At 40.7% G+C, this 51,891-nt stretch overlaps 2 protein-coding genes and 1 pseudogene across 3 annotated transcripts; 2 read left to right on the top strand and 1 right to left on the bottom strand.

Moving 5' to 3' along the window:
- Positions 1-1,887: 1,887 nt before the first annotated feature.
- Positions 1,888-5,086, bottom strand: LOC115670599 (non-functional NADPH-dependent codeinone reductase 2-like; annotated as a pseudogene).
- Positions 5,087-17,438: 12,352 nt separating this feature from the next.
- LOC115670589 (D-galacturonate reductase-like) lies at positions 17,439-19,468 on the top strand. Its single transcript, XM_030591886.2, has 4 exons — positions 17,439-17,793; positions 17,953-18,199; positions 18,477-18,656; positions 19,164-19,468. Exons 1-4 carry the CDS (start codon positions 17,474-17,476, stop codon positions 19,374-19,376), a joined length of 960 nt encoding a protein of 319 aa, XP_030447746.1. The 5' UTR covers positions 17,439-17,473; the 3' UTR covers positions 19,377-19,468.
- A 4,947-nt stretch (positions 19,469-24,415) lies between these two features.
- Positions 24,416-44,802, top strand: LOC115670751 (sodium/hydrogen exchanger 8-like). Of its 2 annotated transcripts, none has more exons than XM_030592107.2 (22): positions 24,416-24,796; positions 25,021-25,071; positions 25,201-25,292; positions 26,128-26,205; positions 26,277-26,434; positions 27,077-27,178; positions 27,256-27,373; positions 28,603-28,655; positions 28,737-28,802; positions 30,541-30,585; positions 35,585-35,637; positions 36,722-36,906; positions 37,548-37,595; positions 37,710-37,817; positions 39,860-40,088; positions 40,390-40,692; positions 42,199-42,296; positions 42,431-42,562; positions 43,033-43,251; positions 43,358-43,564; positions 43,961-44,225; positions 44,449-44,802. In XM_030592107.2, exons 1-22 carry the CDS (start codon positions 24,652-24,654, stop codon positions 44,544-44,546), a joined length of 2,853 nt encoding a protein of 950 aa, XP_030447967.1. In that variant the 5' UTR covers positions 24,416-24,651; the 3' UTR covers positions 44,547-44,802. The 2 variants fall into 2 exon arrangements, with proteins under 2 accessions (XP_030447967.1, XP_056165022.1); XM_056309047.1 differs by having other exon boundaries at positions 43,012-43,251.
- Positions 44,803-51,891: the final 7,089 nt, after the last annotated feature.

Genomic DNA, 51,891 nt, shown 5'->3' with positions numbered 1-51,891 from the left:
GTAGTATAATTTTAAAAAAATGTCATAAGAAACAAGTTTTCCTAGATTGAGTTAAATATTGAAGTATTTTAGCAATATGGGTCTGGTCGGATATGGGTTGGGTATGGGTCAGATATTTACATTACAAATAAATTGGTCATAAATGAGTTAATGAGTCAATTTGGGTCAGACCATTTATGACCTGATCCAAACTCGACTCGACCCACCCATTTAACAGGTCTATTGACAACCTCGCCAGCCCAGGGTTAGAAAAAGAAAGGAAAAGCAAAAAGAAAAGAAGAAAAAAAAGGAAAAAATTAATAAAAATTCAGTAAATTTAAAAAATTTGTAAAATTTTTCATGTTCATGTTTAGGACTAAATTAGCAAATCGTCAAAAGATTTAGAACTAAATTGGAATAATTGAAAGGTTTAGGACTCAACTGGCAAATTGTTAAAAAGTTTATGACTAAATTAACCAAATTGAAGAGTTTATGATTGAATTCGCATAAGTGTTAAACGTTTTTCATGCGTGATTAATGATTAGTTGAGTGGATGATCACGTGGTTCCCCAAAATAATTGAAATTTATTGCTTGGTTGTGACTAGCTTGTTCAATAACCACTTAGATTGTTCATATATATGATCACGCTGGTCCTTGATTGCACTGTCACTATTTTTTTTTGGGTAAATATGGTATATTTAGAAAAATGAGCAAGTGTTAGGTTGTCGGAAAGCGATATTTTAACCACGGTTATATATGATAACCAATCAATACCGGAATCAATAAGTGAATCCACGAAGAGTTAAGGTTCTTGCTATAATCAGTCACGGAGTATCTAAAACATTGACTCTGGAATGATCTAAAGTTTTTCCCAAGAACTACAACCAGCAAATTTCAAACTAATTTTCTTCCCTAGATACGAGAATGAAGGTAAATCAGGGAAATAAAGTTCTCTTTGGTCTGCGTGGATCAATAATTATTACATATAAACGTAGGATTTCTATTACACACACCGCCTATGCGTAACTTGCTGGATTATGTTTTCCTTCATCCCTAGTGATTTCTTCCAATCTGGCTTTTGATTGGTTGGTTACCGATATGAACATCGCTTTCATGTATACTTAACCAAAAATAGATGCGGGTGATGTCCATACCCTCTAATCAAAAAATAATTTTCTCTAATCAGGTACGAAACGAGTTCTAGGTTTATGTTAAAAGTAGCGTGGAGTTGTGTTATTCTATCTAATACGTCAAATCTTTGACAATACCACATAAGATGAGTATATAGTGAATGATTCTTAATGTTCTTGCTTTTTTTGTTCACCCTCAAGGTCAAGCTGGTCTTTGAAAACCATACGAGACAATGACTAATATCTTCTAACTATCAATCTCTACGCAAAAAGCTTGCTTCCAAGCCAAGGCCTTCTATTGAACATTTATTAATAGCTGTTTCACCAAAATTAATCGACGACAAAATACCTTTCATTAAAATTCATTTTTCGGTTTTTATTAAAAGGAGACAAGTTCTGCGGCAATTCCGGACCAGAGTTGTATCAATGGAACACAAGAAAAAGATATATTTCAACGGAATTTAATCAACGATGAAACTTGTTGACATAAAAAGCTTTGCCAGAATTTAATTGATGACGAGATATCCTAACTACAACTAAAGTACAATAATGGAAAGATAATTGAAAGATAACCGGTTTTTTGGTGATTATTCAAGGGTTTTACAAAGAATACGATGTGGCTATATAAAGTGTACAATCGATGATTACAAATAGAGGTTACACAAATTCAAATAAGTAAATAACTTCTCAGTGGTAATGAGAAGTTACATTATCCACGAGAAGTTACTCCGCGGTTTTTTTATTATCTAGCAACACTTCTCTAAAAGAGCTTAAATATGCGAAACTATCGCTACTCAGCAGTTCCATATCGATATAAAAAACTTCACCTTGATAACTGATGTTGGTTATCGATAGCTTCCTTGACGAGTTGTCGATACTCTTCAAGTTAATAAATGACCAAATGCTGCTCTCATCAATGAAGTCAATCACTTGTCGATAATAATTAAATGTTCGTCATTTTTTAGTGTAAACAATAGCGACAAGATGAGCATAGCGGTGCTGCTGGACATTGAACGATAGTTATCATTATCTGTCATGTAATGTTAGATTTCACCGTCCCAGAACTCTTCAAGGGACTTGTAAGGCCCCTTGTCTGAGATAAATCCCAACGGGACGCAACCTCTGATCTGTGGAATTCGACTAATCTCTTGCAACTCCTCAGGGCTGAGACTCCAGTCAAATATGCGGAGGTTCTGCTCCATTCTCTCATAGTTGAAACTCTTCATGATGACGCTCGCTCCTTGCTCGTACACCCATCTCAAGCAAACCTTCAAATATTCCACCCAAAAGTAGATCAGCTTACATGCTATACTATATGGCATGAGATTGTCGTCTTTTTTTTACATTTGAATCGGAAAAAATGGGACTTGTTTCAGTAATTAATCATAGAATCCTTTGTCAAGTAGTTGTACCTGGGCAACGGTTTTTCCTCTGGAGGTGGCGATTTGGTGGAGCACCTCACAATCCATCAGTCGGTTGGATCCCCATGCGGTTCACCGTCCTCCCAAAGGTGAGTAGGCGCTTATGTGTATGCCCTTCTCCCTGCAGAACTCCCTCAGCTTCTTTTGTTGCCACAGAGGGTTCATTTCCACCTTCCAATCATGCAAAGCTACCTTATTACATTCTATTCTCGTCTGTCTTCCGAACATTTACGAACGTTCTCGTGGAGGTTGACCGTTCATACGACGACCGGCCAATGACGATGGTGAAGATTGAAGACTCTTCCTTGGTAGACATGTTAGAACTATATATAGTAGATACAGAACGTTTGGTTCAAAGTTTGAGTTTTCTTAGTAGTTTCATTCAATGTAGCGCTAGGTACTTGGACAGGTATTCACTCCTCGCATTTCACAATCAAATCCAGTACCTCTCTCTCTCTCTCTCTCTCTCTCTCTCTCTCTCTCTCTCTCTCTCTCTCTCTCTCTCTCTCTCTCTCCCCCTATGTCTCCGCACACATTTATGTCTTACATTACATGTATATTACATATTATTCTATATTCTATTCCAAATTCCATGTTTCAAGTACCAATCATGAAAAACATTATTTGCTGTAGTTGAAAACACCGTGAGTTAAAGAACTTTGCCTAGATGCAAAGTCTCAAAATCAAAGCATAGCTAAACTCCCCCTTAATCATCTCTCTGTTTTACATACCAGAAAATCCACACCGGATAACCATTTCCATATGATTTGGACCCTCTTGGTCGGATGATCACACTCTCCTTCTATTCCGACTCGGCTATTTGGCTCTACTTTTTGCGCACATAAATCCCATCTCAGTATATGAATATACAGACCCATCTTAGTAACATTAATAATTATACTATGGACGAACTTACTTGATTGACGACGGGTGGGATGTTAGCTGTGGCGAGCAACTTGTCAAGTTTTTTGCAAGAGAAATTGCTGACGCCGACGCATTTAGCGAGGCCCAGCTTCACACAATCTTCCATGCCTTTCCACACAGACTCCATCTCAAATGGAAACAAATCCTCCTCCTTTGGTTGGACCTCAGCCTCTGGTCTCAATCTCATTGGCCAGTGCACGAGATAGAGATCCAGATACTCCAGTTGAAGATTCCTGTATTAAAGTTAACGCATACATTGCTATAAATCAGGGGAATGCTAAAATTAAATCACAAGCTGATATAATTAGTGATGCGACCGAGTATATAAGTGCACAGTTAACTAAGTTATTTATATTTAACACTTAATCAAAGTCTGTTACATCACTAGTTAGTCCATTTTCTTAGATCAATCTTACTGCTGTAGTATTATAGAGTCTGACGCAAATGAGGAAACTTTCGTTTGGATTTCTACTTCTGTGATATTGTTCAGGTAGATGTACAGTCAACCACCATTCAATTGCTCAAGAATGATCACACTTTTTTATGACTGTAGAGAGAACCCGACACCGTCCCTACTTGCGTTGGTTGCAGCGGATAAATTCCCTAGGAGGGCGCGACAGAACCGCATCGCTGCAAGTGGGTCACTCAAAGTTTTTAGGGTTAATACTACGAAAAACCCCAAACGAGTACATTTGTGATAATTTTACCCCAAACTATATTTTTGACCACCAAAAACCCAAAACTGGTACATCTGTGACAAATTTACCCCAAACTAATTTTTTAACCACTAAAAACCCAAAATTGGTATGTTTGTGACAAATTTATCCTCCGTTAATTTTCATTAAATTAGATTAATACCACAAAAAATCACAAATTAGTTCACCTATGATAAATGGAGGGTAAAACATAAAACTGGTACATCAGTCAATTATCGCGTATCATTTAACAAAGCAATTTGACAGTAAAATTTAACGGAAACAAATTGAGGGTAAATTTGTCACAGGTGTAACAGTTTAGGGTTTTTAGTGGTTAAAAAATTAGTTTGGGTTAAAATTGTCACGGGTGTACCAGTTTGGGATTTTTGGTGATATTAACCCAAGTTTTTACCTACAGGGGGATTGTAATGGGATACGCCCATCGAGTACAAATCATGCATATAGTTCATGTATTTATGTCCTGCCACGGACTAAACTAGAGAAGCTAGGAATGGAATGTGATTGTGGGGGATCACCTGAGCGAATTCCATAGCGCGGGGACGACGAGCTCTCTGTGTGCATCGTTGCACCAGAGCTTGGAAGTGATGAACAAGTCGTCTCGGGACTTCACAAGGCCGAGCTCGAGGGCTTCGGTGATGGCATCTCCGAGAGGCTTCTCGGACTGATACACAGCCGCCGTGTCGAAGTGCCTGTAACCGAGCTCTATTGCATGGAGGACAATTTCTTTGAGGTTCTCCGTGTTGCCCAAAGGGTATTCGGCTGTTCCAAACCCTAACAGCGGGATCGATTTCCCGTTCGAACACAGCGGAAGCTGAGGAATGCTGCAAGCCATTGTTCACAAGTTTCAAAGACTTCGGAGCTCAAAAATGGAGTATATTATACATAAAGTCCTTTTAGCATGAGCTCTCATATGGTCCACTATAAGTAAGTACAAAAGGAGTTACCATTTTCTAGATGACCGAGTCGATCACTGGCCGGCCAAACTAATCCAACACACTCATATTGTCTGTAGTGATGAGGTTCTTTTCCTTGGAAAATATTCTTCCTCGCATTTGGTTATGTGCCAAGCTCGGGTTCACAGAATTTATCGTGAATGGGAGTGGAAATTCAAATATAGTTAGGAGTTTAATGCACAAATGCACTAAACACAACCTATTCACGATAAGATCTTAACACAGGCGATGCATACTAAAGAAAAAAAATCCATAATACAGACGAGACCTAAGCTAAAGGAATCAATCTTCTTTTCTTCCCACAGATAGATCCTGGTTGCGTGTGAAGACTCCTTGCACTGTGGAAAATTGAAGATAACCATTTTGATGTGAGTGGCAAGTAGAAGATTAGCTTCGATACATGCGTGGAAAAACGAAGCATTTTGCCGTGACCGGCAATCGGTGAGAGCACGCCCAATGTCAGGACCTTCAACGTGCGGCTCCAAAGTAAATGAAGGTAGCTGTTTCATCACATGTGGGTTGTGGTTGCACGGGAAGAGTCCTTTTCCTCCACCCATATCTTGTGGGCCATTCGTATGCGCAATCAAAACCCAACAAAGAGACAATAATGAAGAAGAAACCAACCCACGACCATTGAAGTAGTGGAATCGAATTAGCTGACATATTGTGATGGTCGAAAGTCCAAATATGCTCAAACAATATCTTGGGTGGGTGAGCCAAGTTTTGGAGGCTAGTCTGATATTAGAGAAACTAGCGACAAAGGCTCGATGGAGCAATTCTCGACAATTTCCGAATCTCTATTTAGAGGCGGCAGCTCACATGTGACTGCTTCGGATCATAATGGGCCACTCCTATTTTATGAGTTGGTTGAAAAGGGTGAGTCTTTAATGGGTTTTAACTCATACCCATATTTTAATTCATTTTAATTGGAATGCGTACTGCTTTTTAGCTGTCGGGGTCCATTCCGTGTACCTTGCCCTACATGCCCACACGTCCGCCCCTTGTCAATCATCTGATGCCTTTTCAAATTTCATAAATTGAGTTAAATACAGAAAAATTTTAATAATATGAAATGGGTAAAGTATGGATTGGGATCTAATTGATTGGGGGTATGGCTTGCTAAATTGTATTGCATTAAAATGAGTTAATACAGGTTAAATTAGTCAATTAAGGCGTCATCATTTCATCTCGATCCACTCATTGGATAGGCATATCTCTAATAGAAAATTTCATTTTAGTATGTGAACTAGTAAAAAGCCTCAGGCTTTGCCCCGGCTCAAATAAAAAACAATAGTGGAAATATACAACTACTTCACTTGTGAAACATAGTTGTCTCCTTAAAATATTGAATTAGTTCACTTGTAAAGTACAATTATCTCACCAAAAATATAGAATGAGTCATGTCCTCAATTTAGCCACTAGAATTGTAAACAAAACCATCACACACGAGAGACACCACAGACAGGATGCTACAAGAGTTTAAAGCGCAGGCAAAAGAGAAATGATCACTTGCGAGCTGAGACGCCGGCAGCGAGATCCCAGAGGCAAAACTCGCCGTCCCAGGAGCTGAAGAGGGTGATTTGGCCATCGAAGGAGGCTATTCATTCGAACTTAATTGGATAACGCCCCATAATCAAAGGCAACGGCTATTCATCCGAACTTAATCGGGCAACGTCCCCAATCAAGGATGACGGCTATTCTTTTTCCTCGTGTGACCATGCCAACAAGTATCATATCAACTTGAGTACTTCACACGAAGTGAGCGTCATGCCATAAATCCTCAAAATCTTAAGTCATGCTAGGCGCATAACCAAGTTCGTGATACGAACCGACCAGTCATGGCGCCAACTTACACCAAGCAAGACTTGAATCGGTACGCCTCAATATCGACCCTTCAAGCAAGGCTCGTTCCAACACGCCTCGATGCCGATCTGAACCAAATGAGACTCGTCCATGGCCCGAGGCGTGCATTCATACATGAGCAAACCTTACAAAATGTATAAACATGCATGGCAAGCTATAACAAGCATTCCACAAACAATGGAAATCGAGCAAGTCCAGCAAGAACACGACTCGCCCAACAATGTAACACGACACCCTAGCCAAGATTTAGTAAGTCTACTTACTATACCACACAAGTACAACAAAAACATGACTCGTTCAACCAACGTAATACATCTTCCTAACCAAAGTTTAGTAAGTATACTTACTATATCATACAAGTACAACAAGAACATGACTCGTTAACTAACGTAACACATCGCCCTAACCAAAGTTCAATAAGTTTACTTACAAGCCTCCAAGATCGTGGTTGGTGGTGGCTTAGTGGTGAACCGAGCAACACAGCGCGGCACGTGCACAGGCGCAGTCAAGAGGAGAGAGGGTGCCTTGAGAGTGAGTGGCGCGAGGGAGAGAGGAAGAGGGAAATGAGTGGTGAAAATTGAGAATGAATGGTTGGTGCCTCTATTTATAGGCCATCTTGCCAACTTGCTAGGAAAGTTAGTCAACTTGCAAGATAAGTTAGCTAATTAGCAAGGTAAATTAGCCAACTTGCAAGGTAAGTTAGCCAACTTGCAAGAGAAGTTTCTAATAAAGCCATTGACTTAACTAAATCAACTTGTCTTCTGGTCCACCAAGTCTTTATACGTGTAGCTTGTTGCTATTCTCAAAGATCACTAACTTATTGGCACAAGACACCTAAGCCAATAACTAAACTCCCAAAATTCATTATTACCTATTTAAGAGACGAACCAAGGTAACCAAGAGCTTACGTGTTCATTTACAATCGACCATCCCATTTGGAACCGAGGTTCGGTGTAAAAATATGCCCAAGTATGATTGAACACAACCGAATCAAAGACCGGGCGAACGGCGCAAGGTCGAACCAGCTGGAATGTCCTGGTACATGGCCTGTTCGATCAGGCCTGACCGATCGCAGGCTTGGCACACAGCCGGGCCACACGGGCGCAGGGCCAAGCACATTGCCGAGCAATACGAGGATCGGGCCGGCTGCACGAGCGCAGGGCCGAATGCACGAGCGCAGTGCCGGGCCACACGATCTGTGCGCCGAGCGCATAGCTAGGCCACACGACGGAGGAGCCGGTACCTGGGCTGAGCACACGCATTAGCTCACGAACGGTACAATGCATGGCCCGTAGCCAAGTCTGATTAGCACAAAATTAGGTCTGGGCCAGAATTGATGGGCACTTGTGCCAGGCACAATGACTGGCACACGGCCAGGCACGGGGCCGTTCCGTGGCTTGACTGATGGGCACAAGGGTCGGTCCATGACCGGGCACAAAGCCTGACTTGCGTGGCCAGCACAAAGCCTAGTCTGCGACCAAGCCACAAGGCTCTTGGCTCGGCACATGGCTCGTCCGTGACCTACCCAACTCAACGCAATGATCCATGGCCGATTCGCGATCGGTCCACATTCGAGTATCAACGATCCATGGTCAACCCTCAATTGTCATGTAGCCGCATGGAATCGAATACCATGGGATCGATCCATGGTTGCCCGCGACTAGTGCATGGCCGAGCGGAATCACCCGCGACCAACACATACCCACACAATACCGATCCAAGGTCGTCCATGATCGTCCCACTAGCGACTCTTATGGTCGAAAGGTCGATCCATAATCGAATCACTCTAATCGACTTGCGTGACTGGGGAGTCATTTCATTATCAATCCCTTGGCCAATCCATGGACGATCCTTTGATCGAGTCATGACCAATCCTTAATACACTCGTTCCGACCGTACCATCCGTTCCATTACCAACTCTCAGATCGGACCGCTCACCAATTCCATGGCTATTTCTCTTGGTCGCCTTGGTCCAAATTGGGGATTTCACACTAGCCCAACCCCACTTAATCGTGTCTAGGTCACGGAGCATCGACCTAACCCAGCTGATTCTAGTTTGGTTTTGAGAATTATAGTTTTCACCAATCACATTACACCCCTACAATTTTTGTTGTTAAACGGGATTTTGCATTAATAGGCCATGCGCATGCCTGATTTATTCATGAGTACTCTAAAGATTTTTACCAAAAATTCCCATAAGAGCGGCTCCACTCCATACTTATATAGTTGATTTCATCAAGTGTATTCTGCAATTTAATACACCACCAATAATAGCTATGGAATTCATTAAGAGCTTAGCTCAATCCCTTTTTCATTATAGTTTTACACTATTCTCACCTTAGTGCATCACTGGATCAACAAGTGACTTGTTATTACCCAGATGAACCTAATTCATGAGATCTCCAATCACATAGGTCGGGTTACCATTACTGTTGATTTTTCTCAACTGGTTTAAGTCTCATTCCCCTCGATGTATCATAAATTAATTTTCTTCCCATATGTTTAGTCAGAGGATCGGCCAAATTCACTCCTGACTTTACATAATCAATGGACATAATTCCATCTTTAAAGAGCTACTTTACCACGTCATGTCTCAATCGAATGTGTCTATTTTTACCATTCAAAGTTACATTTTTTCCTATGGCTATTGTCACTTGGCAATCACTATGCCTAGACACATAATTAGGTGTCAATTTATTCCCAAAGGAATATATGCTAAGAAGTTTCTCAACTACTCGGCCTCATTTTCAGATATGAGTTTGAGAAGAATTTTCTCTTTCCTCAAGAACTTGAGTAGTTCTCAAATTACCAAGAAATATTTGCTTCTCCATCCCCTACTAGAGTGTAGGAGGATAAAGCATTATGTTTTTATATATATGTCTATTGGGTAGCACCTAAGTCTACCACCCATTCTTTCACTTAACCACGATATTGGATTGGGAATGACCATATCAATTGCGTTATCAGATCATCTGCCAAATTAGCAGGATCGTTGTTTTCCTCACAATTTTAATTGGCTAATTTCCAATTTATAGCATCTCTACCAAGGGTGAACACATATTTTATAGCGGATTTTGTCTCTTTTGAATTTGAGATCCAGTTAACATCATTGTATCTTTCCAATACAACGGGAAATCCACTATGTAAGATGTCATAGTTTTATATTCATGTGGCTGTGAAATTACAACTCTAAAGTTTATACTTGACCTTCATATTTTTCTTTTTGATCCACATTTTTGCTCATTCAATCTCACACTCACACATATAAAACAGCACACTCAATTCCCATATAACAATTTACATGAAAGAACATTTCACAAGTTATACATTCACATGTAGGTAGCATCAATTGCACCATCACACCACCATTTTCACTTGTTTCATGCTTTCAATCCATACTTACAGTTTGTTCACTCCCAACATAATGAACATGCATATTGAATCATAATTCGCAATTTAGTGTATTAACGCGAACACATACACAATGAATATGCTAAATGACACTATGCAAAATACGTGTAGTTCCTCACTTCGATATACGCCCCTAATTAACTCGTTCACAGCAATTACATAAAAATTGTTGCAAGGAACACGAAAGATACTATGATGTAAATTTTTGGCATATACACGACACGGAGTAATTAATTAAGAACAATTTGTAATGCTGGGAGATATCCCTAAGCTGCTGTACTTCATTCGCTCTACAATACTGACATTTTATACCCAAAAAAAAATAATTAAGAACAATTTCACAAACTACTCCCTTTCAAGCGCTCATATTCATTTTTAATTAGAACTTGATCAAATTTCTCATGCCATTATCATGGTAAATCAACATAGATTAATCACAACACGTGCCTGCACTAATATATAAACACGAATGACTTAAATGAGATCTAACGGATGCCAAACAAGTCCTAACTCGAGGCTGGACTATTCTGACCAGCAAAGAGCGAAGACCAAACGCGAGATTCAATTGGCGCGAAATGGATATATAATCCACATAATGCAAAAGGAGAACATCAAGGATCATTCTTAGCATTAATATGCACAAGACTAGGATGAGATCAAACAATACGACAAAGGGAAGGGGGGCTTACGGTCATGCAAGGGCACACGATTTCAAGAGGTAAAAATAGGTTATACCGTAAAAACTCGCGCAACCCTACAGCAGACATGTCTCAATATACAATGTACAAGCGTAGTATCACGTCCAAACAATTTCCACAATAACAATAATTGAACTTCCCCAAACGAGCACTTCTCAATCATCAACTAATCAGATCATGGAGAATCTCACAATAAATCAATTTTTTTTTTACAATATATTTCCTCAAAGAGGACAATATAATTTCTCGCAAATCGGAACACTTCATAGACATAGAAAAAGGGTTTATTTCAAGCTTGTCATGAGAAAGAGGAGGAGTGCATACCAGGTTCCGGTCGACGACGATCACGATGAGCTTGTCATACTCTTTGCCATAGTTGATGAGAACGACCCTATTCTGTTTCCAACTCGAATAGATTCAAACAACAGGAGAAAGCCTTTGTGCTCGATGTAAGGACTAATTGTGGGTTGGGATAAAATGTCGACGGCAACGGCACGACTCGATCTACCTGTGAAAGACCATAAGCAAGGACCAAATATGGGGATGGTGTATGGTGCTTCCTACTAGCCTCAATGACCAACGCCTCTGCGAATAAAAATGTACGACATGTGTAAACTAGAAATACAAACACGTAAGGTTACCGAAAATCAAAAGAACGAAATGTTGGGCTTGGCTTATTCTTTGGACTTGGCATCCTCTAAACGATATGAGCACATTCCTACGGTCCCTGAGTCCTAGTTCAATTCCAATGATAGCAGCGGCTGTTCCAGTGTGGGAATTCATAAGGCAATTATCCTTAAGATTGTTGTAAAAAGAGAGTGTTGAAGAAAAGAAAATTAAGAAAAACAAGAATATTGTTGCGACCTCCCCGAACTGGCATCGCCGCCTAAGGGGTTTGGCTAATGGATTACTAAGTTTAAACCTAACTCGAGCTCTTCCAAGCCCATACCAATTCGCGACTTAGGTTTACGTTATTAACATGCAAATCAATTTCATTTAGGAGTCGCCACTAATCAGTTTTTGGTGGATCAATTAGACATCCGAATAAAGCACGAGAGACTTGCTTTACTTCTACGAACCAGAGATTCTAAGGATTCGGGGACTTGATTACACTAATTAATCAACTAGTGCTCTTTCAGTACTTAACCTTGTTCAAACACCACCTAACGTATTCATGCATCAATTGAGAGTCTCAAAATTCCATCCCTAACCGAGGTAAGAGAAGCAACAATCAATACGCGAACCTAACGTGCTTAATCAACTACATGCAAGGTTAAATTAAACGCGCAATTCGAAATGTGTAAATCAAGTAACGTGCAATCAAACGTGGCACTAATCACACAAAAGGGCGAGAAAAGCCAATTCCAATGCCCAAACAATATTTTTTGATTTTCCGGATTTTTGGAATTTTCTGATTTTTTAATTAATTTTTTAATTTAATTTTAATGTTCTTTTTTTAATATTTTTCAGAATTTTTAATATTTTTTGGATTTTTAAACATTTTCGGATTTTTTTTATTTTTTATTTTTTTAATATTTTTATATCTTTATTAATAAAAATTCCGGACCAGGTCCCCTGACCCAATCCACCCGACTTCCTGACCCAGATTACCGACCCGCCCGAGTTTTCAAAATTTGATCTTTTTATTCGATTTTTTTTTTCTCTTTTTCTCTTTTTCTCTTTTTCTCTCTTCTCTTTTTTTTTTCTTTTTCTGTTTGTTCTTTTTACTCTTCTTCCCCTTCCTGGACGTCTTCCTTTGTGACTTTTCTTCCCTTTTTTCTTTACTGCCCAGGACATCTCCTTCACCGGGACTCCTCTTCACGTTGTTCTCTTCATTGACGTGCGCCTTCTCCCGAGAGTTCTCACGTATTAGAATCACTGGCGACCACTACGCCGAACCAAAACCAGCCTCCTCGACTGGCACCGACGTCAAATCTGCTCCGACTAGATTAACGACGCTACCATTACCGAACCACCATCCTTAATCCAGCACTGCCAGCCACCAAAATGCCAACATTGACGACCCTTTTTTTACTTTCGGATCACCAGACTTCCCATGGTGACAATAAGTGCTAAAACGCAAACAAACAGGCATACAAGCTTATGAAAAGGAGAGAGTGAACTAACGGTCGCGGCATCAAACAGCGGGCCTCTCGGATGGGGAAGGAATTCTCCGGCGGGGATACGTGTACGCGCGACCGACTCGGACCCGCCCGGGTTATATCCCAATTTTATATTTCTTTTCCCCTTTTTTTTATATCTCTTTTTCTATTTTCTCTTTTTTCTATTTCTTTTTCTCCCTAATTTTTTATTCCTTTTCTTTCCCCCCCTCTACTGTATACCTTCTTCTTCACCGAGACCTCCTCACGCCTGTCTTCTTCAACGCCGAGACTGCGCTGAAACCTCTCCACCGGCGAACTTCCCCAGCACCGTCGATTTTGACATTTTAAGCTCATACGGTTTCAGTGTGGCATTTTATCGAACACGTGGGAGGCGACTGAGATATGGAGCTACAGGTCCGATTTTAACAAGGTTCATGGCATTTTTTCGACATACGATGTTCAGGTTGACCTCAATCAGTACGAAACGACTATAAACTTCCATTGAAAGAATCCGAAGATCACCGAACAGATCCGACGTCTTTGGTTCCTGAGAGGCAGGGGAAAAACAGAGCATTTTTGGAGCTTACCTGGTTCGTGCGGCTTTTGGCGACAAATGGTGGCCAGTAGGTGGATCTCCGATGAGAACCACAGTTATTCCGGCGAGCGGGATGGATTTTCTTTCCCTTTCTCTCTTGCTCTCCCTCTCGGTCTCTCTTGCTCTCCCCCCCGGTATCTCTCGCCGAGCCTCCTCCTTTTAGACTCCTGCCGGTCCTCTCTCTTTGGCGTCCCTCCAAAACGGTCCCGGGTCAGTCAACGGAGCCAGCTCTTTTTCTTTCTATTTCCAGCTCGAAGCTGCCACTGATCAGTCTGCCCTCACTGCTCTGCTCTGCTTCTTTGTCTTGGTCAAAACGCAAGCGGGGAGGAGAGAGGAAGAGATGCTGGGCTTGGGGGAAAAGAAGAAAAGAGATGGGCCGAGCTGGGCCCAGACGCGAAGAAAGGAAAAAAAGGGGAGCTGGGCTGACACGGCCCCAATTCGCCCCCTTTTTTATTTTTCTTTTTTCTTTTTTTTTTAAATTTTTATAATGATTTTTTAAATAAAATAAAGTAGATGAAATAAATTAAAAGGAAAATATTTTTCACCAAATTCTGTTAATGCAAATGCGCCTAATATCTACATGCCATGTAATTTAATAAAAATATTTTTGCTTAGGGGTTAAAAATAAACCCCTAATTTTTTATACACTTAAACTCTAAATGACTTAGTAAAATTTAGGTGTCAACAAATATCTAAGGCGTGCAAGCACTGTCCTTAAGGATAATTCAGCCCCTCGGAGTACGAAACTCGGTGCGTAAGATTCTAGCAGCTATTCTCCCAGGATATAACAGATCTTCCTCTATACTCCACACAAAATAAATAAAAGGAACAGGAACAACAATGTTGTACGTAAAACCCAGCTAAAATGGAAAGATAAAAGAGGTTTTCTTATCTTTGAAATGTTTTTATGAGATAAGAAAATTATCATTATAGACAAATAAATGGTAATTAATAAAGAAATAAATCAAATCAACGTTAGAGCTGTTATAAATTGATTGTCGTCTTGATTTCCATTAAATCCGTTATAAACAATTGCTTTAAATAATTCAAAAGTGCTGAAATATCCCACACATCCCGCCCCTAGTTTAAGGAATTTTCAAAGTTCGAATCTAAGTCCAACCTGGCCGTACCACCGTATAGGTCCAATTGGACCATACCTTACCTCTTATAAATCTTTCACATAGTAACTCATTTTCTTTTTTGGTTCATCAAAAAGTGGCGTGACCCCGTTTCGATATAATTCTTAATTAGATGTTAAGGGCCCGTTTGGTAACGTGCCAAATAGTGAAAATTTCTGTTCTTTTGTTCCCAGAAATAGTTTGGGAACAGAAATGCGTTTGGTAAACTTTTTGTTCCTCGGCACATTTTTGCAAAAATTTGTGCCGAGAAACAGATTTTGGAAGAGAAACAAGAAGTAAAAAAGTTCTTCTTGTTTCTCGCACAATTTTGAGAATCAGCTTTTTTTTCTTCTTTTTCTTTTTTTCTTTTCTTATTTTGTGGTGTTGTTCTTGGTGGCCGCCACCGGCGACCAATGACGCCACATGCCCGGGCCTGGCGAGGGCGTCACGGCCGCCGCCGCCGGCGGAGGCGAGGGTCGCCCTCGCCGGCGAGGGCGAGGGCCGGACCCTCGCCGCCCGGGCGAGGCGGCCTCGCCCGAGACGGTGAGGCTCGGCCTCGCCGTCACGACCCACGGCGAGGTCGGCCGCCGTGGGTCGCGACGGCGAGGCTCGGCCTCGCCGGATCTGGGCGAGGCCGAGCCTCGCCGTCTCCGGGCGAGGCCGCCGCCCAGCGGCGAGGGTCCGGCCTCGCCCTCGCCGGCGAGGGCGACCCTCGCCTCGCCGGCGGCCGGCGAGGTCCGTGACGCCCTCGCCGGCCTCGGGCGTGGCCGTCGCCGGCGACCGGCGACCGGCCATGGCCAAAGAAGAAAGTAAAAAAAAAAAAAAATTTAAACAATTCAAAATATTATTAAAATATTATTTGGGAACAGAAATTTTGTGTAGTTACCAAACGCATTTCTGTTCTTTTCTACTCTAGGAATAGAAATTTTGGACATTTATCAAACGCCTTCAAATACTCGAGAAATTGTTTCCAGCAGAATAAAAAAAATCATTTCGTTCGTAAATAATAGCTCGGCACGGAATGGTATTCATGCGCACCCTAAGTCTCCTTCTTGGTCACCGGCTATTTACTCTATTCCTCGCACTTAGTGTAATTCCACGGGTTTGGCAAAGATCAATGATCACTCCAAGTTTGGAATTGAACAGATGGGTAGATACTAGATTCCACTCCTCGACACATGAATAATGGGATCAGCTTGACCTACTGTTCTGCAAACTAAATTGTTCCACCACCATTCTTTTCTTTTCCAATGGGTTCATTGGTGTGTTTATCCTAATGTTTCTTTTGGGAGAATGTGGTCAACTAGATCGTATCACGACGATCGAAGAAATTTTGGTCGACCCTCAATAAATCGCGATACCAAGATCGCATCGTCTGGTTAATACACCCGATCACATATGATACCAGTTTTAGTATAAGTGGTTCACAACGCATGTAACAGGAGAGCTTGAGTATACCCGCAATGTATACATACATATACATAAGAGTTCCTCGATGTTATTGAGTATTGCTCCTTTTATGTATCTCTACTTCTTTTTTTGTTCGATTCACGGAGAGTGACGTAAAAAATTTATTATACAAGTATAGTGTGCGTATATATATATCGAAGATGGTGGGTCCCAATACCTATGGCGATCCGGATGGAGTTTATACTAAATTCATGAAATACTTTGTGCGTATACGGCTCCATACATTGACCCATAAGAGTCGCCTAATAAAAACCCCAAACGCACGGCGTAGCGTCCCCTCCGCTGCTCCACGAGTCATTTTCGTGGGTCAAAATTCAACCAAGACATGAGCACGATGACAAACCTGCTTGTTCGCAGCAGACTTGAATCTGTCTTACCGGAGAAGTCAATCTTATGCTGCTATATCTCAATGGGAAAGTGACGAGCCCATCCAGAAGGTCCAAATTGTACGCCCATGACTTCATTGACTATTCAAGACGCTCAGTGATATGTTTGAAACTGTAAAAATAGGCAGAAGACTAACATCGTCCGGGATTTCGGGAGTAGTTCTGAACTGGGCGGGGATCGTGGGGACCCTCGGCCGGCGACCCTCGCCCGATCTGATTGAAGGCCGCTGGCCCCTGGCCGGGGGCCTGGCGACCCCGCTGACCATTTCCCCTTCCCGGCCATTGTGGGGCAGTGGCGGCGAGCCTTCGCCGCCTGGTTCTAGGTCTCTCTCCTCTTTTTTTTTTGTAAATTTACCCAATTTTTAATTTAATTTAAACAAAATTTGCATAACAAAACGACGCCGTTTCAACTTTATGTTTTATGTTTTAGTTACGCCATCGTTACGTAAACAGAGAAAATATTTTTAAACCGTCAGTGGAAATATCTTCTATTGACAATTTTTAAAATATTTTTAAATTGATGTTAATCCAAAACCATCAGTGGAAATATCAATTTACCTAACTAAAACCATCAATCATTTCGAAAAATTAGTGGAAGGCCAAGTGCGTCGGCTGAGCTTAGTCAAGAATTTCGACGCTAAGAGCACTTGACATTTCTATATAAGCGAAGCATGCGTGATTGAGGAAACAAGTACACGCACAGAAAATGGGAGGGATTCAAGTTCCCGAGATAAGCGTGGGCTCCTGCGACCGGACCATGCCGCTGCTCGGCATGGGGACGTCGGCATACCCCCCGGCCGATCCGGAGACTGCGAAGGCTGCCATACTTGAGGCCATCAGAGCCGGGTACCGCCACTTCGACACCGCCTTCGCGTATGGCTCTGAGAAGCCGCTCGGGGAGGCGATCGGCGAGGCCCTGCGTCTCGGCCTGGTGAAGTCCAGGGACGAGCTCTTCATCACCACCAAGCTGTGGAGCAGCTTCGCGGAAAAGGACATGATCGTGCCCGCCATGAAGATGAGTCTAAGGTCGGTATCCCAGGACACCAGTAGCCCCTCTCCTTTGTGTTGCGATGGTCTAAATTGGCGACTGCGGAAACAGAGTAAAAAGTGATTTTGCAAAAGCCATGCCTGTTCGACTTTCCTTGTTCATAAAATTGACTTGGGTCAGCTGTTTTTCCATTGCAGTAACCTCCAACTAGAGTATGTTGATATGTACCTGATCCACTGGCCGGTGAAGCTGAGCAAAGAGGTGAAGAAAATGCCGGTGGAGAAGAGGGAGTACATACTTCCCCTGGACATAAAGTCGGTTTGGGAAGCCATGGAAGAGTGCAAGAACCTGGGCCTCACCAAGGGCATTGGAGTCAGCAACTTCTCTTGCAAGAAGCTGGAGGAGCTGCTATCAACTGCCAAAATCACTCCCGCAGTTAATCAGGTGCGACCCACATCATCAATCGCTAATTCGTCGCACGTCGTCATAAATTCTCTATTAGCCTCTGCTGTGCATAAGTGTTGTCAAGTACAATTTTTAATGCTATCATTCGTGCTTTTAGTGTTACTAAAAGTGCTAAAATCTCACCGAGTGCTGAAAATTTCCAGGACTTTAGCGAATTATGAAATAGATCGTTAAGTTAGGTCAGTTCTGTCAATGGTTTACGCCATTTTGTTCTTCAAAATCAAGGGCTAACTTTAGGAGATGTGGGTATGTGTAGGTGGAAATGAACCCCATTTGGCAGCAGAAGCAGCTGAGGGAGTACTGCAACGCAAAGGGCATCCACATCAGCGCTTACTCTCCCTTGGGTGCTAACAACACCAAATGGGGAGACAACAGAGTTGTTGAATGTGATGTCTTGGAAGAGATTGCCAAAGCTAGAGGCAAGACACCTGCCCAGGTAAATGTAACTCTATGAAAATTTCTATTTCTTGTCCTAGTGCCTTCGCGTTCTTTGTGATCAAGCTCATGTATTTTTAATTTATCGAATCAAGCCACAAACTTTCTAATCAGCTTCCTTCACCACCAAATCTGGCCAAATCCAGCTAGCGTGACATGAAACCACGTCGTTGTCTGACATGACGTATTTTATCGGCATCATAATTTGGTGTCGTTCGACAGCCAAGCTAGCTGAATTTGGCCGGAGTTGATATCGAAAACACCTGATTAGAAAATTGACGAATGAATAATGAAGAACTCGATCAAATTGATGAATGAATCGAATTACCAAGTGTTTGGTAAAACCTGAAGAAATGACAACTACAAAGGACATATGTTATACAATTGGATTGAAGATTGGAGTCCTACCGAACTTTTACCTAGGCAAATCATCAACATATTCTATGTTTCTTGTTGGGTTCATTAGCGAAGTAATAAACCAAATAATCGTCATAAACAAATGTTGTAGGTTTCTCTGAGATGGTTGTGTGAGCAAGGAGTGAGCATCGTGACAAAGAGCTTCAACAAGCAGAGGATGAGGGAAAACCTCGACATCTTCGACTTTTCTCTCACCGAAGAGGAATCGAAGAGGATCGCTCAACTTCCTCAGAAGAAGGGTGTCCTGTTTGCTACTGTCATGGGTCCCTATGATATTTGTCTGGAGATTGATGCAGAAATATGAGGCTTGGACCCTTTTTGATTAGTCTGCATCTTGTCTTTTTATAATGTTACGTAAAGGAATAAGGCCATATATGATATCTGCTTTCTTACTTATTCCAAAGCTATGATATTGAAGAAGCCGTGCTCTGGCTTTCGCATCTTGTCAATCGTGCAAACAAATCTTAAAACCAGGATATAGGCATTAAGAAAGGGTTAATACCAACAAATCTTATCAGGAAGGACACGTTTATATATCTCAAACTCTTAAACTATCTCTTTAATGCTAGTCTACATGATTGACTATAATATGCCCTCTGCTGGTGCATGTTACGTCTAAAATCGCTGATAGATTTTCTACTTGTTAACATTTAAGGACATATTGGTTGTTATGTATGGTCTTACCCGTACACTAAACCGAAGTAACTTTCAGAGATCGATTATGTGAACTGGGCAGATTCTAGGGTTTTCGAAAAGAGAAGAAAAAACAAGAAAAAAATTGAGGGCAAAATGTTTGGGTTTTTACACACTAACGTGAACATTCTCCATGCATAGTTACACTTCACGTACCTATTAAATTTCCTGGAATCGAGTCTTTTGCGGAAAGTGATTTCTCTAATTTGAGGTTCCATCATTCTTCTTCGAGCAAAATCGGGAGCTCCGAAACCCCAAAACCCCCTAATGAGAAATGATTAAGTGATAATCATCAATCTACTATGAGATTAATAACATGTTCAGTATCACAAAAAAATAAATAATAAATTATTGTAGGGTCTACTCCTTCAAGAATTTATGGCTTACAACATGATGTTATTCTCACAGTGGCCAAAAAACTATTATGCTGGTAAAGCCCTAATTATAACGGTGTCAACTTTGTTATTCAACTAGGATGAAAAATTTCACATCAGCCTCTTTCCGCCATAGGGCGTCCACACAAATTGACGAGTAGAAAGTTTAATGGCAATTTTTCACAAATCACCAACGGAGGGCATGTTTTGATTAAGGATGTATGTTTGCGGGGATTCGGAAAAGCGTTTCAAATTCGAGGATGAATGCATATCCGTTGTAAAAGTTTGTGGGGGAAAATGACTAATCCTCAAACTTTGGCCCCAATGTGTAATGTCGTGGATAGATCGGTAATTTGTTCGATGTGATCCTTGAATTATTCTTAAATGTTTAGTTTAATCCCTAAACTTACAATTTATTCGATCTAGTCTCTCAACTTCCATAGCAAAGTCAAATCAGTCATTCGGTACTATTCATACATTTTCATAGTTACACTATTACTAGAATTTTAGGATACCTTTTCACTTCAATCCATTTCCTAAATCAATAGAAAAATATTCTATCTTTTAATTACATTTTTACATTTTTGGTCTTTATAAGTATTATGATAGTTTCATTTAAGTATATTTTGACTTGTGACTTCTATAATAGTAAAAGTAAAATCTCATTTAGAGCTATATCAGGTCCCTAAACTTTCAATTTGTTTGATCTAATCCCTCGGTTTTCACAAAAAATCAAATCAGTCCTTCGGTAGTATTCACACGTTTACATAATTACACTATTGCCCGGATTTTATAAAACTTTTCCATCTCGATCCATTTTCTAAATCAAAAAAAGATTGTTATCTTTTTTTTTACCTTTTTTGTCTGTATAAATAGTACAATTGTTTCATTTAGGTATATTTTTGCTTATGATTTCTATAATTGTAATAGTAGAACATCGTTTAGCTCGCAGATTTCCAACTTGTAGCTCCAACGTGGACTTTTTCAAGCCGACGATTCGGCTAGTGGCAAATGACTGGGCCATTTCTTTCTAAAGAAACAATTCCTCTCCCTCTTTTGGCAAAATGTCCCAAATCAGATTCAAAAGCTTTAAATGACACACACCCAAATCCTTCAAAACCACATTGGAGTTTTTGGGTAGATGTGACCAAGAAGTTGCCTGAGTAAGTCCAGCTTTTGGAGGGAAAAATTTCAAATAAAAACTTAAAGTACTCTCATTTTCTCAAATAAGAACCTAAAGTGGCCATGTTAGTTTCAAATAAGGGCCTATAGTGGTAATGATGGTTTCAAATAAGAGCCCCGGCTAAATTTTATGGCTAATCAAGAGCATTTTTGTCCAAAGATAATTTTAATTTATTTATTTTTCTTTTTTTTTTTTTTCCTGGTTTGTTCTTTCTTCTTCGCCGGTGGCCAGTTGCTGGCCACCGGCGATGCCCAGAAAGGGCTGGGCGAGGCTGCCCTTGTTGGCAATAAGTGAGGCTGGCCCTCGCTAGATCTAGGCAAGGTTCACCTCGCCCAGCCCTTTTCGGGCATCGCCAATGGCCGACAACTAACCACTAGGGAAGAAGAAAGAAAAAAAAGTAAAAGGAAAAAAGAAAAAAAATAAAGAAAGGAAAAAATTTAAAAAAAAGGTGAAGAACAAAAATGCCTTTGACCATCCAGAAAGTCAAGCCTTTTTTTGAAATGACATAACCACTTCAGGCCCTTATTTAAAACAAGATCCACTTCAAATCCTTATTTAAGAAAATGATGATACTTCATGCTCTTATTTGGAATTTTCTCCCTTTTGAAGAGTACTCGATTAGTTTCGTCCAAAGATCTGGGCTCTAATACCAACATAGAGCATGAGGAAGAAAATTAAGTAATTTTAATGTATTTAGTAGAGAAGAGTACACGGGTTATTTATAAACATCACAAGGTGACTGTTTAAGGTAATATAATATTAAGATTATTACATTTTGATTCACGGTATCAATTACAACCAATGGAGAAACACATTATCACTAAAGAGACATGAAGAGATGTGATGAATCTCTTAAAATATCTCTTACAATTAGCTTGCAAAAATTTCGATGAAGCATGGACAGTACATGAGAACTTCCTTCCATCCGAAAGAAGAAAAAGCTGAGGCAGAGAGACATTTAGGGGCAGTCAATCAACAATTCAATAGCTGAGGGAGATCAAAGGTCGGGCAATATTGACAAGACACTAGCTTTTATTAAGAAATTTAATTTTTGAAACCATACCTATTCCTTTAACATAAAGAGCAGTCCATTAAAAAAAAGGAGAAGAAAAGCATGAATCAATTATCACAGTCATGCCATCCTCACGATAAGGATCTTTTGCCATGTAAACTAAATGTCTCCATCCCCACCGCTCCATTCTCAAGTAAGAAGGATGACCATTGGGACAAATCTCAGTGGTTAGGACAAGGATTAGAACAATATAACTTAGGATATAAATAATAGACCAAAAAAAAAAACATACGATATAAATAGAAAATGTGAGGGGATTATGATATTTTATCTTTGGTTTGGTACAACACCAGATATTATGATGGATACGGCTATAAAAATGAAAGTAATAATTCAAAAATATTGCTTCAAAAAGACAAAAAAATTATAATTAAAAAAAAGGGTTGGGGACTTTGGGAATCTGAGAGCCCTAACCATCAAGAACCCTCGCCGTCGCAATGGCCAGCTTGGTGACTACCACCATGGTGGGCGTTTCTGTTGCAATGGTTGCTTCAGATCACTGCGATTGGAAATTGAGCAACCCAAGTCGAGATCCAAATCTCGGAATGGGCTTGACCTCCATAGGTACCGTCATGGTGGTCAAGCGACCACCGTGTCATTGTGTGTTGCTTGTTAAGGACTAGCACCGCAACAATGGTCACATCTGTCGTCGCAGTGGTCACCATGACAATATAGTATGCGCATGACTGAGAGAAATCTCTAAAGACCCCCATGATGGTTGTCGCCTAAGGTTTGGGACCGCCGTAACGAGGTTGCCTAAACTGCAACGATCGTACACAGTATTCGCTAGCGGCACAAATGGTTGCGCCAATGTTGTCGTCACCATCCTAGGGCTCTTCTGCCCTTTTCTTTTCTTTCTAATTTTTTAAATTCCCATCCCCCGTGCCTGGATAAGTTATTAGGTTTTGATCTGAACTTATTTGGACTTATCCTAACCAGGTATGCCCCCATCAGCTGGATTAATAACTTTTATCTTATCCAACATTATATCTGTGCGTCGCTCTTGGTTGTAACATGTTTACAATCTTATTACTTGTTTTGCCATTTTCATTAATGGGTGATTGGTTTCAAAATGGGTAGGTTATCAATCAAGAACTTGGAACCTATCCAATTATGCATGAGAGAAATTTGAGATTGATTTTGTCCAACGTCCAAATTGAAAAGTGACGACTGGCGGAGACGCGACAAGCTAGTTGGCCAATGGAGGTGTGTTAGTAGGGTTTCTTTTGTTTTCTGTTGGATGAAACCCGTTAGTTCTCCTTCCGTGGCCTTGTATCAAATATCTTACTCACCAACTTACATATACATTTTTTAACATGATGCAAATCGATTCAAAACCGATTCCAATCGGGAATCGATGCGCAAAATCAAAGCCAAATCAGTCTTGCAGTTCCCAAATTGCACCGGTCAATTTAGGCCGGTTCAGTTCGGTTCCGGAGTGAATTGAGACCGATACTCACTCTTAATGTTCGTATTAATTAATCCAAGGTTAATTTAAATTACATCTTGCTTCAACCTAACGAAGAATATAAGTCCCGTAAGATAAGTTATTGTATGGTCCATGAATCATGTGAACCAATATTATTTCAATCGTTTATTATATAAATCCTATCGTGACATCTATATCATCAACGATTGACATAGACTTGGTTTACATAATCTACACATCACACTATTTTTTCTTGCTCTAGGAGTAGGACTTCCACTTAAGCACTAAACTACAAGAAAATGAAGTTGACATTGATAGTCGCCAAACCCATTACCCTAGGACCATGCTATACTTAGAGAGAGAACGGGCCTCCGTGGCCTGTCCACTTTAGCGAGCATTGATGAATTCAACGAATGCATACCTTATTTTTACGTGTTAGGGCTCACACGACTCGCATCTCCACTTCTCCCTATATCTCTGTCTTCCTCAGAAAGAGAGGGAATACCCTTTAATTACTTTACATTCAGGAGATCTCGAGGTTCGGACGAGGGCACCCAAATGGGCACAGTTTTGACGTCTCGCCCAGGACGAATGCTGAAGCATTTCGTCAATATTTAAAATATCGTTCGAAATTTTTCCCGGTTCCTGATACCGCCGGGTCGACCCGTTTCGGCTCGTTCCCGCGACGTCAACACTTTCTCCCCGTCAAAGCGACCGGCGAGCAGATGTTGATCACATCTCCATTCCCGCATATACGCCGATGATGGTCGAATCCCGCGGCGGCACGCGAGCGTGAAGCGCCCCCTCTTGCTCCGGGACGGGACGACGATGGCGAAACCGACGCCGACGGACGGCGTGCTGTTCGTCGGCCTGAGCTGCGTCGCCGGCGTCGCCTGCAGGCACCTCCTCCGAGGCACTCGCGTCCCTTACACCGTCGCCTTGCTCCTCCTCGGCCTCGCCATTGGCTCTCTGGGTCTCTCTTTCACTCCCCCCTCCCTCTAGCCACGTCCTCTCTGGGCTTGCGAATTGGGTTTGGCTTTGCAGAACGCCTCCCAGAACGCCGGTCGCAGAAGGCTTTCTGATTCATTCTTGACTCGTCGCATGAAGCTGTCGAATGTTTTCCCTTTGCATGTCGGCTGCTCCGCTGTTTTTTTCCCCCACTTTTGTATAATTTCGTTTTGATCTGATGATATGCAGAGTTCGGTGCAAGAATGCCGTTAGGGGCACTGGGGAATGCAATCCGCCTTTGTGAGTTTTCCCTTGTCGTCAAGCATCATCAAATCCAAAAAGGACACAGCTTTTTTTTGGGACATATGTGTATTAGATGGTTTTTTGATCAGGTCTCAAATTAACCTGTTCAGTTGCAAAATTTTGCAGGGGCAGATATTGATCCTGATCTCTTGTTGGCAGTCTTTCTTCCTCCTCTTCTTTTCGAGGGCTCCTTTTCTATGGACAGCCATCAAATTAAGGTTCTTTTTTCTCTCAATATCTGGATTTCCTTTTTTAACTTGGGTCGACAGATACGGGTTTGTTGAGATTGGCCTTTTGTTGTTTCTGAAAAGGATTGACCTGACACTGGTTTTTCCAGATGGGGCTTCTTTCTTTGCTTGTGTGTTTTACTTGAATTAACTGGACCCTGATGTTATTTTGTACATTGTTTAAAGCTATTGGGAAAACAAAAAAAGAATAGTGAGGAGTATTTCCTGATGTTGGAGAGGGAGACACAGACTCATTTGGAATCCATACAAGATGGTCCAACTTTAATAGGACTGGGGAAGGGCAACCGTATCATATTCAAATTTGTCCTGTGGTGGTTTTTTTTTCATTTTTTTTACGCTCAAGAGGTCTGAAATTGGAAGTATTTCATGTAAATTTGCAGAGAACATAGGTTTTACCTTCAACATAAAGAATGAGAATTGATGCGGAATTTGGAACAATCACCATATAGTTATAAGCCTTGAATTATGTGCAACAAAGTGACATGTGATTAGTTGTCCTGGAATTGCTTGCAGATAATTCTTACAAAACTTTAATTGCTGCCAAATCGCTAGCTATACACAGATTACTCTGAAAAGATCTTTTGCAGACAAATGATTTGCTGATGCTCTGCATTCTAAATGTAAACCTTTTGAAGCATCTCTATTGATCTAAAGAAAACCTGGTGGACACAAACTCTTCTTTCCAGTGTTATCGTTCTTTCTTTCATTAGGAAAGAGAGAAGGAAAAGCCATGTAGACCTGGAAGATGTTAATCGATTTTTAAACGAAATGCACTTCTACTCCTAATGCTAAACCATCTATGCAGAAATGTATGGTACAGATGCTTCTCCTTGCAGGCCCTGGTGTCATTATTTCGACATTTTGTATTGGATGTGCTCTGAAGGTATAGTTGAAACTTGATAATCTTTGTTAAGCTCTTGATTCTATGACTATACTCAATTTTACTTTCGGCAGCTTACTTTTCCATATGAATGGAGTTGGCAAACATCTTTACTGCTGGGGGCAATTTTGAGTGCAACTGATCCTGTGGCTGTTGTTGCCTCATTGAAAGAGCTTGGAACAAGCAAAAAATTGAGTACGATCATTGAGGGAGAATCAATGGTGAATGATGGGTGAGCCTTGCCTTTCATCTTCAGATTTCTTTGTTTTTATGTTGGCATTGAACTTTTAACCTAGTAATAATTATCCTCTTTTATAAGTAATCCTTTAGTGTGCAAATGCAAGGAGGGTTGACCTCGTAGTTTTGGCCACTAAATTTTGTCCAAGGTCATACTTTATATTTAGTAAGTTCATTTCCAGATTAATTTTGACGATCTTCTCCTTGAAAATATGAGCTTGAGGACAGGTGGTCACTCAATAGTATTTTCTGGAGGGAGTTGCAGTGATGTAATCGATATGGGTCTTGTGAAGTTTCAGTATGATTCCAGTCGACTTTCTCTCACCAAGAAATCCTATTTTGTGATTTGACTGTCACATGGTAAAGAGCTTTCTGGAAGCTCCATGGAATGAAAAGGATGCATTCTCAAACTGACATGACCTTATGTGAGAAACATCAAATGATCATGTAAGGAATATGATAGCCAAGACTGACCATCCTCCACATGTTATAAAGCAACCATAGTTTGGAGTAAGAATGTCAATAGCTGTGGCATTATTATAAATCCTTGCGATTTCGGGGAACCAAATATTCTTATTTTTATATATCAGAAACGCCTGCACTAATATACTGTACATTCCGTGGACTACTTATTCAGGGCATCAGTTGTGGTATATCAGTTGTTCTACAAAATGGTGCTTGGCTGGCACTTCCAATGGGCGGATATATTCAAGTTTTTGACGGAAGCAACAGTTGGAGCGTATGTGTGCTACTTATCACTAGATAGTAACTTATTGTTAAAGCATAATTTACTCATGACAATCGTTTTTAATTCAGTCTTGGCTTGGGTATAGCTTTTGGCATTGTGTCAGTATATTTGCTGGGGTTTATGCACAATGATCCTGAGATAAATCTGGCTTTGACGCTTTCTGTGAGCTACCTTTCTTACTTTACGGTAAGCTTATTTCAACAAAGATGCCATAACCATTCTGCTACTTAGATTGTGAAATTAGTTCTTGTTGCCTTCTAAAATTTATCTCTTCTATGTTGTTACCTTACACTTTATGCTGTAGTTTGGTTGAAAACATTGACCAACCACCCATGTTAAATTTAAGGGTGCATTTAGTTCTGAAAAGTTCTTCAATTCATATCTCACCGAACTTTAGTAAGCACTCCAGTTTATTGCTACCGTTTGATTTTTATGCTTTGTTGGTCATCTTACCAAGTTGATAAGTTCCTTATATATTCCACTTTTCTTCTCATTTAGATTGCGAAGGAGAGAAAATGTTAGTTGTTTTGTAGTACTCCAAATTGTTTTTAGAAAATTGTGAAAAAGAGAGCCTATCAAACCTGCTTTTGCTATGCCATCCAATCAATGTTCTGCTTTCACTGATAAAGGAATAAAAACAGTTGCCCTTCAAACATGTCTTAAACAGGCCCTCAAGCTGGTACTCTTTCCAGCTCTTTTTTTTATTAAAAAAAAGAAAAGAAGGGGAACGGTAGGGTTTGGAATAGATGGAACCCATAGCTTTCCATTAATTTAAAGGCAATGACTGCAAATGAGGTGCAAGAGCTCGAATTTTGTTTTACTGGCTTTTGCTTTACTCTTTCTAGTCTCTTTTCTACATTGAATTGAGAACTTTTTACCTTTCATCCATTTCATGCTGAAAGGTAAGTAAAGGAGCATGACTCTTCATAAGTGGAAACCATAACTTATATTGGTAAAATTAAGTTCTTTCTCACCTTATTCTTTGCTAGCTCTTTATCTTCATATCTTTAGAAATCGCCTAGTTCCGAGACCGATATTATTCTTGCACTTTCATGCTACGTCGGTTGTTAGTCCCCTCATTGTCATCATTTTCTTAATCCAAGGCAACACTAAGTGTAACAGTGGTGTGGTTGAAAAGCATCATTGACCAGTAATGTGAAGCTCATTGGTGTCCATTCTTTTTAAGGCTGTTAGTATAAATTTCACCTATGAAGGCAACTCTGTTGGTAAAAGCTATTCAAAATAAAAAATATATAATTAGCTGCTCTTAACTATGTGAAATGGTTTTAGGTTGTTTATAAACTTATAATTGTTTAAACGTGCATGGGAATTCAGTTTTCTCCAATCATAAAGCACATGTACAAGTTCGACAATTACTCGACCTTAAACATGGATGTTTTTTTTGTATTTAATAGGCTCAGGAAGTTGCTGACAGTTCTGGCATTTTAACAGTGGTCACTTTAGGAATGTAAGTATAGTTAATTTCTTTTTGATGTACTACCGTTTGTCCTTCGGAAGACAAATTCCTGATTATGCAAATGGTAAGCAGGGTTATTGCTGCAGTTGCTAGGACTACTTTCAAAGGTAATTGTCGACAGAGCTTGCATAACTTTTGGTGAGTTCTTTTTCTCTTTTTTTTTTGCATTTCCGTTCTTCAGTATCTGGAGTTTTTAAAGATCTACACTAGTCGTGGTATTTAGAGGAGATACTGTTCTCGATTTATATCAATGCTAACGACACTTTTAATCTTCACAAATATAATTTGTGTTTTCTTTTGAGTATGTTGAGTGCCTCTTAAAGATATATACTATTCTTGGTATGTATTTGGGGTACTCAGTAGTCCCACAGATACAGGATCTTTAGGTGTTATTCCATTCAAAAAAATTCTTTTTTTGTTATCCAACATAGATCTGGATGATGTTCAGATTAGCACTAGTTTTATAGGCATGGATGCCTGTGCTTTTATGTGCGAAAAACGACTACTTTTTTTTTTTCATCTGAGAGAGAGTGAGAGACAGTATTTAAAATGCCATCTCGTACTACCAGAGTGAGCTTGTTCTGGAATTTCTAAGAGCCATTTGTTTCTTCTTTTTTTTAAGCATAGTGCTTGTTGACTTTCCTTCCAAAACGAAAAAGAATTGCTTTACTTCTGAAAAATCATGAAAAGATTCCATGTGGTTAAAGAACCTTACATCTCCATAGTGTTTGTTGAAAGATTCGGGTATTTAGTATCATCAAATAAAAGTCAAATTTCGAAGGCTAAAAGCAAAAATAAAAGAAAATCGTTAAATTGTAAAGCCAAAATTAAGGTCCCCCCAACAGTCCAAACAGACTCTAAACTCAGCCACATAAACAATGATCAACAAATAAAGTTTAATTGCACTGGGAAATAACGACTAGTAGATGAACAATCACTAAAGTAGCCTTCTCGTTCAACCATAGTACGGAAGCCAATTTCTGCTTCTTTTAAGACTTAAAGAAGTAACTTTTTATTGTTTGAATAATGAGATAATAACAACGATAAGTTCAAATTCTTTTGATTTTTTGTTAATTTTTTCCACTAGACATCTTATTTTCCTAGAAGTGGACTCTGAATATTAAATTTCCTGAGGAACTCCGGAAGTTGTTTTGTTACAATTGTGGTGCTTCTGTTATTCTCTTTTTCCTTTTGTATTGCTTTTCTTTTTCCTGTTTCTGCTAAAAGTAAAACTCTCAACCTGCAACATAGTATTTGTTCTCTAATTTAAAAATGTGCCACTAATGTGGCTACTATTTTTTTCTGGCAAGGAAAGTTCCTCCACAGGAGTTACATCCAACCATTTTCTCCACCAAGTAATAACTTTTTGCTTGCATGAAATGCAGTATTATATCAAAAATTCCCATCCACAGGATGGTTAATACTTCGTATCAACTATTTAAAGAAATCTAGTTTATGAGAGGTGATTCTTACTTATCATTTTATGACCTATGTCAACCTATGACTCTTCTTTTATGCCTATTGATGCGCAAGTTGACATCAGGGCACAGCCTAATAGTCATAACTAGTCAGTTGGTATTTGTGGATAGCCAAAAAAGGTTGATTTTAGGAGGTATCTTTTTGCTTTTGTGTCTAGTGAATTTGCTATTTTACTATGTGCTTCGAATATGTCCTTTTCTGTTTTTCCAAACTGGAAGCCTTAAACTTTTTGACAATGCTGATGCACGGAATTGTTCCCCTTATACATCTTAGATGTATCTTCATTTGTGTAGCATCCTCCGTTGAATGTTTCTTTACCTCATATTCAAGCGTCAGCATTTTTACTCAAAATGTTTAATTCTCTCTCTCTCTCTCTCTCTCTCTCTCTCTCTCTCAGGGAGGGGACAGCCTACATTGCCAATACTTTGATTTTTATATTGAGGTAACTGCATTGGCTTTCTATTTGTTAATTTGTTGCTACAGTTTCTATACCTGTGAAGCAATTTTGGAAGGAAGTTTTCCTTTTTTCCTTACTAATTCAAGGCATCATGTTTTAATTGAAGTCTGGGAGTGCTATATATGTGGTATGACTAGAAATTTGATGCAAAATGATGGTCAGAGTTAGAGATATCTTTCTTAGACTTGCTTCCAAATAAAAAATTGGACAAGTGTTTGCTTTTCCCAAGGATTAGTTTAAAACCATTTTTGGGAACAGAGGGACTAGGAAGAGGAAAGGAGGATTCGGATAGGTTTGTATGTGAGAAATAGAGAGAGAGAGAGGGAAATGCTTGTCATGTATTCACAACTAGTGTCCAATACATATACCAAAAATTAGACCTAAAGGTCCTAAGGACCACTTTACCCTTTTACTACTTCTAACACTCCCCCTCAAGCTGGAGCATAGATATTAATCATGCCCAACTTGTTACAAATATATTCTATCCTCCCATTACCCAAAGGTTTAGTAAAAATGTCTGCAAGTTGTTCACCGGTTCGAATATGATTGGGAATGATCATTCCACTCTGCAACTTTTCCCGAATAAAGTGACAATCAACCTCAATGTGTTTTGTTCTCTCATGAAACACAGGGTTGGAAGCTATATGCACTGCAGCTTTATTGTCACACCATAGAGTCATGGGTACTGAAGCTTTGAAGCCTATCTCAGTCAATAACTGTTGAATCCACACTAATTCACATGTCACTTGTGCCATGGCTCTATATTCTGACTCGGCACTCGAGCGTGCAACAACATTTTGTTTCTTACTCTTCCATGATACTAGATTTTCTCCAACCAAGGTACAGTAGCCAGTAGTTGATCTTCTATCATCTGGAGACCCTGCCCAATCAGCATCAGAGAATCCTTCGACTTTGCTATGACCATGATTTTGGTAAATAATTCCTTTTCCTGGAGTCTTTTTCAAGTACCTCAATATCCGAATAACTGCATTCCAATGAGATGTACGAGGAGAAGATAGAAACTGGCTTACCACACTAACTGGAAAGGCAATATCTGGTCGAGTGACTGTGAGATAATTCAGTTTTCCCACCAGTCTCCTATATCTCTCCGGGTTATCAAGAGTTTCTCCTCCCTCAGCAGCTAGTTTGACCCCTTGTTCCATGGGTGAATCAAGAGGTTTTGATCCCAGCATACCTGTCTCATTAAGCAAATCCAGCACATTTTCTTTGTGATAGAACAATACCTTTATGTGACTGAGCAACTTCAATTCCTAGGAAATACTTCAATTTTCCTAAATCCTTAGTCTGAAACTGTTGCTGAAGATAAATTTTTAGTTCAGCTATACCAGTGAAATCAACATACACAATCAAGAACAGTTTGCCTCCCCGTGATTGTTTATAAAAGAAAGAATGATCATTTTCACATCTAGACAGTCCAAAAGAAAGTACAGCATCAGAAAATCTTCCAAACTATGCTCGTGGGGATTGCTTCAAACCATATAAAGACTTTCTTAATTTGCAAACCATAACCCCAGACTCCCCCTGAGCAACAAACCCCAGAGGTTGCTCCATATAAACTTCCTCATGAAGAGTACCATGCAAGAAGGCATTCTTAACATCAAGTTGAAATAAAGGCCAGTTATATGTGGCAGCAAGGGATATCAAAATACGAACAGAAGTAAGTTTGGCAACAGGAGAAAAAGTGTCTAGATAGTCAACTCCATAAACCTGAGCATACCCTTTTGCAACAAGTCGTGCTTTTAAACGAGCCAAAGAACCGTCGGGATTGACTTTCACAGCAAATATCCAACGACAACCAATAGCAGTTTTGGCTGAAAGAAGAGGTACCAAGTCCCAAGTCTGATTAAACTGGAGAGCCATTAGTTCTTCTTCCATTGCTGTCCTCCACCTAGAATTTTGTAATGCTTCAGATACAGATTTGGGGATAGGATATTGGTCCACAGTAGATAGAAAGGATCGAAAAGAAGGAGAGACAGAAGAATATGAGACGAAGTTTGCAATAGAGTGTTGAGTACAAGTACGTGTACCTTTACGATGAGCAATAGGAAGATCAAGATCAGATACAAGAGGAGGGTCAACTAATGACGGATCTGGAGCTGAAGATGACGTAGTAGTGTCATGAGCAAGGGGGGAAATAGTAGCTACTCGAGGACTTCGAGTATAAACCTGGAGAGGAGGTGGTTCCTGTGTACCAGTAGTTGGAGCAAGTGACTGAAGGGTAGTCACATAGAAGTTTTCATCAAACTCAGAAACAGAAATTGGAACATCATGATAAGGCGTGGATTCGAAGAATGAAACATCAGCAGTTATAAAGTATTTTCTCAGTAATGGAGAATAACAACGATATCCCTTTTGAGTACGAGAATAACCCAAAAAACATACACTTGATAGCCTTGGGATCAAGTTTTGATACTCTAGGTCGATGATCACGAATAAAACAGACACAACAAAAAATACGGGGTGGTAAGACAAACAGTGACACATTTGAAAACAAAGTAGAAAAAGGAATACTACCTCGCAAAACAGAAGAGGGCATGCGATTGATGAGATAGCATGCAGTTAGAACAGCATCACACCAAAAGGTTTTGGGAACCTTCATTTCAAACAACATGGATCTAGTAACATCCAATAAGTGTCTATTCTTTCTTTCAGCAACACCATTCTGTTGTGGTGGATCAGGACAGGAAGATTCATGGATCATACCATGTTGAGTCATAAAGTCAGAAAAAGGTGCAGAGAAGTACTCTTTAGCGTTATCAGAACGCAAAACTTTAACCTGTACACCAAACTGAGTATGAATTTCATATACAAACTGTGCAAACTGTTGTTGCTGCACTGATCTTCCATGTAACTTGTAACAAAATTTTTGAATATGGCCAGCTTTCCCATAGTAATGACACGTCCGTATGGCCTCTGAGTTGTTAGTAGACACGTGCTGTTGGCCTTGGCCTCTCCCTGGTCCTTCACCTCGGCCTCCTCCTCGGCCACCATGTCCACTATATCCTCCACGATTTCCTCCATCACTCCTGCTACCGCTACCCGATCGAGATTGGAACACAAGAGCTGAACTATCTGCCATAGGTGTAATATCCTGAGGAGGCTCACGAGATACCCGAAGTACCCGAGCAAACGTATCCGTGAGTGATGCGACAGCCTCTCCTCCAAGAATTTGAGACCTAACAGTTTCATATTCAGGACCAATGCCTGCTAGATACACCATTACAGCCAATTGTTCTCTTTGAAGTTGCATTTGCTGAATATTGGCTGAAATGGGAAGAATAGCATTCAACTCCTCATACATTCTCTTAAACTCAGCAAAGTATTGCGTCATAGGACGTCCCTTCTTTTCAGATCGGTAAAACTCCTGCGATAACTAATAAACTCGTGACAGGTTATTTTGGCCAGAATATAATACATTCAAATACTCCCACATTTCTTTGACCGTGTCAATATGAGTTACTAGATCAACTATATTATTTTCCATAGCATTTAACATCTGACCAAGGATGCATGCATCAACAATATCCCAATTTGCATCATCTTCGGGTTTCGGCTCAGTTACGTGTCTAATCTGATTCCTGCCTGTCAAAGTAAGCTACACAATTTTCTTCCATTGATGGAAGTTAGAACTACCCACAAGCTTCTTATCAGTAATTCGATTAGACGAAGAGGACATCACCTCAGTCATCACAGGATTATTCCTCTCAGAATCACCCATCCTTCAATATCCCAGCAGACCGTATACTGGCACAACAATTCAGCACTTCAACAGACCATATACTGGCTCCCAAGCCTCGTCAACGTTACCAGCCTTCCTCCACAACTCCACCAATCGATAAACCATAACCCGATTGATCAAACATCCATAATCTAAGGTCTAACAACCAAGCAATCTAACCTGGCCAATATTGAAGAGCAACAAAAGCGAGCAAGGCAACAACGACAGCATAGTCCAGCAACAAAACCACTGCAGGCAACTATGAAAAGGCTAAGAACACCTTCCTGCCAACTTGAAATCCATCTTGAAGAATTTTCATTTGCTTGTCATTCCATCGAGGGACAATAACACATGCTGAAACTACTGGTCAGTTTCACAAATTTCTTGCATAAAGCAATTCCAGAGGAACAAAGGAACAAAGGAGGAACAGAGGGGGAGAGACCTTCAGTTCACATCAATGGCGAGGAAACCTCCAATCACCAGGCTCGCGTGACTCGCACGACCTGAATCGCGCTAGCTGGAGCCCCGCGCGAGCTGGGTCGCGCGGTTGGAGCCCCTCGCGAGCTGGGGTTGCCGGCGACAGGTTGTTCCGGCGACGGCGACGGCGCCGGCGACGGGTTGTTCCGGCGGCAGCGGCTAGGATCGGGGCTCTGATACCATGAGAAATAGAGAGAGGGAAAAGCTTGTCATGTATTTACAACTAGTGTCCAATACATATACCAAAAATTAGACCTAAAGGTCCTAAGGACCACTTTACCCTTTTACTACTTCTAACAGTATGAAAGTGGATGACATTATTAACAGTAACACCACCCCCCCCCTCCACCCACCCAATTGTCTGGGAATGATGTGAGATTAGTTTTATCATCAGTCCTAAATTTGAGGCCGTGCAAAATTGCTCTTACTGTGACTGAAAAGTTCTAAAACACACGCTTAATGGAAAAGCTTATTAAACAGCGACTGGGATCTATTTCTCACCTCTTTGGCTCAATACTTCCACGATTGTTTCTATTATTTTCCCTTTGCGTATCTTTAAGTTTTGATGGTCACAAGAGGAAGTTGACGTATTTTGGGTTTAGTTGGACTTTCAAAAGGGATGGTGATTGGATTTGGTGAAACTAAAAAGGGTAGACAAGTGAGGGGGAATGACTGTGCCATGTTATTCTCTGTGCCGTGTTATTTTCCACTGATATAATCAAATGCTTTAAAAATTTTATTCATCCTTTGAAAGAAATCTTCTTGCAGTGGGGTGATCATGGCAAAGGGTTTTCTCTGCTCTGACAATAGTGCCAAAACTGGTACTGTTGATTTTCCGTTCATCATATTATCATTGCTGTTGTAAATCATCTGTCAAATGATAAGATTTATTTCCTATGCTTATGAAGCAAACACTGACAATTTTCCTTGATCAGATGCCTGCTGTAAGATAGTTTTTCCCACAAGGTACATAGAATTAGTTTGGATAGAGTAATGTCACATCGAGATAGTTTAAGTTTAGTTAATCCAGTATTCTGCTTTCAGAAGCACTTGGGTCCTTTTTTCTGATCAAGTAAGTTCTTTGCTAAGATTGGGTTTGCACGGACTATTGTTGGATAATTCTAGGTTGATTCTATGGCTTGATCTCGCCAGTTTGCTCTTCCAAGTCTCGATCTGTTTTTATTTTCTTTCCCCTATATTTTGAATGTGTATGTGCAACTTTTTTCTTTGCTATAGTCAGTCAAAGCACTTTGTTAGCTCTTGCTATATTTATTAGTATTCTTTTCTTGCTTTGTTGTGGCTGACATGCCAAGAATGGAAAGGAGAGGCCTCAAAGAGGAGGTTGGACACCTATATCATCTCTGGTAGATGGGCGGGTCCGTATGGTAAACTTTGCAGATGAAGCAGAAGACTGAGTAAATTTTTGGTTTGAACTGCAATGAATTTGAAGATGCGATGGGACTTTTGTGAAACGATTGAGAAAAACATGTAGAACCTCTTTATTGACCCGAACAACAGATTTAAGTGCATCACTTCTTGAAAAGTCTGGCTTATTGTGTTGGCACTCAACTGAACACATAACTTTCTTGATTTACATTTTTCTAGCTTTATGACTGTTTATATATTTTGTAGTCAAGATAGAGGAGATACCAACAATGATGTTCAGTTTTGCTTTAGAAGCTAAAGTTGTTATTTGTCGGGAACCAGTAAAGGTTGTTACTCTGTTCAATATGGAGAAGACCACATAGTATCTTGATCTTAGCTTTTGGCTTTGGCCAGGTGAATATGTCTGACTTGGTCTTTGGAGTTTGTAGTGCCGACATTTTACTTCAATTTCAGCATCGTTGCACCTATTTATCCATCTTCTTCACTGATCCACAGAATCATTTAAACTGCTTCTTTCAGGGAGCTCCTGGGGCTATCTCTTTCTTCTTTATGTGTTTACTCAAGTTGCACGAGCCATAGTTGTGGTTACTCTATATCCTCTTATACAGTATTTTGGATATGGTTTGAGCTGGAAAGAAGCTGTCGTGGTCTTTTGGTCTGGTCTGAGAGGAGCAGTTGCATTATCAATGGCCCTATCAATCAAAGTATACTGTTTAACCCCATTTGGAGTCATCAGTAGACTAATGTGTGCTTCATAACATGATTCTCTATTCTCCATAATTGTATACTGTGAAGTGCTAGTGCATCAATAATCTAGAAGCTTTATGTTTCTTTAGTCAACCGGTATGTGAAAGTGTGGTTAGTGGAGAAAAGGATGAACTTCATGTTGCCTAATAACTACATTCATGTGGCTACCGGTGATCTTCTCTCTCACTAGGTTAAGGTGCTTTGATGAATGTAGCGCAGCTGACTGTGAGGAATGGATTCGTTTTCCCCCTTTTTCGTATGTGAACTTAATCACCAGATACAGATGAGTCACAAAGTCAAGGCTTAGTAGATTAGATTAGCACAAACTGAAAAAAGATCTCGAATATTATTATCACAATTCATGTGAAATTTGGGACAGTGCAATTGCACCTCAAAAACTATCCGCACGTAGATATGTAATTATGAGATAGTTTGTGGCTTACTGATTAGGTACGTACAAGGTGAGGTATATTATTGTGAGAAAGATGAAAGATTTGTCTGAATTGAATGCATGCTTTTAGCTTATATGGATGCTGGAGAAATCCTGGAGGAATCTTCTTTCGCATTCTAATCTGCATTGTTTTCATTGGTCTTCCAGGATGCCAGCGGTGCCACACCATACATAAGTTCAGAAACCGGAAACCTGGTATTTATTTACCAATAAATATGCATGTCAGTCTGTTTTAAGCAATTATTCTCCGTATGATGAAAGTGGTTTACTTCCACTAAACTGGAAAGTTAATGCACATTCTTTTAACAGTTCCTTTTTCTCACTGCTGGCACTGTTTTTCTGACACTTGTTGTCAATGGATCTACTGCGCAATTCTTGCTTAGTTTCTTTGGCATGGATGAGCTATCACAGATGGAGGTGAGACTCCACTGACTTCTACCGTTTCATCGATCAAGAACTTTTCTTTTTTTGGATTTTTTTTTAAAGCAACAGCCAATTATGAAGTTCCAAATTCAGCTTTGAAGAACTGCAAAGACAAATAGTTAACATTGAACATCAATTAGTAAACTAAACTAAAGTAGGATCCAGGATAGTAATGTATTTCCTTGCTATGTCCTCAACTCGAGCAGATAATAATGAAATTTTTTTTTATGTGAGGCTTTGATCAAACTTGTTAAGATATGTGCTTGGTATATATTGTGGCACATTTCCTAACAACTTAAGCTTTTGGGAGAAATAGAATAGTTCAAAGCTTCAGGTCAAAGGTCCAAATCTTGGCACGAGTTGTTATTACCTCGATTACTCGTGTTTTTCCTTCAGTTGTTGTTTGATGTGGTAACATCTGCATCTATGTCCTTGTGCAACTACCATTAAAGCGCTCCCAATAAAGAAACTGGCCTATTACCGTATTATCGTCCATCCTAACTGTGACAAACGTCACTTTCCCCATCTTTTTGGTTCACGGGACTATTGTCTTTTGGTATGGCACATGATGATTGATTTGACTCAATGCATTTAGATTTTAACTGCGTAAGTGAAGAATTTATGCTTTCAAACCAGGTCGTGGCCTTTAAATTGCAGATGAAACCTGTAAGTTAATGGATGTGATTGTATACTTGATGTTTCACGAGGTGGTTGCTTCTGACACATCAAACACATCAAGCAATTTGTCTATCAAATGATGATATAAGGATAATTGTGGTTAGATGAGTGGGGTCATCTGTCGCATACTACACTTCGTCTAGTGGCACCCAGATAATTAGGTTAGGATCAATGGCTTGAAAGAAAGGGTTGGAGTCAATCAATTGATTGACTCTTGCAAAGGCTTATGTGAATATTGTTGCTGACCTTGCAAGATTCTAATGAGTTTTCCTAGAAAGTAGTACAATTTTCTTTGTTAACCAAGGGATTACCTATTATAGAATTGAAAAATACATTATCAGGAAAGAATGTAACTGCCAAGGGAAAGCATTTTGTGAAATGGTGAGAAGTGTCCTATTGACGTAGTATCATCCCACGAATCTCATTTCTTCCATGTTTTAGCATAACTTCTTTTGATAATGACCATATTTGATGATGCTTTCTCCATCATCTGGCCGATGATGCTTTCTCCATTGCCAGGGAATGATATACCTTAGAATGGTGGAGTCATTGATAATGGATCCATTAGCATCTTCTAATGATTAGTGCCTTGAGAGGCGGCATAAGGAAGATTTACTTTGGCTTTTAATATGTTTCTCCTCGTACACAGATCATCCTATGTCTTGTAGTAACCTTGGTCCTGATGATATATTTCCAAAAGAACCACACGCATGATGAAATATTAGATGGAGCATGAATAAATTGAAATTTAGCTTGATACCGTGTCGGAAATTCTGACCCGAAAGTTTAAGTTACTAGGAGTAGGAGGGCAGCATCTATGTAAGGCTCTGGAAAACCCCATAAACAAGTAATGTGGAATATTAAATGCTGTTGAGCCTGTGATCATAGATTAACAACTATATAGTAATACTCTGTTATAAGTCAAAGTACAGTTCAGGGCTCGAGTCCTCCTAGTCCTAACTAGTTCGCAGTACACTTGCTTTTTAACGTTTAGCATTTCATAGTTATTTGTAATTAGACTTTCAACAGCTAAACAAATTCTGAGGAATCAAAATAATAGAGAATTAACATTTAAAAAACATAGATAGTTTCTCAGTGGATTTGAATCTGTTTGTCTGAGGTAAAGTTTCAATGCATGAGCATCTGAAAATGTCAATTGAAGGGAGGAAGAGTTCTTGTTTCCTGAAAAGAATAAAATGTTGGTAGAATGTCAGCCCATTTCTCCAACCGGACTACAAGACATGCAATATTCTTGCTGAGTGACTGATGTTTCTGGCATGTCATGTGGTCTAAATGGGGTTCTGTGTACAGTTAAAGCTTCATTAGTTCCAAGTTTCTCATGCCCAATATTGTCACAGAAACTCACATTGGACTACACAAAGTACAAAATGATGGACGTAGCTCTAGAGGCTCGTGAAAATCTCCAAAATGATGATTTGGGGCCTTTTGATTGGTTGGCTGTCAAAAGTTACATGATGTCCTTAAATAACATGGAATTGGAAGGTGTGCACCCTCACAGTGTTTCTACCAGCAGCAGTAACCTGGCCCAGATAAATTTACAAGCAACTCGGGTATGCTTCTTAAGGGGTGAGTTTCATATACTTATCCTCTGGTGGTTAATATTTAATTTTTTTTAGCTCTACCTCATTCTAACCGTAAAGTAGGAAAGACATTCAGATTTATAAAGCTTCATTAAATGTTACATTTTTATACGACCTGTGTTGCCGCTGGTAAAGCAAAATTTTCTTTCAAGATCTGCTGCTTCAAAATTTTAAGCCCATCTATATAGTGGGTCCTAATATGTAGTGTTCCTCGATTTAACTCGGCCAAACTGGAAAGCCTGTCTGTGGGAATTTCGTAAAAGTTGACTTAGGTTATTTTTATACAGGTGCTCAGGCTGTTTACAAGAGGATGCTTGATGACGGATGGTTAACTCAAATTACGGCATATTTTTTGATGGGTTCAGTTGATGATGCAATGGATTCAGTTTCAAGAGAGCCTTTATGTGACTGGAAATGCTTGAAAGTTCAAATTGATTTTCGGAATGACTATAAGTGCTTTGGCATAGGCATTTTCCCTCAAAAGCTGGTCAACTATTTGACCATAGAGAAGCTAAAATTCGCATATTATACCTGCAGTGCATTTCTGCAAGCCCACAAGATTGCTAGAAGAAAAATTCGGGAATATATGGGTATATACTTGATTATCTTTATTATCATGCTTCAACTTTTTATCTGCTGTCCTTACCAAAAAAAAAAAACTTTTTATCTGCTGTACTTTGTGCGATCATAGATCTTTTTCTTTGGCAATTGCATTGGGTTGTCGATCTTGTGAAAGTAGACTTGTATTTTTGTTGAGAGAAAAAACCGAACTGAATGCTTGGTTTGGTCTATGTGACCCCAAGCTATCGATTTATAATAAAGCCAAAGGCCAAAATTACAATATTACCCTTATTGCTGCAATACATAAAATAATAAAGGAAATAGACAAATATGCCCCTATCGGCCAAATACTCTCAACAATTTTTCTGTATCCAGTAGTAGTGATGATTGACTGGAACTAAAGACACGTCCTAGGTATGCTGGGTGGAAATTTGGTTTGTCAATGGAAATCAACCTCACTCCATGTGAAAGCACTGCCAAGACTTTCACTTCTTTGATTGTCCACTGAAAGTGCCCTACAATGCAAGTATAATTCATACTTAAATGTGCATTGGCTTATTGATCATTCCCTTCTTTGGTGGAAATGAACCGACTTCTTTCTACAATTATCTCTGATTCCATGCTTCGTAATTGTCCTATAGAAAGAATAGGCTCTTCAATTCTGCTGATGTCAGTTGGTTGGGCCTGTGTGCAAACGGCCTTGCTGAATATTTTTCAGATTGGGCGGGGATCAATTGAGTGTAGACTCCATGACCTAGAAATGGGGGTTTATGTTGTGTCACCATAACAAGGGACAGCATCTGCAGAATTAAAATTCATTATAGGCATTGGTTGTGCTCTTGCTGAGCAGCTTTTCTTAGAGTTTACTGAAATTGAGTGCTGCGCACAAGTAACTTCCAAAACAAGGGCCCGGAACTTCTGGTTATTTTGATTCACTTTATAACCCCGGATGTTCTTTGAGAATGTTATTCTTCTTTTCAATTTTTGAAAAGACATATCACTTGTTAAGATTTATGGTTTATATTCATCATGGGCATATCAATCTTTTGAGAAAAACAGTTGTTTCAACACGGTATCGGAGCTTCAAGTTGAGGGTTTGAATCTTAACACTCTCAAATTTATATTGTTTGTTTCTCTTATACATCCTTCGGCTGTTTGATGCAGTACGTCTACATCGTAGATTTCACATGTAGGTCCAACTTACAAGCAATGGGTAGTGTTCAGAGATATGCTTGATATATTGGATGCATGTTGCCTGATGACCTAACTTTGAGAGAAATGGTTAATTCGCGCCTCTAAGTAGCTGTAGTATGGGCACAATTAGTTCGTTTCCTCATTACACTGCAGACTGCTTCTACTATTGATACGCGATACAAGAGACCCATAGTTACTGGCCCTTTTTCCCCCTATCCTTTTTCCCCCCAAAGTCAACTCAATCTGTCTCCTTTTGCAGTTGATGTTCTTGTATGAGAAAAGTTCGTTTTCACTGCTGACTCTCTCTCTCTCTCTCTCTCTCTCTCTCTCTCTCTCTCTAGGTGAAAGTAATGTTATAGCTGATGTCATCAGTGAAAGTGAAGCAGAAGAAAAGGAAGCCAGAAAGCTTTTAGAAGACATTGTTCTTGCATTTCCTGAGGTTCTGAAACATGAACTTTATTCTCTTGATTTCGCTTATGGTGCTATATGTAGATTTTCCTTTGCTACCATATTAGCTCTACCTCTATCTTAAGAAGTGATAGTAGATCAATTCTTATTGCGGGAAGTTCTCAGGTTTTACGAATTGTGAGAACAAGTCAAGTTACGTATTCGCTGCTGAATGATTTAGAAGATTACATTCAGAATCTTGGCAGAGATGGTGTGTTGGATGATAAATTGTCGCTTCATCTTCATGAGCTTGTCCAGGTAGTAGCTTCTGCAGAACCCTCCTCTTCTCTTTCTTCTCTCTCCGTAAAGACCCAAAATCCAGGTAAACATGTTTTGGTGTGCAGAGTGCTGGCCGTCATAGAAGTGGCTCTTAACAGGAGAAAACTAACAAACATAGTTCACAGAAGTTGAGTTGAATTATCGATTGCTTTTTCTTTAGTTTGAGAGGCTGCTGAGGAGTATTTAATAAAAGATGACTTTGGCGACTAATTGTTGCTGCTAAACACACCATTTCGGTTATTTTTTGGAAAGGGACAAAGAAAGTATCTGAGGATCTGAATTTGCCAGTAGACATCTATCAAGTTATTTCATAGTCATAATACACAATGGAAACATATTCATCTAACGATCAGTGGGATGGAAGACCAGGTTCTTCAGTATTTGTTTATTTGACACCTGATATTCTGTCATTCTGTGTGTTCTCAAAGAACTCAGTTCTCTGCTGGCAGAGTGATTACAAGAAACTGTTAAGGTCTCCTCCTCGTATAAAGGTTCCCAGGGCAAGAGCTGTTATAAGTCAGCATCCTTGTCTTCGTAGTCTTCCATATGAGGTTCGCCAGGCTCTAGAGAATTCTGTGAAGGAAACAGTCAAGCCCCAGGGATTGGTACTTTCCGAGAAGGGATGCCTGCCAAGGTCTTTGTTTCTTATTGCAAATGGTCTAGTTAAGGTAAACAAATGTCAACTAAAGCAACCTCTTTTCAAGATCGTAAATTACGTATTAGACTGATTGGACCACTTAACAATTACTGCTTCTTATGCTACTCTTATGGCAGTCTGAAGTGAGGTGTCCCAATAGCCCCCATGGTCTATATACGACTTTTCCTCAAGGATGTATCATGGGCCTATATGAATTGCTGTCTGGGAATACTTCTTTCTGTGATTTGACTTCAGATACCGTGGTACTCTGTTACGTGATTGAAGTCAAAGTATTACTTCCACTGGTGAGATTGATTCCCGAAGTGAAGAATATACTCTGGCAGGTAGAGTTGCTCTGAGTGCGATTTCTTGATGCAAGAGGAAATTAGTATCTTGAGAGTTTCATCTCTTTATGGTCGACACAGACTAATATTTCAACTGTAGGTAAGTCCAAAAGTGCAGGAAAATGGAAAGTACTAATGTGTCTATCCGTTTCTTGCTTGTGTGTCCGCATGGATGTGTAAATTGGTTGTTCTTTAACTCAAAAATAACTGGATGACAGGAATATCAGTGCTTCACATAGGTGGTACATTGGTCAGATAGCAACATTGTCAGTCCTTTTAAAGTTGTATGAAGGTGGGAGAGAGGGGGAGAAAGAAAAGGGTCATTGCTGCTGTCATCTTGGAAGCCTTACTTAAATCTCAAAGAGTAGTTGATCTGATTTTGTTATTGATTTGCAGGAGTGCATCATAGTTTTGGCCAAACTAATGCTCACCCAAGAGTTCGAGAAGACATCAATACCTGATCTAAGAACTCTTTTTCTGGAAAGATCTTCAATAATCACTTACATAGCAGGAGAAGCTGTGGAAATTTGGAACGAGTCGATTGGCTTCCTGTTGGAAGGATTATTGCGAACTCCAGATCTCCCTTCAGTAGCTGTGGAATCTCCAGCTGCGCTGTTGCCTTCACAGGAGAGTCCAAATTCTTCCACACCAGAAGCACCAGGTAGTTCCGTTACCTTGTTTGATACCAACTCGAGCATTTTGCGTGTAACAACGAGTCGATCACTGTAGGTAGGGTGATGGCAAGGTAAGAATGTAAAGGAAACGGGCATTTCATATCTTTAGTGGAACTTCACTGTAAATAGAGAGTTCAGCCCAAGGAGAATATGTCTGGTGTGTGAAGTATAGCAGCGACGACTGATGTCGATGTTGTTTTCTGACGGCAGGCTCTACAATGTCTGGCTTTCGTCATTACGGATCCCGGTATCAAGTCGAGCAAATGGCAACTGTAGCGCGTGTGGATTTATCGGGTCGGTGCTTTTGATGGTTCAATTTCCAGGCACATCAAGGATGAACTCCCAGCAGCAGCAGTGCTGAGGAAAATTCTCAGAGCAAGTAAGATGTTACTTTCATAGTTTTAGCGAAGCACTGGGAGTGGGAATAGTGTAGTAGAGTCGAGGATTCAAGTGTAATGCCAGTCCTTAAGACACTCTTTATCTTTAGCTAAATTCTTTTTACTATATCTTACCCTCGAGCAATGCGCTTTAGTTCCATTGGTCAGTATTGTAGTCAGCCAATTACCCAATAAGTTGCAATTTCTTTACGATAAACACGCGCGCGCGCGCACATACACACACACACACATATATATATATATATATATATATATATAGATATATTTACTGTCATTATGATCTATATTGATTAGATCACTGATTTGTTTCGTTCTTGCATAATTGTCAAATATTCTGCCCGATTTGCACGTACTACGTGCAGTTCTGATAGATAGACAAATAACACACAAATGTAAGCGACAGCATGAATGTGTCGGCATTTCGTGATGATTATGTCACTCCAATTTTACCCACAATCGTCTATTAACTTACCCCGAAACAAAAAAAAAAAGATTAACCGTCGATGTTTGTACTTTTCCTTAAGTAGATTTGAATTTATGAGGGATTGGGTTCAACTTTTGGCTTCTAACTTTACGCGTTTGCTCAATTTGGTCCTTTTCACATATTTTGTGCGATCAAATTCTCCTATTCGTTTGATTTGATGGAGAGAGAAAGAGGGGACATAGAATTGCTAATCCTTTAGAGGGGAAAAGTGCTGAATAAGTCCCAAACCTTTTGAGAAAGTGCCAATTTAGTCCTAAACCTATTTTTGGTGTCAATTGAGTCCTAAACCTTTTGATATAGTGCCAATTCAGTCCTTTTGGCCGGATTTTGCTGATGTGGACGTCGGCCGGCCGGCGACCGGTCACCGGCGCTGACGTGGACAAAATTTAATAATATTTTAATATTTTTTTGAATTTTTTTTCTTTTTTTCTTCTTTTTTTTTCTTCTCCCTCTTCCTCCAGCCGGTCGCCGGAGCGGCGACCGGCCGGAGGCCAGAGGCCGGCGAGGTCGACCTCGCCGGCCACTGGCGAGGCACGCCCTCACCGGCGACGGCGAAGGCGAGCCTCGCCATGGGCTGGGCGAGGCTCGCCTTTGCCGTCGCCGGCGAGGGCGAGCCTCGCGTTGGGCTGGCGAGGTTCGCCCGACCCTTGCCATGGCCGGGCGAGGTCGACCTCACCCGATTCGGCGAGGTCGGGCCTCGCCCGGCCATGGCGAGGCTCGCCTTCATTGTCGCCGCCGTCGCCGGCGAGGGCGAGCCTCGCCCGGGGTGGCGAGGCTCGCCGGCCGCCATGGCCGGGCGAGGTCGACCTCGCCAGATCCGGCGAGGTCGGGCCTCGCCCAGCCGCCGGCGAGGCTTGCCCGGCCCTCGCCAGACCTCGTGACCTCTCGCGAGGGCCGGGTGAGGCTCGCCGGCGGCTAGGCGAGGCCTGACCTCGCCGGATCTGGCGAGGTCGACCCTCGCCAGCCCAGCGCGAGGCTCGCCCTCGCCGGCGACGGCGAAGGCGAGCGTCGCCATGGCTGGGCAAGGCTCGACCTCGCCAGGTCGAGCCTCGCCAGTGGCCGGCGTGGCTCGCCCTCCAGCCGGTGAGGTCGACCTCGCTGGCCTCTGGCCTCCGGCCGGTCGTTGCTTCGGCGACCAGCTGGAGGAAGAGGGAGAAGAAAAAAAATTCAAAAAAAATATTAAAATATTATTAAATTTGTCCACGTCAGCTCCAGTCGCCGGCCGACCGACGTCCACGTCAGCAAAATCCGGCCAAAAGGACTGAATTTGCACTATATCAAAAGGTTTAGGACTCAATTGACACTAAAAATAGGTTTAGGACTAATTTGGCACTACCCCAAAAGGTTTTAGGACTTATTCGGCACTTTTCCCTCCTTTAGAGAGCGCTTGAAGCGGGGAGGACTTGATTGCACGAGTTAAACGAGCTTGTATCAAATAGCAAGCAACAAGTGTACCTGAGCCAATTGCGAAGCACTTTCTCCGATTATGTGCGCCCACTGCGCAATCAAAGTTTGCGAAAAACACCCCAAAAGAAATTGTGGTGCCAACAAATGATTCAAATGTAATTTGTAGTCACCAATGAATAGGGAGAGAACATTAGAAGAAGATGGGAAAATTACCAAGAAAGTCCTAAACCTATTACAATTGTTCTAATTCTATCATAAATCTTTTTTTTTCTGCCAATTAATTTCTAAACATTTTGCATTTGTGTCAATTAAGTCCATCCGATTGGTCAATTTTGGCTAGAAATCGCTGACATGGACGCCGGTTGTCTTACATGGCATAGCCGACGTTGACGTAGACATTTTTAAATAATATTTTAATAATTTTTCGAATTATTTATTTATTCTTTTCTCTGTTTTTTTTTTCATTTCTTTCTCTCTTTTTTTTCTTCCCTTCGTCCTCTAGTCGGCCGGAGGCAAGGGTCGGTGAGGGCAAGCCTCGGCCAGCCACTGGGGAGGCTCGCCATCACCGAGCTTGCGAGGTCAAGCTCACCGGCCCTCACCTTCTGGCCTCGGCGATCGGCTAAAGGAAGAAGGGAAGAAAAAAAAGAAAGAGAAAGAAATGAAAAAAAAAACAGAGAAAAGAATAAATAAATAATTCAAAAAATTATTAAAATATTACTTCAAAATGGCTATGTTAGCGCCGGCTGTGTCACGTAGGACAGCCGGCGTCCATGTCAGCTATTCTCGGCCAAAATTGGCCGGCAGGATGGACTAAATTGACACAAATGTAAAACGTTTAGGACTTAATTGGCCCCCCTAAAAAAAGGCTTATGATTGAATTGACACAAATGCAAAACGCTTAGGACTCATTGGCCCAAAAAAAAAAGAATTTAGAACTGAATTGGCATAATATATATAGATTCATAACTTTTTTTGATAATTCATCAAACCCGACACGATTATTGCTCGGAAATCAAAAGAGGAGGACAAATTCAAGGGGGTGGACCAAGAAGAAGCAGCCCCAAAAAGGGCAAACACACAACAAAAGGAAGGAACCCGTCAAGGCAAAACGCTTTCTAGCGACTCCCTCCAGCCCCACGACGCGTCGCCGAAGAAGATCGAACGACCCCTCCGGGCCCTCCCCACCCAAAAGCCGAAATCCGCGCTACAGGAGACCGGTTCAACCCCCCTCCCGAAATCGAACCGATTTCACGACTCGTCGAAACCAAAACAACCCCCCACAGCTCGAGACTCGATCGCCCCGCAGCGGTTGACATCATGAACACAAAAAGCCCATTATAAAAAGAATAGTCGATCCCATCGCACTCAAACTGAATTAACCATCGTCGCCTCGCCAACTCTTTAAAAACTCCGCCTTTGTCTCTCTCTCCCTACGCGGTCCTTCGGTCCTTCCCTACACGCTTACGCGGTGTCAACACTCCCCTTCCTTATTTCTACTCCTCCCCACGTCGGTGCTCCCACCCACTCGCCACCTTCCCTCCCGCTTCGGCCCCCGTGTCCTCTCTCGCTCTCTCTGCTCCATCTGTCGCCAGCTTTCCTCTTGAATTGGAGCGGAGTGCCGACCATGGCCGCCCCCAACACCACCGACCACCGTCCACGTGTCGTCCCTCCTGGCTTCGTGTTCCACCCATCCTCTTCCGCTGCTGCTACTCCTCGTTTGGTTCCTCGACGGGGCCGCGTCCTGAGGAACGTCCTCAAGGTCCTGTTCTCCCCGTTGCTCTGTTTCAAGGAGCGGGGCCCGAGCCGTAAATCCCCCGCCGTTCGCCCCTCCTGAAATCGATGCTCGATTTCTGATTGGCATTCCATTCATTCTAGTTAGTTCAGGATCCAGTTATAGCAAAATGACCCGGCTCGGCTTCGGCAGCGATTTGAATTTTTCCTTCTTTAAAGGCGGCAACTTTTAGTCTTGACTGTTGTGTTTTTTTTCTGAGTGAAAGAAAGGCCTCTGCTTCTGCTCTGCGTGGCGAGATAGAAAGCTATCAGTCTTCAGGAATTCCGCAGCATCTCGGTCTGATCAAAACACCTGGTTTTGGCAGCTGATGGGGGATGCCGGCTCCGGCTCCGGCTCATCCAAAACCCCGAGCGGAGGATTTTCTCGAAGCTCTGTCTAGCTCAAGTTGTAAAACTCTGTTTTTCATTTTTCGCATTCTGTGTTTTTCTTTTCGATTCTTTTCGCTTGTATCATTATCACACTCACAGACTTTGTAACGTAGGCATTGGACTCGCCACATTAAAAGCTATCTTGATCTTTTAATATAATCGTTCTCTCGATATCGAAAAGTTCCCCCGGGCATGATCAATGGAGCAGCGTTCTTTGTTCTTCCCTAAGGTTTCCAAAGAGGTGAGCGAGTCTCGCGTAATATAATAAGAACGGAGCCGACATGCATGATGAATGCGCAGACGACATCTGCTCTGCTTCTCAAATGGTCCGGTCCCTGCTTTGGAAGCCAATGCAATCGTAGGGTTTCCGTTTAAAGTATGGACTCTTTGCTTGCTTTAAACCCTAAAAGGAGGAACCTCATCAAAGGTCATGCGATGAGAATCTCCTTTACGCTTAAACCCATAGATGTTGAAGCACTTTTGATCTTATGATAATGGACAAATCGTACTTGGAACAATGTCAGATGCACAAACTGGTTCGACATTAATGTTGCAAAGCTGCAGAATTGTAAGAACAAGCAGGGAGAGAGAGAGAGAGGGGGGGAGAAACCAAAGTTTTTTTAAGCTTGTGGAGAAAGCAATGAAAAGGTATTATTTAGGGTTTAGCCGGTAAAGTTTTATTTACGAATGTTGTGTCGATACCTCCTTCGTAAGTTAATTTCATGGAACCGATTTGAATATCCTCGAATTGTTACTCTGTCTCTTTCTTCGCGCACGCACACGTTTTTATCTCTCTCTATATATATTATATATAGGGTTTAATATACAATACGAGCATGATTGTGATTTGTATACTAAAAAACATGCTCTTGAAGATGAGACTGATGGATGGGGTTGACGCGAAAGATGTGGGTTGATTATCATGCATCGACGCGTAAGAAAATAGATGTCCGCTTCCTTCCCCCACAAAAAATATCCGATAGAAGCCAAAAAGCTACTAATGTCTAAGCTAATTGATGGGTGATGTAGACAATGCATTGCAAAGCATTCACTATCAAATCGGATCGACGACCATGAGAGTACGCGTGCGAGGTAAAAGTATAATTTTATAAAATCAATCACTCCATCGAAACGGTATTATCCATCCGTTTTCACGTGCGAAACTCGAAATGTAATTATCTGCTCGTTGAAGAATGCAAAGCACGACCGATAATTTTTTTTTAGGTATGAAAAGGAGCTAAATCCACCCGTTGACGGATAAAAATTTAAGCACGGAGTTAAATAGTAAAAACCCGTCATTTGAAGAATGCAAAGCACAGCCCCTTGTTGTGTTTTTTGGAGTCAATTACCTAATGATGCTCCAATCAAGAAAATTACGCGGTGATTGAATCGTTCACCATAGTTTGACCGATTGATCAAGTCCTGTTGCTCATCCGTGTGGTTGTACGGAGGGACGAATTTGACTTGAATCTCACGGCGAGGAGCTATTGAATTCAGGGTCCAGAAGCAATGACCAAAAAAAAGGGATTAAACAAGTTCAATCAATCTTTAACTAAACCCAAACCCACATAATTAATTCTCAAAAATGCCAAATTAAGGATACACGACCAACCTTGGAAGTTGGATTCATTGATGGTCAACGCGTTTTAGATGCGTTTCTCACTGCTGCTCATCGTTAATCTTTTTCTTTCTTTTTTATGGGCAAGTCAAGTTTTATTCATTAAGAAGAGGGTGGGTAGGCCCGAGCCCGGTTCGACCCACGTTCAATCACGAACCTCGTCAAGCACCGGGACACAAAGACGGGAGCGTTCGCTTTGCGCCTCGCATCACTCCTACACTCGATGCTATGCTTCGACAGGCAAACATGATCCGCTCAATTTCACACGGACTGCAGCAAGAGAAATCAACAATGCTGTCATTATCATCATCATTATCAGCATTTCTCTTCTTTGATTGTTATGTTTTTGCCAACCGAACGGCTCGGCGCCCTCGGTTTTTCTTAATCCACGTTGTATCTTACCTTCGAACGCGGTGATAACGCGATTAACAACAAAGAAATTACGTTTAGGGCTCGTATCTCGTATAAATTTGGAGGGATCAATCGTTGCTAATCGACGAGGCACGAGGCTTGACTCGCGAGCACCATCGGACCCATTCATTAATCGCCCAATAGTTTTCAATGTCAAGGGAGAAAGAGCGACTAATTCAATGGCCACGAATTGACCCCAAGACCGCGTGTACTTTTTTACGTGTGTCTTTGTTGTATAATCCAACAAAACCAATTTTCATTCTCCAACAGCTGGAGGTCCACGCATCTGAATCCTGTCGTTGTGGGAAGAAAAAATAAATAAATCAGATTATACTTTTTTTTATTTCGAGGAAAAAGAGAAAAGGGATAATTGTCAAAAAAAATTTAAACCTATTAGACGGCGGCCTGTTCGGTCTTAAACTTTTCAATTTGGCCAGTTTAGTCTTAAACCTTTTGATAATTTGCCAGTACTGTACTTTTGACAATTTTTTGTCGAAAATCAGCCGGCGTGGATGCCAACTGTCGTCCTACATGGCACGGCCAAGGCTGACGTGAAATTTTTTTTTGCAATTTTTTGGTTTTTTTTCCTTTTCTTTTTCTTCCCTTTTTCTTTTTTCTTTTTTTTTTTTCCAATTTCCCTCCACCGATCTTCGAGGCCTTGCTTGTGACTGGCTACCAGTGGAGGGAAATATGTAAAAAAGAAAAAAGAATAAGGAAAGAAAGGAAAGCGAAATTTTTTTAAAAAAATTTGCAAAAATTGCCAGCGCCAGTAGCGCCACATAAGCCAGCCAACGCTGATTGGACTGCTAAGTCAACGATTTTTCAGTCAAAATTTGGGCGAAATGACTACATTTGCAAATCATCATCAAAAGATTTATGATTAAATTGATCAAATGAAAAATTTTATAACCGAATTGACCAAATCGTCAAAAGGTTTATGATCAAAACTAACTTGCAGCGCCGGCTGTTATAAGTGAAATTAACATGGAATTCGAATACTTAATTGCTTATTGGATTGCAATACAGGTAAATACTATAGCTAATATTTATCATAGTTATAGTTGGACATAGCCATAGTAGCATCTACAATTTTTTATTTAGATAGGAAAATAGCTACCCCCATTTTCCGGACGTTCCACTGGCAGTTCACTAGAAAATGGATGGATTCTGGTCAA

Source organism: Syzygium oleosum, unplaced genomic scaffold (genome assembly GCF_021117445.2).
Source record: "Syzygium oleosum isolate NSW1041296 unplaced genomic scaffold, Sole_v2.1 Sole_v2.03, whole genome shotgun sequence".
In the NCBI taxonomy this organism is placed as follows: domain Eukaryota; kingdom Viridiplantae; phylum Streptophyta; class Magnoliopsida; order Myrtales; family Myrtaceae; genus Syzygium; species Syzygium oleosum.
This window is presented reverse-complemented; position numbering and strand designations above follow the sequence as displayed.

Coding starts and splice junctions, on each gene's coding strand:
- LOC115670751 (XM_056309047.1), top strand. CDS start 24,652: ATGGCGAAACCGACGCCGACGGACGGCGTGCTGTTCGTCGGCCTGAGC. Junction 28,803..30,540: donor CAGAGCTTGCATAACTTTTG/GTGAGTTCTTTT, acceptor TCTCTCTCTCAG/GGAGGGGACAGCCTACATTG. Junction 43,565..43,960: donor TGAAGAATATACTCTGGCAG/GTAGAGTTGCTC, acceptor ATTGATTTGCAG/GAGTGCATCATAGTTTTGGC.
- LOC115670589 (XM_030591886.2), top strand. CDS start 17,474: ATGGGAGGGATTCAAGTTCCCGAGATAAGCGTGGGCTCCTGCGACCGG. Junction 18,200..18,476: donor TCACTCCCGCAGTTAATCAG/GTGCGACCCACA, acceptor GGGTATGTGTAG/GTGGAAATGAACCCCATTTG. Junction 18,657..19,163: donor GAGGCAAGACACCTGCCCAG/GTAAATGTAACT, acceptor CAAATGTTGTAG/GTTTCTCTGAGATGGTTGTG.